Here is a 72,089-nt window from a genome sequence, read left to right as displayed (position 1 = left end):
CTCGGCCTCGTGCATAGTCTTTTCAGACTCACGAGCTCTTCTTTCCAGTAGGGAAATTCTTCCCATTAATTCCGTGCCAATAAGGTTAGCCTACAGAGGTAAGTCATGGAAATGAGAGATTGAAGATAATTTTAAAAAAAACTTATTGGTAAAAATACTTTCAAAGTAGAATGAACTACGTCATTCATCAGAGTTAAGCAGCTATGGCTCTCCATCTTCTTCTTCTCGATATCTCCAATTAGAGGTTCGAGCCAAACATCGGCTCTGCCGGTCTTCCTCAAGAGGCTATGATTGGCAGGAACCTCCAAAGTAACACTTCTCATAGTCATACTTCCACTGCTAGAACCTGTCTCTGTATGATGAACAGAGGGAAGAGGAGAAGTGGAAGGAATGGAAGGAAAAGATGTAGAAACCAACACAGGAGCGGAAGCAGGTTCGGTAGAAACAGCCAAGGGAACGGATATAGGAGCGGTAGAAATTGGCAAAAGAACGGAAGTCGTCAAAACTAGTAACGAAATACTTACGGCTGGCAGAGGAATGGAGGAAATAGGAACAAATGAGGAAAGATGAGCTTCATCAAAAACAGAGCCGAGCTCGCCACTCCCAAAACCACTATCAAAAAGATGCTGAATTGATTCATCATTATCTCTTGGTTCGGCGTCCTCATCAGATTGAATCAAAACAGGCTCGGTGGCGGAGGTACGAGCAGGAGTGTTTTCAATTTCATAATCAATGATTATTCGTCTCCTGACCCTCGGCCTGGTAATTAGGGAGGTACTCTCCTCTTCTTCTTCAGAACTTTCCTTTGTAGCTTTCCTTTTAGGCAGCAAGGCTCGAGCCTTATCCAAATCAAGAGCAGCATTCGCAGACATGCGAATGGCCATAACTACTTCAGCCGTCATTCCTCTAATGCCAAATCCTGATTAAAGGATGGATATACATGATTAAAGTTGAGGAAAAAGCGCTTAACATGTAAAAAAATTCATATAAAAGGGGGATACCATGTGTTTTGACTTTCCAGCCATGTAAGGAAGAAATTGATTTCCAAGTTCTCTGCTCCCTAGAAGCAATCTTCAAAAATGAGTCTACCCAACCACGAAAGTTGGGAATAGGTTCCACATCTCCCATGGTTGCTACAAAAAACCAAGAAGGGACGAGATTAAAAAATAATTTTCTTTTGAAATTCTCAAAAGTAGGTACGGTAAATAAAAGGAAACCTATGTTCAAAATTCCACTACTCAGGGAAGGGAATATTTGTTTCGCCAATCAAGTCCACTGTACGGACAACAACGTAACAGATATACCATCCACGATCTTTGTCATCCTCAGGATTTACCAAAACTTTTTTGCTCCTTGCAGTTAAGGTAAAAACCCCATGGCGTATTAAGTTAGGATGGTATAGATGAATGAGGTGAGAAAAGGTGAAATTGACATTGGCCTTGGAAGATAAATATCTCAAACAAGCCACTGTTCTCCACACCAATGGACCGATTTGGGCCAAACAAATTGTAAAGAAACGACAAAAATCGAGAATAACTGGGTCAATCGGAGGATTGAAACCTAAAGTGAAGGGGTAAGTGTAAACAGAAGAATACCCACTTCTAAAAGAGGAAATTCTTTGATTTGGGGAAGGAATTGACATTCGGAGACTATCCTTCCAGTTACAATCTCTTCTTATGGTGGAGATTGTAAGCTCGGTTACTATTGTTGGGTAAGTATCGGCTCTTTCTAAATTTTTAATTTGTTTTTGAAGAGACGTTTTTTCACTTTCAAAAGACAAATCGCCGGGAACTATATCATCAACTGAGGGTTCTTGAGAAGGATCAAGAATTTCCCTACTTTTAGAAGAAAGGGCTTTTGGGATAGAACTCCTTGAAGAAGAACCAGAGGAGCCGCCTCGCGTAGATTCTAACCCTGTTCGAAGCCTACCTCCTCCGCCTCTTTTGTGTCTAACAGGGGCGTTGGGGAATTGATCTAGAATTGGAACTTTTTTACGGTTAGGGTTTGAAGAAGACATTGTTAAGAAGGAAGTATGTGCTGAAGATTTGTGAAGAAGACAAAGGAGGACAAAGTTATGTGTAAAATGGGAACCGTCAACTTTTTAAGTGTAATGATGAAAAGCCTATAATAAAGGCAGCTATCACTTCGTAAATAGTGTGAGTGAAGAAGTCTCGAAAAAGAGTATGAATAGTGGAATCAATTAGAAAATGACACATGGACAGAACATTAAATGGAAAAGACTGATGAGACGTTAGTACTGTTATGAGCATTAATTGTGGTAAAAATTCCTTTTACATGAAAATCCACTTCCCAATTATTTAATTGATAAAAAAATGGAAAGTGGGGGGACTATCTGTATTGGGAAAAAACTGAGTTTATATTAAAAGATGATGTGGCATGACACGTGGATTAGTTAAATGGTCAAAGCGCAGCAATTGACTAAGAGGCACGGATGGAAACAACCACGGGAAGAAGAATTTAAATAGGCACGAGACGACGTATAGATACGAGTCTCGTACCAATTTAAATTATCTACAGCCAACGGATAGAAGGCATTAAAAGCAAAGATCTGGTGACAGAAAGGAGTCCAAATTCATTATTAAATACTTGATACATTACGAAATCGGTATTTAATAGGAATGATTATATAACGGCTTATTTAATATCATTTATTACTCATGATTATATCATTAAAGCTGAGACTTCATTCCTTTACCTAGAATTATCTATAAAAGGAAGAAGTATCATCATTTGTAAGGACACAGAATACTATTGAGAATTTATTGAAATACACATCTATTTGCTTCTTTACCATCGTTCTCAAAAGTATTTTATTTTTGTCTCCTGATTATCAGTAACCCGAATTTCTTTTTAGCTTTGACCAAAGACTCAGATTTTTGGTTAAACAATTAGCCCTAGAACATTATTCTATCTTATCAAATTTTATTCACACACTTCAACACTACAAAATAGAGAAAGCCGAAGACATGATCTTCTACCAAAATATAGTGTATTTAAACGAGGCTCCATGAACTCATACATTGGCACTTCATCAAACATCTTTTGCACATGGTCGCAATATGCATCTCTCTTTTCATTGTCGAGCCCCTGACTCACCATTGGCTCCTACAGTGGCTGATTTACAGGATGCCTTTCCCCTATCAACGACTCACCTTTCTCTGACCTATTCCTCTTGGACGAAGCTTCTGGAATCTCAAGTGATGACCCAACAATAATCAAATTTTGTTCAACCTTTGTCAGTCTCGTCTCTTCCGACAAGAGTTCTGCATTTTCAACATCACTAAAATTAATGGCAAAGTAAGCAATAAATTCGGAATCAGTGGATTGCTCCATCAACTGTACACTATTCTCCTTGATATTGCTATTGTTGATACCGTCCTCCTCATCAGTTGGTATTTCATCGAACAGTGGGTGCACATATTTTTGAAGACTTGTTTTCCCATACACAGTTAATGCTGAGGTTTCTATGTCTCGTTCTAGTAAGGTAGAAACTAGCGTCGTGCCTTCCATATGAGTAAGACTTTCTCGCAGTTGGGCCTCCATGGGGGATGCCAAATCTCGTTCACCCGATGGGATATCTTCCCTCTGCTTCCAATTCCCTTCAGATGAATACATATAGAATTGATATGGATCAACACCGAGTCTTCTTTATGCAATAGAACTATCTGCCCACTGATTACAATATCGTTGATATTTTGCATCGACAAAGACGATGGTGGAACTATTAGCAACGGTAGGATATGGATTATAATATGTATATGGATGCGAACTATAGTCATCATGGCTCCTCATACTAGTGTAGTTGTAGATATCACGTGTATTGTAACGACCCGATCAGTTGTTTTGCTTTCTAAAACTCTGTTCCCCTAAATAAGACTTCTTGTATGTGCTTTTACTATTTTATGACTTGCAGAGATGGTTAGTTTGTGATTTGGAAAGGTTCGGATTAAGATCGGAACACTTGGCTCCTTAAGGTTGGCTAAAAGGGCTAAGTTTGACTTCGGTCAATATTTGAGCAAACGACCTCGAAATCTAGATTTTACGGTTCCAATAGGTTTGTATGATGATTTCGGACTTGGGCATATTTTCGGATCGGGTTTTGGATGATCCAGGAGTGTTTCGTCGCCTAATAGTGAAAGTTGGTTCCTTGAAGGTTTTGAAGTTCTTTAAATTTAGTTTGGAGTAGGTTTTGATGATATCGAGGTCGAAATAGTATTCCTAGATCGGAAATAGTCCTGTATGGTGATTTAAGACTTGCACGCAAAATTTGGTATCATTCCAAATAGTTTAAGTATGATTCGGCGCGTTCGGAGCGATTTGCAAACTTGAAGTTTATATTTTGATTCAATTTGGTTTTGGGGTGTAATTCTTGTTTTTTTTGTTGTTTTACGCGTTTTGAGAGTTCGGTCAGGTTCGTATTATGTTTATAAACTTGTTGGTATAGTTGGACGGGTTCCCAAGGAGCTCGAGTGTGTTTCGGACCGCATGGAGCTAAGTTTAGGAAACCAGATTTTCCCGCTCCGGTTTCCTTCTTCACGAATGCAGGAGGGCCATCGCGTTCGCAAAGAGATTTCAGGGCAGTGGGCAATTTCCCTTCGCGGTCAGGCTCTCGCGTTCGCGAAGCCTTGTAAACCTAGGCCTACTCGTTCGCGAAGCCCCTCTCACGTTCGCGTTGGGGAAATGGGGTCGGGGAGGCCAGTGCACTTTGCTCTTCGCGTTCGCGAAAGAGCTGTCGCGTTCGTGATGCCCAGGCATCTTAGGCCTTCGCGAACATGAAGCTTCTTCTGCATTCGCGAAGGAGGGGAATTTTAGCTCGATAAAACTTGTTTTAAATACGGGACTTAGGCTTTTTCCTCTCATTTTTCACACATTTGAGCAATTTTGGAGCTTCAAAAAGGGGGATTTCAACCTAGCTATTGAGGGTAAGTAATTTCTACCTAATGTGAGTTTAATATCTAGATTATGGGTAGATTTTAATATGTAAACTTGTGAAATTTATGGGTTAAATGAAAAACCTAGGTTTTTGATAAAAATGAGATTTAACCACGAAATTGGTTATGAAATTTAGTGAAAATCATATATTTGAGTTTATGATGTTATGGATAACAACTTTCTTTGAAAATTTTCAGAATACAGGCACGTGGGCCGGGGGAGGGGGGGATTTTAGGAATCCTACATTTAGGGGGAGGGGGGGTAATCACTTTAACAGTTGGAATATGAACTTTTGAACATGTATTGATTAATTTATATACCATTTGATTAGTTTTAGATTGTTCGGCACCGAATTGAGGGTTTGAGCACAATCTTGGACCGGAAAGTAGGCTTTGAGACGAGGTAAATCTCTTTTCTAACCTTGTAAGAGGGAATTAACCCCATATGTGAATTAAATTAATATGTGCTTCTATTTGTGGGGACTACATACGCACGAGGTGATAAGAGTCCGTACATAGATACTAATTATGCTTATGTCCGGGTAGTCTAAGACATAAATCATGTTATACTTGCAATGTTTTCACCCTACTTGTTAATTTAATTGCTTAAATCATGTTGGAACTTGATAAAGAAAATTGTAAAAGGTTAAACATCATTTACTGAATCGTTAATGATAATTAGTATTTCTTTGAATAATTGCCCCTTAATAAATCATGAATTGGTTATTGTAATGTATTTTTCTCTTCTCGTGGAGCGGACCGAATGTCTGGTAGCAGATAGATGCATTTATGGTTAGTGATGTTCGACCCTCGACAATGCGCAATTTTTTTTTTATGTTGGATCGGGCCGTATGACCTCGACATAATTGTGTATAATTAATCTTTGGAACTATTTATAATTGATATTGTTTCATTGATTTGATACATGAATTGTTAAATGATGAAAATAAACTTGGAGTTTACTATTAACGAGAGGATTGTTTATTATTTCCTGTTATGGAGTTTTCAGCTATATTTATGTAATCCATGCTTAGCTATAATTTTGACATTTTATTATTTGCCCCTAGTAAGTGTCAAAGTCGACCCATCGTTACTATTTTTTCGAGATTAGACTGGATACTTACTAGGTACATATTGTTTATATACTCACGCTATATTTCTGCACTTAACGTGCAGGATCTGAGGCAGGTGCATCTGGATATCAGTCCACTTGATCACTCTTACGAGACTACACAGTGAGTTGCCTTCCGAGCCCGTTCTACAGAAGTCGGAGTCTTCCTTTTGCATATTTTTCTCTCTATTTCATTCCAGACAGTAAAGTAGTATTCTTTTGTATATCCTACTAGTAGCCCATACACTTGTGACACTAGTTCTTAGTGATTTATGCTAGTAGACACTTAATGGTTTTGGGTTATTTAACTTCTTTCACTTGCTTTTAAAACTTGATCAATCATTTTTATTAAAAATTTTACTTCTTATTTATGCATAACTTAAAAATCAACTATTTTAAATCTTTAAAACAAAAGATAACAAAGTTAGTTCATTGTTGGCTTGGCTAGTGATAATGTTGGGCGCTATCACGACTCATACAAGAAATTAGGTCGTAACAACATGGTATCAGAGTACTAGGTTCACGTAGGCCTCGCAAGTTATGGGTAGGCCTAATAAAGTCTCGCGGGTCGGTGCAGAGACGTCTGTACTTGTCTTCGAGAGGCTATAGGGTGTTAGGAATCTACTATTTATTCATCTCCTGTCGTGCGATTGATAATGTACAAAGTTTCTTTCTCTTATTCTCTCACAGATGGTGAGAACGCGCACAACAGACGTTCCGGACCCAAGAGGACCTGCTCCCCTTGTGCTAGAGGCCGAGGTAGAGGCCGGGGAGGGCACCAGCCCGAAGTAGGGGATGAGGACGCCCCAGAGTTGCCCCAGTTGTACCACCAGCGGATTCAGTGGAGGATCCTATTATCGGGGAGTAGTGTGAGGTGCATGCATTAGAGCCAGCCCCGGTAGATTTCATGTCTACACCAGGCTTTCAGGAGGTTATGGGTCGGATGTTGCGGTTCATGGATATTATGACCCAAGCTGGTTTATTTCCAGCAGACACAGCCACATTTCAGGCGGGAGGGGAGCACAGACCCCTACCGCTCAGGCTCCTAGGCATGCAGCTGCTGTATATCAGACCCTGGGCGTACTACCCGTGGGCGGGGCCCAGGCAGTAGCAGCAGTCGTACCTGATCCCAGACCAGTTACAGCCGGTGAGCCGCAGAATCTATTAGATAGATGGACTAGGCTACACCCTCCTATCTACGGGGGTGCGCGACATGAGGATCCCGGGACTTCATTGATTGGTGCAGAGACATACTGCACAACATGAGGATATTAGAGTCCAATGGGGTAGATTCACTACTTTCTAGCCGGAGGGCAGAGCCCGTAGGTGGTGGCAGTCTCATCTTCTCGGCAGACCAGCAAGTTATCTTTCCATGACTTGGGATCAGTTTACACGTCTTTTCTTGGATAGGTATATTCCACCCTCCCAGAAGGAAGAGTTGTGGTTTCAGTTTGAGCAGCTCCAACAAGGTCAGATGTCAGTGATCGATTATGAGGCAAGGTTCTCTAAGTTGTCTCGCCATGGACTTATGATACTTCCTACGGAAGTGGAGAGTGTGGAGATTTGTTGCTGGGTTGCACTCAGGTATTCAAGCCACTATGGCCCGGGAGGTTGAGATAGGGACTTCTTATCAGCTAGTAGTAGAGATAGCTCGGAGGATTGAGGGTTACCGTCAGATAGGTAGAGAGCAGATGCACTGGAACAAACAGATCCGCTAATGTGGAGAGTTTAGAGGTGCCTCGACTGGGGGTAGAGGTCAGCTTTGGAGGGGTCAGCCTAACAGACCCACATATCCTACGTATAAAGTTGAATCCTTCAAATGGCTTATGTAATGATTACTAATATAGTATTTAAATGTTTTAATAATGTCATACGTGCAAAAATCATAACGGGTCAATTGCTCCCAAGTTTGCGTTTGTTTCCAAAGTTTAACTTTCGCTTGTCGAAAATGAATGAAATCTTTTTCAATTTATACAGAGTAGTTTGTTTATGTTTTGCACTAACAATAAATAAAATATATGGGCAAACCATCTCTAACATGGGACTATATTTATATTTTATTTTATTTTTTCATATGAACAACTATATATTACAACAAAAATATAATATATAAAGAAGTATTAAATGAGATACAATAACATAACATATTTATATTCATAATAAAAGAAAGATTATAAATTTTAAAAAAACTATTAGATTATAAATTAAAGAAACTATCTATCTGATTTTGCTGTATTAAATAACTTTAGATGATTAGACAACATTCAATAGTTTTGAGTTCAAGTATTACATTAATGTAATAATAATAATTTTGAGCATTTAAAGGAATGCAACAATGCTTCATTATTATGTTTATACATTTTTTAATAAATTTCTACTATTAATAAGGCACATTTTAAGGAGCTTCGGGTCAACATGGGTGTTTGTGGGTTGTGGCTAATGACAAAAAAAAACAGCATCTTAGTTAAAATGTCAATTATGTGCCGACTTTATAACCTGGGTCCATTGGGTATTTATGTTACTATATTAAAGGAAGCAACTTTATTGGTACCCGTTGATTTAAAGCTTCTACCACGTGGCACTAGATGCTTTATGCCGGGCCCATAAAAATAATATACAACTTCTCTTTTGAGTTGATAAAATTTGTAAGCTTTTGGATTTTCGATACATGTGCCTAGCTTTCTAAAATTGAAAGCCTTTTGAATTCTATCCCTAGCCTTTTTGAATTTGTATGTTCTCCGATTTCACATTGATTTAGTTTACGAGAAAAGAGGGTGGAGAATTATTTTAAGGTTAATTGAGTTTACTTGGTTTGACTAAGTCAATAAAATATTTGAGCTTAATTTTTATTCCCTTCGAAAATTTCTTGTGCAAAGTGGAGAATAACACTAAAACTTTTTTTTTTTTTTGCTATTAGAATTGATCCTATTTGAAAATCTACGAATTATTTGGTACTTTAGAATGTCATAAGAAATTTCAACATACAACACAAAAAGAAGGAAATATCTTTACAAATATTTTAGCAATAGTTTATATTGTATGGCCGATAATATGTAGCTCACCTTATGCTTATGTGCTGTATTTCTCATGTTTCAAGTATGTCAGTGGAGTATCTTTTCTTACAAATCATGAGTTAACAAAATCACTTCTTGAAGAGCAGGTTGTAAAATGACAAACAAAATTATATATCATTGCTTATGAATGGTTGCTGAGAAGATTAAGTTAAAATAGATAAAATAATGAACTACTATTTTTTTCTTTCTTTCATGGAGTATCAAGTATTTTGGAAATAGCAAGAAATGCCATGTGTATCATATTTGATAATGAAATTATTAGTAAACTTTGTCTTAATTAGGAGTATTATTTTTTAATTTACATGTTTCAAAAATGGGCTTCTTTGACAAGTTATGATTGCATATATTTTTCTCTAATGCATGATATCTTTATACAGTAGTTATTTAGGAGTATTTATAGCTTTGACTATAGTGAGAAGCCCATGTGGAAGAAAACTAATTAGTGCATTATAAAATTGAGGTACTCATATGCACTCAATATGATCATATTAAAATTGAGGTAGTATTCACTATTATTTGGGGTGACTCAAAAGGGCGATACTAATTGAGATAATTAATAAGGAAACACATGTAATAGAAGTTGTTTATATGTCACTAAAACCACATACTCATCCGGTATACTTTAATTTATTTTTTGGTTATTTTTATATATTTGTGAATTCGCCTTTTATCATTATTTAATAATATGACCATATTAACATTAATTTATTCATTGAAATATAACAAATACTCCTAGGCAAACTCCAAGGTGATTTTGAAGAAAAACAATTATAACGTTCTTGATATCTAAAAAGTCAAATATTGTGGACTACAAAAAAGACCAAAAACTCAATTAAAAGGGTGTATGACTAAGCTTATAAGCTGGTCAAATTGGCTTATAAGCACTTTTTGGCTTATCTACGCGTTTGGTAAAATTAAAAGTGCTTATAAGTTAAGTGTTTATAAGTCAAAAGCCATAAGTTGGTCTCCCCCAACTTATCAAATTTCAGCTTATAAGCACTTTAGGTTTGACCAAAATATTTACTATTTTATCCATAAAATAATTGTTTTTAAGCAAAACTCTTGATATACCCAATTCTTCAACTGCTTATTATTAATTCCAGCACTTTTATCCAAACGTGTAACTGTTTATTTTTTAAATCAGCTTCACCACTTAAAAGTGTTTTTCAGCACCTAATGCTTATCAGCTACTTAAATCAGCTAAGCCAAACGGGTCTAAAGTAAATCGGAGGAAGTATTAATTAGTGTGTCAAACTTTACATTTTCACATAACAATGTAAACTTTCGAACAAAGCTAACTTTAATTATATAGTTCAAGTTTTGGATTGGGCCGTGCTTAGCACGGTCTAACTACCACTAGTATGCATATAGATATTAGTAATATCAAGTATTTAGATACAAGGAGGACCAATTTAGCAATTTGGTAAAATTAACATTAGGCGCGACTCATTTACCTTACTCCGGATTCAAGCCGGGTCAAAATTCGCCCGGTCCTAAATCGAAGTAGAGTCTAGAATCCCCTAATTTCTCCTCTCCGTCGGCCCCAATTCTTCACGAGGTATTAACCCTTATATTCATCTGTATGTACTAGTATTTGTTTCCAGTTCATAAATACAAATTTGTGTTAACTTGCAGCATCTGACTTCAATGTTTAAGAACACGTTCCAATCTGGTTTTCTTTCCATCCTGTACAGCCTCGGGTATGTAATCCTTGTCTTTTTTTTTTTTTTGTGGATTGGTGTAATTGTTGTCTTGTTTATTTCCCAATTTATTTTGCACTTTTAGTTTTTTCACTTGAATTAAATATTAGCTCCTCTTTTTTGTTTTTTTTTTTCCAGGAGCAAGCCTCTGCAGATTTGGGATAAAGAAGGTAATATAAGCTAATACTATTTGAATTTCATTTATTTTCCAAGAACACCAGTAATTAGGATTTATGGATGAATATATGTGTTTTTGTGTTAACTTGTAGCAAGTGTTTTGGGTCTTTCTACAGAGATTTATTACTGTTTACCTTTTTCCTATTTATTCGAGCAATTGATTTGTCCCTAAATCATAAAATTTGCATTGTAGGGATTTTGTGATTTGTTTCTCAATGTAGGAAATTTTTATATACTTGAAGCGTTAATTCCATTGTGGTTTCCTCCTTTCTTTGTGCTTCTTAGTTTTTTATTTCCTGGTCATCCTCCTCTTTACCTTTGTTTTTTGTGTCTGCATTCTGGGGTTTTTTACCTAACAGAACACATTGTTTTCTAGTTACACCAAAGGTGCAATTGAAATAAAAAAGATCTCTTTATGCATTCAACGTCATCCTCACTGTCTTGGAACATTCTCCTATTCCGTTCGTTTGATATGCTCAAAAGAGACATCAGAGGGCCGTCTTCCATGCTTCCATCCTTTCATTAGCAATCCTCTATAATCTCCAACACATGACTGCTTCCTCCATTGTCCTCGGTAGCATCACGAGATATTGAACAATGAGAATACAAAGTCTCGCTCTAGTTTCTTTGCACATGCATGACGCACCACCAACCCACTATATCCTCAGTCTCTTTCTTAAATTGTCCGTAGTTAAAATGGAGTCATGCACTGCGAAAGAAAGAGGGCTACTTTCTTCAGAGACCTGTTGTTCCAATTCTTTTAACACCTCCGTCCTATCTCTTCTTTCCCAGCAAGGAAAATAGAAAGATATAACTGTATGCAGTATGCTTAACTCGTCTTTTTCCTGCGTGCAGTTGTCAATGGGCATGTCAAACGGCTGCAAGATGAAGATATCCAATCCAATGTCTTGGAAATTGTTGGGTCTAATGTCCAGCAAGCATACATAACGTGTCCTGCAGATCCTAATGCGACTCTTGGCATAAAGCTACCCTTCTTAGTCATGATAGTGAAGAATGTGAAGAAGTACTTCACATTTGAAATTCAGGTTTTAGATGATAAAAATGTCCGGAGAAGGTTTCGAGCTTCTAATTATCAAGTCTGTAAGTCTTTCCAGGAATATAGATTTGTTCCTGTGACTTATTTCTGTCATAATTTGATATGTGGTTTCACTTTAACTATATTCAGGAGAGATTTGCTGAGTGCTGTCTATTTATGATATTTGATAATCTTAGCACTTGAAAGAAGTAGTAGTGGAATAATTCTTTGTTTAATTGACACTTATTTGTTAGATGGAAACTACTACATGAACAGTGTCTTCCTTTTCTGTAAGAGCATATGTTTGATGGCATTTTTTTGCCTTAGAACAGTAGTGTAGTCATACATCAGACCTTTCTTATTGTTGTTATATGGTTTAGGGATTTTCCTAATAAACTGTGAATACACTCATTAACTTTAACAAAATGCAACGTGGAGGAAGTTAGCAACCTACGAAGTCCCCAAAACGATAGGAGAAAATCCCTGTTTCCTTGTTAAAATGTCAGAAATAGCAGCTTGGTCGCTTGATGGGGTTCTTTTTATGAAGTCTGTGTGGCAAATGTTGTTAAAAAGTTTGAGTAGAAGCTTGTTAGCTCACAGTAACCTCATTTTTATGATTGGCGCTTAAATTTGATTTTGACCACCTTGGTTAATTGCCTCATTATCCTTGTCTTAGAGTTCAGAAGGAAACATAAGGATGACATAGTTAGGTAGGATCCAGCACATGCACAGCCGCTTCTTGGTTTCAAACTTAACCAGGGATGGTGAATGGCCACAGGGATTGAACGACTAAGAAATGACATTAGAATGGAGAGTTTGGTTGTGGATATTGAGCAAAGGTGGCACCATGGCAGGGAAGGATAATAGAGATGTGAACTGGGGGGGGGGACTGGAAATCAACATCAACTGTGATGGAACTACAGATAAAGAGAGCCTATCTGGGGATCTGATTCTTGAAATATTGGACTTCAGGATTTCTTAAATTATGTTCTTCTTGGACAACATATCTTTATAATAAACTTTCCTGTTGAGGGGTATCCAGTTACTAGTGATGGTGCTTTGGCATTATTTTGTACCAAGAACAGTGGATGGTATCAGGTTGTGGGGATATTCTTCTTGATGGAAGTAGTCAATCCCGCTTGATAGAAGTGGGATTGTATTTGGCTGAGAGAATTTCATAATTGGTCTGAAATAATGAGAACGTGATCATCCTATATCTTGCTTTGGTTAAAATGCTATTTCATGCCTATGTTACGCAGGTTCTTAATTTTGCCCTGAGGCGTTGACAATTAACATACCAATCTCAAATGTTGTTCATAGTTAAAAGGTACTTCATTTGGACCATTCAAAATGCCCTAAATAAACTATTATATTGGGCTAGCTGGGTCCTTTACGTACCAATAGGCAGTATATGTGCCTTAGTCCATGTAAGGTAGTTTTTATGCCAAGAACTGCACAAACTACAACTGTTTCGGGCATGTCCCAAACACCTGTGATTCAAACAGTTTTGATAGCTCTATGCAGACTAAAAACATTAGAAACTGATGAAGGATGCAAATTGTTTTGGCCTACCAAAGTTTTCTATGGAGTATCATTACTCAGCTAGCAAAGTATTATGTGACTTAAGACATATCTAAATAACTACTCTAGCATCTGATCAAAATAAGATATGACATATGTAGTGGTGGCAAAATGGATAAAAGAAAATAGTTATCTACCCATATTCCATTAAAAAATGTGGGTTTTGATGATGAACTTTTTAAAAACGGGTCAAATATGGATAAGAACCATATTATCCACTTAGATAATGGATAACTAGTGGTTTAACTTTTACATTTGTAAAGCCTCAAATTGGGGGTTCCTCAAGTTTGGGAGATTAGGAATTCTCCCAAAAGTGATCATATTCAAGAAGCCATGTATAATATGGGATATCCCTATTATCTGGCGGTTAACCCATTTTTTATCCGTATTAAATATGGGTTGGATAATTTATCCGTTTTTCATTACTCGTTTTCGGCCTGTCCCATATCCGACCCAACCTGACCGTTCACCACCCGTAGACATATGCATGCCTGGAAATGATCAAGTATGAGACAATACAGGAAAGGTTTCCCTCCTCCTGCCTGTATTAGTGTTTAGTTAACCTTCTAAGTTTTCTGTCTTAATGTGATTTCCTTGATGAGTTATGAAGTCCGCTGAGCGCTTTGCTGCTTTCTAAGATTTGCAGTTTTGCACTTGCCTAGTAGTCCTTGCCAACACTTGTTCTGTTAGGTGAAAATCAAATTATGGACTAACTTGCTTAGTGTCTTATAGATAGCTTGTACTTGTAACGCCTGCATTTGCCTAGTGTTGTCTGTTGAATGAAGACCCATCTTATAGACTAATTTGTCTTTCAGTTATTATAGTATAACTAATTTCGTAGTCAAATAATCCCTTCTTTGAACTTTCCCTTTGGAGTACAGAGGTGACATGTGAACTAATTACCAAACCACTTTCTTCTGATCCAGTTTTAGATGGTGATGTATAATGCAAATGTCTAATATAAATTCTCTAGCTGTTGCTACATTCCTGTTTTGCTTGGAGGCACACCTCTTTTCCGTAACTGTTTTATGGAGCATCTTACTTATTTCACGTTACTATTTTGGCGGCATACAAATTGGTGCTGTTTGCAAAAGCTGAATCAGTGAGGACTGGATAATTAGTGCGCCAAAAACGAGAAAAAAAATGAGGGAAAAAAGCTACTAAAGTTTTTTGTCGTTCTTTGACCTTGAGATATTACAGTACTTTGACTCTAACTTTAAGGTTTCTTCACTGCGGAATAGACTTGGGTAATACTCAAGCTGTTGTATCATGTGCCATTGAAGCATAACCTACACTGGTTGGATGGTCCTGTCTGACACCTTTACTTTTAGGATCTAATTTTGTTTCTATTGGCGCCCTTCTTTTTGACAAACTATGTTAATGCTTAATTATTAAATTTCTTTAATGCTGGAGTTTGAAAAGTTCCACCTGCATGTTGCAGGCGGTCACACGAGTGAAACCCTATATTTGCACTATGCCGTTGAGATTGGATGAAGGATGGAATCAAATCCAGTTGAATCTTTCTGATTTGACCAGACGAGCTTATGGAACCAACTATGTCGAAACACTGCGAGTTCAGGTTCATGCAAATTGCAGGCTAAGGAGGATTTACTTTTCCGACCGTCTGTATTCAGAAGAGGAACTCCCACCAGAATTCAAACTTTACCTTCCAATGCAGGTGAAAGATACTCAGGACTTGCTTTGATTGTAGTGTTGGACTGCCATTATGACTTCTTTCGTCCTTTTTAGCCTAATGTTTGTTGTTTTCTTACTGTAGAAATCTTGAGGATTTTCTCTATAAACCAGCAGATAAGGCACTTTAGTTGTCTGACATTCGTCTTGGAGCTGGTGTATTAATCTTGAAGTGGAACAGTTTGATCTTGGAAATGTTGATGAGTGCACATGTTCACCAAGTTTCTTTTTATTACTTGAAGATATTAGAATTTTAGAGTTTGTTAGTGAATTGTTACACATGATGTTGTGGTTCAGGATTAGAAAGACTGGTGGATGTCTTTCTATCTGCTTTGCCTGGTTGCAGATCATTAGATGAATTATGTCTTGATTTTGTAAAAGCTTCATTGTTGTACTTTCTATGCTCCGGATTTATTTAGTGTTGATTTCGGAAAAACAAAAGTTCATTTGAAGCAGAAAATACACACGCTAATAATCCAAAGGGAAAAGGCAAGTATGAGATTCATCTTGTCTAGGAAAAAACGTACTACTCCTAAAACAGTTTCCTGGCTTTTCTTTGGACTTGCAGGATTGAATGCTTTTCACACTAAATTTTAGGACTCGTCGGGTGTTAATATTTGTGCAAAGCTTATACTCCATTCATGATATATATAAATTTAATTTATATAATATTTTAGTGATCGTAAAAGAATAAACATAAGTGGTTGAAAATAGCACAAATATCGCTACAAAATTAAAATATGGATATTTTAATAAATTAGCCTCCCGATACGCGCGTTGTACGTGTACTCAATCTCTATTAGCATACGATTATAAAAGATCATATAGTTATTATATTAAAAATTATGTTTGAGTTAAGTATTACTTAAAAGTTAAACAATAAAGTATAAGTTCTTAAAATTAATGATTGTTCATCACATTTAACTAGAACAATAAAAAAAGAAACTATATAGACGTTCCTGATCATCTCTATCTATATACTCAACTAACAATTTAACGTAGTTAATATAAATCACTATTGTAAAAGTAGAATAAAGTTCAATTAGATTAATTTACTTTTTTTTTTTTTTGAGTGAGCTTTTTCTCTGTCCAAGCTTGTAAGCACGCATCCAGATTTTGAGTCCCAATGTATTTGGAAGTTACCTTCTTATGTAAGCAAGAGTGTATGACTGAAATTGAATTGCTTACTGTTGATGACTTCGAAAGGACATGTATGTTAATATTATTTTAGGAGTCAATTAAAATTAGTTTATATGTGTATATAGTCAGTTCTCATTTTATTAAAAGTAAGTATGGTTTGATTAAAAATATTTTAATGGTTTATAATCTCTAATATACTTTTATAATAAAAACAAAATAATTTGTTTAAACAAGAAACTAAGTAATTTAGTTTTTCATATGTATTGTGAATTTATATATTTGGATTTAAAAATTTAAAAATGTTGAGAAAAGATTTTTATTATGTCACCAGGGTGACTTAGATAAAATAATTACTTTGCATCTAGCTAATAACTATAACGGTTTAATAAAGCACATGTATTTTTAAATTACTAATTATACAATTAAAGTTATATTTCAGAAATTTGGAAAAAAATATGTATAAATTCCTTACTTAACGTTTATATTACAGCTATCAAAATATTTCAAAATATACTATATAAGAATTTTGCTGCTTATTAGCACATTGGATTACATATAAGATAATTGTTAGTTTATATGAGTCCATCAAACTATAGAGTACCTGGTCCTCTATGAGTTTTTACTGAGAATATTAATGAAATAGTAAGTAAATGAGACAAGAGATTTTTACGTGGAAAAATCCCACACAAGGGGATAAAAAACCACAACCTACACTTGTAGGCTTTCAACTTCATTAACTTGTAAACACTCTATTACAAACCACTTTGTAATGACTCTATTACAAAGACTTCAACTCAACTAACTTGTGATACTCTTACCACAATCCACTTTGTCACTTACTAGTTACAAAGACTTTAACTTATGACTAACTCTAGTCACAACACAAACTCAGAAAGTTTATGGTTTTACACGGAGGTTCCTAAGCAACGCTTCTAGCTAAGCAATTTAGGAATTACAATAAGAACAATCACAAAGTTACAACTCAACTAAGGACAACAAAATACTAGATTTAGGAATTGGTCCGTAGTAGCGTTTGATTTTGTTCTTCAAGCTCTTGAGAATTGAGTTCACTGTTTTTAGAATGCTTGAAGTGAATTCTCAAGTGTTCAAGTGATGTTTTGTTATAATGCTCTTGTTAATACACCCTTGATGATATCACTTGAATGATGTAAGCATCGGTAGGTCAAAAGCAAGTGACTGCAAAACTGTTGCAATGTGTGCACTATTTCTGTGGCAGTCACTTTTCAGCTGTGCACAATTGGCTTTCGTACTGCTGTCATGGAAACACAAGGGATCAGTTCCTTGACTTGTTTCTTCATTTTTTACACTTGCAGCAGTTCTCATTAGCTGGAGTCCATTCATTTGTAATGTGTACCAAGTGTGTCAGGTTCCCTATCTGGTTTTTGACAGTAAGTTTGTTAGATCATCAAAACATAAGGCAAAGACATTGAAAACCCATCAATTTTTTCCTTTTTGATGATGACAAACTTAGACATTAATAACATGTATTTAGAGCAAAGAAAACCAAATGAAGTAAAAATAACTTCGCAAGTTCTTCCTGACTTTACGCTTCTCCCTTAACAGATCCCTGATTCAATTAAACTTCCCCTTTTTGGCATCATTGAAAAGACACAAGCAAGCAAACAACATAAAGAAGTCTAGCCTAGCTAACTCATGCCACATATGTGCATACAACATGATAGAGAAGAGAAACAAATAATACAAGCAATAAGATAATAAAAGAGGATATATTTTATATATATAAAACATATGCCTTTGCTTTTTAAGCAAAAGCAGAATTGGACTGTTGAAAAGGGGAGCAGTACTGATACATCCCAACCACATAAAAAAAGAAACAAAACATTTGCCAAGTCATAAAAACTAAAAGAGACAATCCCGAAACTGGTCACTGAAGGGGTTACTTAGGGGGTACTAGGAGTAGAGGGCTTGGAAGCTGCAACAAGAGTTTGGAGAACTAGGTCTATTCAAGCATTTGCTGACTTTTGCTCATTGAGCAGTTCTGCTTTCAGGTTATCCATTTGTGCCCTGAGATCAATATTTTTTTTTGTCAAACGAGCCACTTACTCATTTGACTCCGGAGCCCCTTGGGCCTGCTGACCTTCCAGGATAGCATTCCTAGCTTTCAACCTTCGAATCTCCTCAGTTGCACTATTTTGAGCATTAATGAACTGTGAGATGGTTGATGTAATGCCTAATCCCCATTCTTCTCTATGTACTCACATTTTTCCAACGTTGTCTGTGAGAAAGTTTGCTTCTTGGTTCCTACAGCCTTGCCCCAGTGGCACCTTGAAAAACTTAAACACTTGCGTAAGCAGAAACCCATATGGAAGACCATGATTGCCATCCTAGAAGGTTGCTACTTTTTGCATGTGTTCGATCATGATAGCAGGCAGGTTGACAGGATTAAAGCCATCCAGTTGCTCCATTAAAAACAGGTCAAACTTAGAAGTCATAGACCTCCTCTCAGTACGAGGCAACAAAACTTTGTTTACCAACTCGAAGAGCAACTGATAAACAAGGAGTAATGCCTTTTTGTGGATCTGGTCCCCTTTTTGGCTCGCATTATCCTTTAACACAACATTCCAGAAATTATACTGATATGCATCCTTCACACTAGACACACCATCCATAGGGACCTTGAGAATATCCCTAAGCAAACTCACATCAAATATAATGTTCACATTATTTACCAAGGCACAGATATGGTCGGTTTCAATAGGGAAGAGGCTGGCATAAAAGATTTGAACTTCATCCTCATACACTTTAGGTGCATCCGTTTGAAACAGATGTCCCCGTCGTTGAAACCACCATTTCAAGAACTTGACGCATACCAGCCATCTCAGAAATTGCTGGGTCAAAAGTACAACCCAGCAGAACCTTTTGGTGCCTTAGTCGTTCTGAAGCAGAACTAGTTTTACTCAGCTTTTTCATAGAACCAGGTTCCATAATGGTTTCAGACTTACGTTTGCCAGACTTAACACCACTTGATTTTGCTTTTCCCTTAGACCTGACTAATACATCCTCATCAGAAACGGAGAGCTCACTCTCAACATCCTTCAACTTGGAACTGGGGGTGTAACATTCTCTATGGAAGCAGATGCCTTCTTCTTCTGGGACCTTCTCACTAAGGAACTAGGTTCCTCAGTTGTTTCCTCTTCAACCTCCACCACTGGAATAGCCTTATCACACACTATCACATTGTCTTTCACCAATCTCCTCCTTTGTTTCTTACTACTTTTTATGCTCTTTTGAAAGGCAGAGTCATATGCTACCTTTGCTTGCAACCTAGTAGTAGGTCGCTTAGTAAAAGACTCAGGAGTGGACACCACCCTTCGCTTGACTATGAAAGCATCAAGAGCAAGGTTGTCTAGATCCTCCTCATCACTAGACCTCATCTCAGGGACTTGAATGTCCAAGGGCGCAACAGCAAATGCAGAAGCAAAACTGTCCTGGGAGTAAGAACACTGACCTGTTTCCTCTGGAGAAGGGTTAGGTTCCTCACGAGAGGGCCCAGTAGTTTCTGCTAGTGCAGAGCCCTCAGCAGTCACCATGGCTCCTTCTACCCCCATACCTTGTATCTCATTCCTCGAAGAGATTATCTCATGTAGGACACCGTCAGCAGATACCACCAAGATGGTGTCGCGCCCCCTTTTCCCCCTTCCGTCGGAGAGGAGTCCGGGTTTCGACATTCATAGGGTGTAACGACTCATTTCCCTTTTTGGGAATTGGGTATTTTGAAGAGTCGCCACCTAACAATTTTAAGGTGCGTTAAGGCACCTATAAGGTTCAACTACAACTATGTTTGTGAATTTGTGCGATTAGCAAGTAATCAAATAAGGCTCAAATAAGAGGGGATTTAAGTTAAACACACAAGTACAAACAATTATTGAAAGGAAGGGTTTTGAAAAGAGTTATAATCTAAACATGTTTGCAAATGTAAAAGGGGTCCTAGGTTTGTTTGTAATATGGATCACCTCAATGCAATACCCGGTATAATACTCCTCAGAAGAGGGGATACACGTGGTATTAGCGCACCGGTCATCATGTCCATATCTACCATTCCCACCTCGTTAAGATATTAAAACGAGGATTGGTCTCGACCTCAATTGCGTGCTGTTACCTGTCCTATTCCTATAAGTTGTAGAGGAATTTAGGACTACTATTCCTATAAGGGGGAGGTTTTGGGCTGACTCTTGGATTTAAAGGTAAAAAGTCTAAGGCGACATACAAAACACATAGGACTGCATTTAAAAGGGAAACATGTAAACAATTAGAAGGTTCATGTATACCTCCACAAATAATGCATATAAATAGCACGACTTAAATAAAATTAAGGTCTGAATTTTAAAAAATCTTAAAGCAGAGTTTGAGTCAGAACCAGATTCATTATATAACTCAGAAAATAAGTCCGAATATGGCCTGCCTACTGGTTGTAGCAGTTGGTAATTAAACAAAGGCAGATTCCAACTTTATTCGAATAATTACCTAAGGCTTGCCTAGGCGTAGTAGTGATGTCCTATGAGCATGATATCTATATTGATTAGGAATACAGTAGAGCAGTGATTAATTTTAGACGGACAACTTGAGATCCTATAGACATGCTTTCTAATGGTATTAATTTAAGGCAGTGTTTGAAGACTTATTAAAGAAGCAGCAGATTAATTAACTAATCCAATTCAGAATAAACAACGTGAACTGAACGACTTCTCCAACTAAACTGGTTTTAAGTTTTATAGGTATGATTTCTATTATAGCTATTTAGATCCTATAGACATGGTATCTAAGTATTAAAAGCTGACTTTGGACTTATATGCATGATTTCTAGGGAGATGAATCTGAATACATGCTGTAATGAAAACTGAACTTCAATTACTTTACACCCTATAGGCATGACATCTAATTATAAAGTTGATCTTAACCCTATAGGCATGATCTATAGTATTAAAGCCATTTAGATCCTATAGACATGGTTTCTAATTGTGTGAAAGTAAAACATGCAGAATTTATTTTAAACCAGAGCAGATCCTATAGGCATGTTATCTAACAAACCATATTTGAATCAAAATAGACCCTATAGGCATGTTATCTACCCAATTTACCCACAATATACGGCTACCCACCCCTTTTCACTAATCACCCCGACATTGTTTACAAATTATTACAGACCAGATTTGCATAACTAGACAAAATGAGTGCATTATAGAAGGGTCAACCCTTATGTGTCCAAGTTCAGAGGGAGCTCAAGGGTCCCAAGACAAGTCTCACACAAGAGGGACAGAACCTAGATTCTAAGAATATAGTGAAAGTGCAGAACACATGTTGAAAGAGATTTTTTAAAAAAGCTGGACTGATAGTCCATTTTGAAAGCAATTAGTAACAGAGGTGATTGAAATCAATTGCAGTAGTAAAACTCACAACTACACAAAATTAGTATTCATACGAATGGGGGCCAAGGGATTTTGGGGAGTCATTTGTCTGTAAGCACATGACCCTAGCGGGAGTCGGGTTTGGTCATGCACAACAATAGTTGATGTTGGCATGGTCACAAACCAGCCAAAAGAACATAAACACATAGATGGGATATGGGTTTGGGATTCATAAGATAGCAAGTAAACAATCAAGTGACTAACAGAGTATGCTTCAAAACACACATAGGGGAAGCATTAATCTAAGGGGGAAGGGAACATATTACAGCATGCTAGTAATGTAACTTGACTGCAGAACCATAAATAGGAGTAGACAAGAATAAGGGAAACTAAAACAACTAAAGATACATGTTGTTGTTGAGGCTTGAAAAATTAACTAGGACATACCAGTAGAGAAGCAAAGTGCAGAAAGGAAGAGTAAGAAGGAGTCCATAGTCTAGCCTTGGCTTTCAGCCGGCTAGACAAAGCAATAACACAAGTGGTAGTAGAGAAAGAGAGAGTTTTTAGTGTAAGTGTGTGTTGAACTCAAATTATTCGTGTGTTTAAAGAAGAGAGGATAAGGGTATTTATAGTTTTGAAAACGAGTAAAGAATAAGGTAACAAGTAAGGTTTTATACAAACATGGAAACAATCACAATCAAAATAAATCAATACAAGTACTTCCCTTTAATCAGTAAATTGCTGCTCAAACGGATACTAACAGGGTCAAATAAAGGAAAGAAATCAGTTTGGGACAGATTGATTCTTGCCATATAAGGGGGCAGTAAAAGTATGAACTAAATAATTGAGTCTACGTACAAAATAAGCTTAATTTTGGGAAAGGAATCAGTAAGGTAAAACATCACAGTAACTAAGGAAGGGAATCAATCAATTTTAAATAAATGAGTAAAAATTAGGGTTTATAAGGGAACCTTTTGCAATCAGTCGTAACATTGAGGAAATCAAGAATAATCAATAAAGAACCATGACTCTGACTTCAACATATAAATAAAACAAACAGAAATATCAGATATGCAATGCCAAACGTATTGGCAAAAGAAACAACTGGATGCATACAAACATGCAGCAATACCAAGAGTAAGCTAGGGCTCAGTAGTCAAACAAGTCAAATAGTCAGGGCTCACACGTAGAGCCAAAGTGAAGAAACCAGTCCAACAAGTAAAGAGAGTCAGAAACAAGTAAAGATCTCACAGTAACAAGTGAGGAAAACCTTTTAAGAAATTAGGGTTTCCACGATAGTAAGGACTCAGAATCAGATAAGTCAAATAGGGAAGAGGATTCAAACACAAAGAGCTTAATCGAAACAAGTATACACACAGACAAACAAAGGCATCTTCAGAACTCAGATAAAACCAAAAAACTTAGGGTTTTTAACACGAGGAACCAGATGGAAGAAAAATATAAGCAAATCGTTTAAACAAAGTAAAACATTACTGAAAAATCGGAGAAGAGATCTTTGAAAAGAGTCTAAGAAAACCCTAGTTTGAAAATGAAGAGTCACTTTGAAAGAAAACCGAAAATCTTTTTAGGAAAACATCAAGAATTCATAACACGCACAAATCTAAAATTGATCTGAAAGAAAAATCAAAAAACTCTTAGAGCTAGGGTTTTAGAGAACCCAGAGAAAGCGAGAAAGACTTTGAAAAGTTATCGATCTAGCCGGAAAAGTCAAGGATCTGATTTGAATAGTCATGGATGGCCGGAAAAAGGCTATAGATAGAAGTTGAACCAAGAATGGACTAGATCCCTTTGAGATCTGTCCATGGAATCACGAAAATGGGTAACCAGCTGTCACACCTCCTTTTTCCGCACCCGCAGGGATGAAGGGAGTTTTTTCCAATTAAAGGACAATTGAAACGGGATTTGTTTATTTATTTCAGAGTCGCCACTTGGGATATTTAGGGTATCCCAAGTCACCAATTTTAATCCCGAATCGAGGAAAAGAATGACTCCATATTACAGTCCGCGTACCAGAAATCTGGATAAGGAATTCTGTTAACCCGGGAGAAGGTGTTAGGCATTCCCGAGTTCTGTGGTTCTAGCACGGTCGCTCAAACTATCATATTTGGCTTGATTATCTGATTTAATACATGTTGAACATATGTGCAAAATTTAACTTTTAACCGCTTTTATCATTTTATTTTTATCAAGAATTGCAACATCGTGCAAACACATCTCGAACCACGTCACATCAATGCACCCGTGGTTGTTGGCATATTTCAACTGTGTTGAGATTTGGATTTGGGTCACGTAAATGTGCACCCGAGTTTTTAGAAAATTAAATTATTAAAGGCGCGCCTAAAGCGACTAGCGTATCATTTACTTTGGGTAGGGCCGTGGAATTTTGCTAAACGATCCATCCCGAAGTCTAAGCAATTTTAAAACAAATATTTACTGAGGGGCCCGCAATTTTGTATTTTTATTCGGTGAGGCTCATCTCATTCTTATTTTTAAAAGGAATTTGCAACGTCATGGACACGCATCTCGAACCACGTCACAATCAATGTACCCGTGATTAGAAACACATTTCGACTCCGTTGAGATTTGGATTTGGGTCACATAAATGTGCACCCGAGTTTAAGAAGGTAAGATTTATTAAGGCGCGTCCTAAAGAGACTAACGTATTGTTATTTTAGGAAGAGGCCGTGAATGTTCATTAAACGGCCAAATCCAAAGTCTAGTCAATGGTTATGTATTTAGTGAGGGCCCCAGCGATGTGTGATTTATTTGGCGAGGCTCGTCTCATTTTTATTTTTAAGGATAAACCTACAGTGATTACATTTCTTCTATTAAGTTTGTCTCTAAAAATAAAATAAAATTTCTCAATTAATTACATGCTGAAAAACATAACTTATTAGTTATTAGTTTACGGCTAAGGTGAATGGAAAATTGCGATCGAGTTTGTACAAAGAAAAACTGCTTTCATTCTATATTCTATTATTCGATAATACTAGAACATGAGATTGACACACCATAATATCAGCACAAATTATCTAGTATTTGATTAATTTAAACTAACATTGTTAGATGAAGAAGTTATACATATGCAACCCCATTACTCATTAATAAATCGACTACATTTTTATACCAAGAAAGGAAAATTATATTCAAACACAAATCTAAACAGGAGGGATTCAACAGGAACGAAGCCTGATTAATATTTCATTTCGCTTCAAGCCGAGAGTGTACAAATGTGTACCTGGAAATGGCAGTACAAGAACAAAAAGAAGGAGAGTTAGCAGCAATAATACTACAGCAACAGCAGATTCAGCAACACCGCAAAACCAGCAACAACCAGTAGAATAACCCAGTAACAGATTGAAAACCCAACAATACCGAAGTGCAATCACAGTCAAAGCAGAAGAGCGACGGACACAAGATGCAGTAGTTTAATGATTTTTGAATAACACTCGAGAAAAGCAAACAGAAATTATTCGAGTGAAAGTTCAAATTGCATTTCTCTTTTACTCTCAAAATGTTTCAAGTCTGTCCGCTCTCAAGTGTAAAAATCTGTTTAATGTTCAAGTCCCAAGTCTTGTTCTTCTCTCTAATTCCCGTCCCCCTTTAATGTGTCAAATGACCCTATATATATAGCAAGACAAGTCTTGAATCCCCAACCCGAAATTATTCCCGCAAGGGCATGCTTTGTCCATACTACCTTGTCCCCCATGCCTACATTAAATAAATACATCATCCCCAACCCATTACAATTTGTCCCCCATGCCTAACATAAACAAATACAATATTCCCCTCCACTACATTATGTTTTGTCCCCCATTATGTTAAAACAATTATATCAAACACCACCCCATTATATTTTGTCCCCCATGCCTACATAAACAATTATAATAATGTTCAATTACCAAACTACCCCTCCGACCTTATTGCAATTACCATTTTACCCTTGAATGTAATGCAATTTACCAAACTACCCCCATCAGCTCTAAACAATCAATTAATCATAACTTAACCAAAATATAGCCAAGATGACCAATTTCTCAACAATCTTCAACAACAAATCACATGAATATGATGAACAACACAACTCAAAATTAATGGAATGTAAATTAACCATATCGGGACCAATCCTGGTTAACTTAGACCAAAAATGAATGAGCAAAGAGACAACAATACAAACAACGAAATACATGATTCAAACTAAATCAACAAATCAAAAACACAAACTCACATTAAATTACTGGATTAAAAATGAACTTCAAACAAAGATGAACATGAACTAAATCTATTTTTAAACAACAAACATGACGGATTAAATGATTCAAACAACATTAATAATTTCTGGAAAATACATAACAACATGAAACAAATTGAAGAAATAATCAATTAATTTCAATTTGAATCTAACAAACATTAAACTAACAAATTTTTACCTGAACAAGAACAATAAACATGAGAAACAACTAATTAAATTTCCATTTGAAATCTGAAAATTAATTCAACAAAACATATGAACATGAACAAAACAAAATATCAAATATCTACCGATTTTAGATTCGAGAAATATCAAAACGAAATACGGAGAAAAATAAAACTCAAAATCTACTAACCGGATCGAAACGATGAACAACGACTAAACAAACGACGAACTTGACTATGTAGGGACTGTTTTGACGAGCCTCGACCAAAGCTCGAACAATCGACGACGAACACGAATTTAAGAAGTAACGTCGAAACAGTAGCATCAGTCGACGCGAAACAGAAGTAGCTGGGGTGCGTTCGGTTGTTTGGACGGAGAAGATGAAGTGGAAGGCAGAAGCAGACGTGGAAACAGCTGCCATGGAAGCGAGTGGTCGACGAGGGCAAAGCTTAGAGACGACGGAGGAGCTGGAGCCTGGAAGCGAGTGGTCGACGAGGGCAATGGCGGACTGCTTGGTGGAGCTGGGCAGCCATGGATGTCGAGCTCAAGCTCGAGATTGACGAAGGACGAAAAAGATGAAGTGACGACGCGGAGACAGCTGCGTGAACAGCATCAGCTATGGTTCTTGGGGTCGTTTTGATGTGGCGAACTGGAGCAACAATGGTGGACTGCTTGTGGTCGTCGAGTTGTGTGTGGAGCTGACGAGCTGTTTGTTGGTGGCGTTTGGACTTGAGGGAGTGGGGTCGAGGGCAGCCATGGGAGGTGTGGTTTGGAAGGTTTGGAGAAGAAGAAAACAAAGTGGGGGGGGGGGGGGCGGATCCTTTAGGGTTTTTTAGGTTCTTTTGTTTCTTTTTTTTTTGTTTTGTTTTGTGTTTTGAAAAAAATGAAGAAGGGGTGTTGGGTATTTGGGTTAATGGGGCAGACCGGGTCGACCCGGTTTGAAGTGGACCGGGTCATGGGGAAGGTTGGGCAATTATTTGGGCCTGAGGTTGAAATTTGAAGAAGTGGGCCAACCCGATTTTTTCTTTATTTTTTGCTCTCTTTTCTTCTTTTATTTTTATAAAACTAAATTATAAAAATACTTGAATTATTATTAAGAACTAAATTAAGTTATAAAAGCGCAAATTAACTCCCAATAATAATTAACGCACAATTAAGTAATAATTAAGCATAAAATTGTATATTTGGACATTAAATGCTAAAAATGCAAAAGATGCCTATTTTTGTAATTTTCATTTTTTGTAAACAAACTTAATTACTAACAAATTGTAGAATTAAATCTTACATGCAAAATGCGTCATATTTTTGTATTTTTTATTAATTTAACAACTAAACATGCACAAATAAATACAAATAATTATCCAAAAATATCACAAAAATACTCAAAATTGCACACCAAGGAAAATCATTTTATTTTGCATTTTTTGGGAGTATTTCTCATATAGGGCAAAAATCACGTGCTTACAGCTGCCCCTCTTTGCCCGGAGACACGAAGGGTTTTCGTGCAAAGATAAAGCGAGCGATTTTTGCCCATCCGAGTACTCCGTGTGAAGCATTTTTTTTTGAAAAAGATTTAACCGAACCTTTGCTTCAAAGGTTTCCTACATATCCCTGGCTAAAGGGGAATCAGGTTAATGTAGTTCGGGAAGTTTTGGTAGCTGGGACTACCGTGGGACTGCAATGTTACTGTTGTTGCATGCTATTACCGTTGCTTACCGATATCCTTGTTACATCGTGCTTAAAAGAAAACAAGAAGCTAGGCTAGACTGAAAATTTGTTCTTGTTGCCTTGCTTTCTTGTCGGCTTGTGTTTACTCCGGTGCTTTTCTTCCGTGAATTTGGAAATGACACTGGCCCTTTGCTTTTCTGAATACCAGTTTTCATCATTTTGCTTGGTCCGCTGGGGACATGGCTTTCTACATTAAGCTTTTCGGCGGTTCCTCTGGGGGTACGACTCTCTTTATCAGATTTGTTATGCTGGGCATGATTTAATGTTCACAAGCTGCTTCTTTCAAGACGCGTCTTTTCTTTCTTTTGACTCATGCGCCTGAATTTGTGGTGGGACCTCTTGTTGCATCCTTCTGCTTCCCGGTGCCGGGATTTTTATTGCTTCCTGCTGGGGATTCCTGTTGTAACCCTCTGTTTTATTGTCTTCTGACTTGATCTTGAAATGTATTCCTCTGTTCTTTGGGCGGGCTCCCAACTTCAACACTTGAAATGTAAAGACTGAAATGTATGCCTCTGTTCTATGGGCGGGCTCCCAACTTCAATACTTGAAATGAAAAGACTAAAATGTATTCCTCTATTATATGGGTGGGCTCCCAACTTCAACGCTTGAAATGAAAAGACTGAATGTATGCCTCTGTTCTATGGGCGGGCTCCCAACTTCAACACTTGAAATGTAAAGACTGAAATGTATGCCTCTGTTCTATGGGCGGGCTCCCAACTTCAACGCTTGAAATGTAAAGACTGAAATGTATGCCTCTGTTCTATGGGCGGGCTCCCAACTTCAACACTTGAAATGTAATACTGAAATGTATGCCTCTGTTCTATGGGCGGGCTCCCAACTTCAACTCTTGAAATGTAAAGACTGAAATGTATGCCTCTGTTCTATGGGCGGGCTCCCAACTTCAACACTTGAAATGAAAAGACTGAAATGTATGCCTCTGTTCTATGGGCGGGCTCCCAACTTCAACACTTGAAATGTAAAGACTGAAATGTATGCCTCTGTTCTATGGGCGGGCTCCCAACTTCAACACTTGAAATGAAAAGACTGAAATGTATGCCTCTGTTCTATGGGCGGGCTCCCAACTTCAACACTTGAAATGAAAAGACTGAAATGTATGCCTCTGTTCTATGGGCGGGCTCCCAACTTCAACACTTGAAATGTATGCCTCTGTTCTATGGGCGGGCTCCCAACTTCAACACTTGAAATGTAAAGACTGAAATGTATGCCTCTGTTCTATGGGCGGGCTCCCAACTTCAACACTTGAAATGAAAAGACTGAAATGTATGCCTCTGTTCTATGGGCGGGCTCCCAACTTCAACACTTGAAATGAAAAGACTGAAATGTATGCCTCTGTTCTATGGGCGGGCTCCCAACTTCAACACTTGAAATGAAAAGACTGAAATGTATGCCTCTGTTCTATGGGCGGGCTCCCAACTTCAACACTTGAAATGAAAAGACTGAAATGTATGCCTCTGTTCTATGGGCGGGCTCCCAACTTCAACACTTGAAATGAAAAGACTGAAATGTATGCCTCTGTTCTATGGGCGGGCTCCCAACTTCAACACTTGAAATGAAAAGACTGAAATGTATGCCTCTGTTCTATGGGCGGGCTCCCAACTTCAACACTTGAAATTAGGAAGTGTGTCTCCTATTGGCTAAACTAGACTTAGGAAGTGCGTCTCCTATTGGCTAAACTAGACTTAGGAAGTGCGTCTCCTATTGGTAAAATAAATTTAGGAAGTGCGTCTCCTATTGGTAAAGACGTGGAATGTATTCCCTTGTTAGACAGGTGGGCGCCTAATGGTAAAGACACGAAAAATGGTATGCCCGCATTATACTGGTGGGCGACCAAGAATATGAAATGAACAGACAAAAAGTATTCCTCTCGTTATTCAGGTGGGCGCCTGTCTTCAACAACAACTTTGAAAATAAAATCCTATTTGAGGGCGGATGAACCCAAAATATCCTATTCGAGGGCGGATGAACCCAAATATCCTATTCGAGGGCGGATGAACCCAAAATATCCTATTCGAGGGCGGATGAACCCAAAATATCCTATTCGAGGGTGGATGAACCCAAAATATCCTATTCGAGGGCGGATGAACCCAAAATATCCTATTCGAGGGCGGATGAACCCAAAATATCCTATTCGAGGGCGGATGAACCCAAAATATCCTATTCGAGGGCGGATGAACCCAAAATATCCTATTCGAGGGCGGATGAACCCAAAATATCCTATTCGAGGGCGGATGAACCCAAATATCCTATTCGAGGGCGGATGAACCCAAAATATCCTATTCGAGGGCGGATGAACCCAAAATATCCTATTCGAGGGCGGATGAACCCAAAATATCCTATTCGAGGGCGGATGAATCCAAAATATCCTATTCGAGGGCGGATGAACCCAAAATATCCTATTCGAGGGCGGATGAACCCAAAATATCCTATTCGAGGGCAGATGAACCCAAAATATCCTATTCGAGGGCGGATGAACCCAAAATATCCTATTCGAGGGCGGATGAACCCAAAATATCCTATTCGAGGGCGGATGAACCCAAATATCCTAAAAACTTGAAAATGTCTTACCTCAAAAACTTGCTGGGGATTATTTTGCTAGGGATGAATTTTCCCTTTCTTCCTTCCCTATTATGACCCTCTCGAAACTTGGTCGAAAAACTGACGAAGATGCTTCTACATCTTGATGATCCGCTGGGGATAACACTAATGAAGATAACTCTGCTGAGCAAATATGTTATCTTACTCCTTCCAGAACTACTTCCTTTTGAGTCGGATGTTTCATTCCTGTGCAAACTACTTCTCTTTTTTTTTTTTTTGCATAGCTTCTTCCTTCGAAGATTACCTCCCTTGAGATTGGCGTTATCTTTATTCTTCCCCGAATGGGTACCTGACTTCCAGAAAATTTTCTAAATGGAAGGAAAATTTTCTGCCCCAGTTTGATAATATCCCTTGTGGCATGCATTTCTGGCATCAATGCCATTTCCTTTACCTGTTTCAAATCAAACAAAATTTGTTAGTTTAAAACATGGTGGTTGGTCGTGATACTCCTACTGGGATGACTTTTCCCTTTTTCCTTCCTTGCTCTGCGTTCAACAACTTGTTGGGGATGATATTATTTGCTGGGGATAATCCCTTTCTGCTGGGGATATCCCTCTTCTTTTGTGGCATAGCTCGGAAACTGGCATTTCCCCGACATTTAGTCTTGTATGAATTTCCCACAAATCATGCTCACTGCTTTCCTTGCTTTGTTCACGGGCCTTGGCCTTGAGGTTTATAACCTTGGTTTTGGCAAGGATATCCCTCTTGACACTCGTCAATCCTTTTGTCAATTCCCTTTTGCTGGGGATATTTTTCTTGACACTGGCCTCGCTCTTGTCCCTTGCTGACTATACCATTTGGATGTACTAGTCAGATCTCATTTTGTATAATTGGAAAGCTGATGACATATTTTGAAGTCAATTCTCACTTGTTCTGACCAAATAGACTCTATTGGGGAATTTTTCTATGAAAGGAAAAAGATAAAAGGGAACAGAATAAAAAGACAAAGGAAAAAGATGACTCTTTAACAAAAGAAACTATAAATAAAAACCTATCAAATGCAGATACAGACTCTAATGGTCATGACATGCACATGTGGCCTATCCTCTGCCGTCTTTCAAGACCTTCAATTGGCAATTGCCCATCTGATTCCCAATCTTATGCGACTTGTAGTGCCCAAAGGGTTTTCACTATCAAGCCTCTCTCTCATTTTGGTTTTCTCTCAGCTTTCATCGTCTTACGGTGTCCGTAAAAATTTTCACCGATAAGACTCTCTCATTTATATCACTTTCCAGCTGGGGATTTGGAGTGTTTCCGGTATTGACTCTCTCTACTTTAGAGTCCTTTCTGCTGTGGAAAAGAATGTTATATTCACCGGTAAGACTCTCATTTGTGTGACTTGGCATCCTTTGAAGACCGATCAGAAGGTCTTTCTTTGGACCGTAATGTGGGTTTTGGATAGGCTAGAAAGAAAGGGTATTAAAGGCTCAAAAACAAAATAAATTTGGGGTTTAAAATTACAATCTTCGGAATCATATTTGTTTACAACGAGCACAACTCTTGCCCCAGTTTCTTGCTTGGGGATTATTTATTATTATTATTATTATTATTATTATTATTATTATTATTATTATTATTATTTTGCTTTTTATTACACCATGCACACTATGCACACTATGACCGAGCCGTGAAGCGCCTACATATCCTCTTTGAGGAATCAGGTCAAACGTAGTTCCCAATTCCTATGTTTTCATTTGACTTTCTTTTTTTTTCTTTTTTTTGTTATCATTTTTTTCCTTTTCTCTTTTTTTTTCATTTCTCTTTTGTCGTTTTGCTATTCTTTTTTTTCTTTATCTTCCATGTTCGTATCTTCTAGTCGTTGCTGCTGATTCCGAATGAGGAGTATGAAAGAAAAGTAAACAAAGCTCAAAAGGGGTAACGAAGGATAAAGTGTTTAGGTAGCAGAACAAAATGCCTTCATCATTCCAGTCTTCAAACATGCCAAGTGCAAACAACACAATTTAAAATTGTAGCCTCTTCTGATGGTGTTGGACTTGACAATTATATTCAACATCTGTTTGTTCATTTGTCACTTCTAAAGCACCGTTGGGCGACACTCTCATTCTCATTATTATGAATGACCCTCATGCCAATTTGGCGAATCTTTGCTTTTAACGGTTTTCTTTGTGTTCAACTTGCCCTAGTTCCACATGACTCGAGCTCCGAATAATCTCAAACCGTCCTTATTTCCTTTAACCGTTCTGATCACCTTTTCGGGGTTTTATGATTAACTTTTAAGATTAGGCCCAAAATATGAGCGCATGTCATGTCACTAGAATCGACGCTGAACAAAATGACAAAAGGACTAAACGAAAAGATGACTGGAAATAATAAAAGACCGGATTTTGCATTAGACTACCGGTGAAATGGTTTAAATAACAAGACAAACAAAACAAACCAGAACAAAATCCTAAAACAAACTGGGCAAAATTTAAACAACCGCTATGACAAAACGGAAAGATAAGACAGTTTGACACAAGACAATATCCGAATTATAACCCTAATAATCCGAACAACAGAAATGACAACAAAATAAGCCACCACAAGCTTCTCTCTTGCTAACTAAGGAACGAAGCGTCCTCCCACTTTATCAAAAACTGGCATCTTAGCCACTGAGCTTTGCATCAATACTGCCAAGACCATTACCAGCTTCAATATCATCAACCTCCGTCAACAAGTTCTCGATAGGGTTCGAGCGCTTCTGTTATCAGGCCTGATCCCCGCAGAGTGTGTATCATGAGGTGCAAGTAAAGGATTCTGCGTGATATTCTGGGTGTCATTGTCCGGCTTACCACAAACCAACCACCTTAACTTTCTTTGCGATTCAAAACAAAACAGGTTAGAATGGACTCAGTCGATCCTCATTATTAACAACATCTTTTCCCCCTTTTTTTTTCATTTTTCTTTCTTTTTTTTCGATTTTTTTCTTTTTTTTTTTCTTTTCTCTTTTTTTCGATTTTTTTTCTTTTTTGTCATGGTCGAATCTTATGGAGATTGCCTACGTATCATGACCCCGCATGAATCAGACCTTGCGTAGTTCGGACCACTAAAAGATAAACAATACTAAATATTTTTTTTCAATTTTCATATTAGAACAAACTGGGTTTCAAAGGTTCGAAGATGACCTACAAACTCGAAAATCAAACAACCCACGTATTCTAATCAAAAGATTTGCTAACTTCAAAAACAAATGGCCAACTTACTTCCTACGTTTGCTAATTTTAACCAAATGGTTGTTTTTGCAAACGTGACCCCTTCCAACTTTCACATGAGTTTTGAGGCCGAGGAGGCTTATTTTATGACACTTTACAAACCTATCCGTTCTTTTACAAAAATAACCTTTTGACAATTGAAAGATACTCTAAGGCTATTTCGGCAAGAACGGTTTAAGACGTGGCCGAAGCTGGCTCGGCTTATTTTTGACAAAAAAATCCAAACGGTATTCACCTGACCGCTGACTCTTTTTTTTCCTTCAAATTATAATAAAACCTAGTGTTGCAAACATAGCCCTTCGGCGCCTCGGGGACGAAGATTTTTAAGGCTGTGTGGGTCAATTGGACCAAATCTAAAACAATGACCCAAAGGTGGCTGTTTATACAAAGTTAGCCTTATGGTGTCCCTTTCGGGAACATTCGGCTATTTAAGACAAAACAACATCACCTGACTTATTCATGACTCTTTTTATCGTTTTCAAATTAGCAAACTCAATATTGCAAACACGGCCTTTCAACATCTCGGGGACGAAGATTTTTAAGGCTGTGTGGGTCAACTGGACCAAATCTTAAAAAATGACCCAAAGGTGGCTGTTTATGCAAAGTCAGCCTTCCGGCGTCCCTTTCGGGAACATTCGGCTATGTCTTGATAAAACAGCGTCACCCGACTTCTTTATGACAAAACTAAAATTTGACATATATTTTTTTGGCTATTTTTTAGCAAAAGGGGAGGTTGGACACCACCCGACTTATTTATGACAAAATTAAAATTTTGACACGTTTTTATTTATTTATTGGTTTTTGACTATTTTAGCAAAAAAGGGGGGGGGGGTTGGACCCGATGAGGGTTGCCTACGTATCTCACATCCGGTGAGAATCAAACCCGCGTAGTTCGGGCAAGTCATGAATAAAGTAAATAAACTGTTTTAAAAGAAGAAAGGAAGTATATATTTTTTTTTTTTTGGATTTTGATTGATTTCTTTTTAAAAGAAAGACTTCTAAGAATTCCTTTTCTTTTGATTTGAACTTTGAGAATTTCAAAAGTAAAAGGAAGATATTTGTTTTCTGAATTTTCATTTGTTTTTTCTTATTCTAAAGAAAAAAGAAAATATTTTTGGAATTTTACCTTTAATAAAAGAAATGCTTCTAAAAAATATTTTTGAAGTTTGAATTTTCTTTTCAATCTTGAAAGAAGGAGGAAAATATTTTCAGATTTCTTTTTTCTTAAAAGAGAATATTTTTATTTTTATTTATATATATATATATATTTTTTATATTTTAAAAAAAACAATTAAAAAGACTTTCTAAAGAAATCAATAATGGAAAATTATTTTTGGATTTTGTTTTTTGAAAATTAGGGGTCTAAAAACTTTTCTAGACTTTTTGGCAAGACAAATATTTTTTGCAACAAATAAAGATATATATATATATATATATATTTGTTGGAAATAAAGAAAAACTTTTTGGATTTATATATATATATATATATATATTTAGAACAAATAATGAAAACCACTTCAACGCCCGACTCTTTTTTTTTATTTTTTATTTTTGGCATTTTTATAAATAAATAAATAAATAAATAAAAACCATTTTATAAACAAGACTTTTTTGTATTTTCATTTTCATGGCAAGACAAACTATTTTTTCTATATTATTTTTTTTGAAAAACAAGATAGAACAACGACTTTTTTTCTTCTATTTTTCCTTTGCTTGTAATAAAATAAACTAATAAGACATTGTTTTTTTCATTTTCTCAAAATATCGGCAGAGTTTTGACAGTATTTGGGCATTGGGCTTTTCAAAAATAAACAATTAACTCCCTAACCGCTATTTTCTTCTTCTTTTTTCAATTTCACAATATTCATAATATTCAAACACCGGTCAGCATGCGGGCGCGAGACAAATAAATGCACGGAAAACAAATAAGATGCATCATGATGGTCCTTTCATATCAGGTTGCTAGTCCTAGACGGACCCAACCCCTGTGTTGAGTCCCCTAAGTCGAATGCAACGTGATGCAAATAAGCGTTCCTACTAGGGATCCGGCATGAAGTCACGTTATTCTATGTTCAAAACCTGGGTCGGTGTTCTAGACAGTGTACCCGAGCGGACAACTCGAGTTGAGGAAGGAGCTCCTTTCCGGGAACCAAAAGGCCAGCCGGCTTAGAAACTTTCCGAGCCTCTTTTATTTAGGGTATGACACTAACAGAATAGGGAGTCTCAACCAGTAAGCACATCCCCGGAGGTAAGAAGAGAAAGGTTTCGGCACAGTTTATATACAGTTCAAATAATATCAAAGCGGTAAAAGCAGCATTTAGCACATTAGGCTCAAAACATGTAATAATCAGATAATAAATAAAGCCAAATAGGTACAAGGGAGTTTTTTCCAATTAAAGGACAATCGAAACGGGATTTGTTTATTTATTTCAGAGTCGCCACTTGGGAGATTTAGGGTGTCCCAAGTCACCAATTTTAATCCCGAATCGAGGAAAAGAATGACTCCATATTACAGTCTGCGTACCAGAAATCTGGATAAGGAATTCTGTTAACCCGGGAGAAGGTGTTAGGCATTCCCGAGTTCCGTGGTTCTAGCACGGTCGCTCAACTGTTATATTCGGCTTGATTATCTGATTTTATACAAGTGTGAACTTATGTGCAAAATTTAACTTTTAACCGCTTTTATCATTTACTGTTTTTATCAAGAATTGCAACGTTGTGAAAATGTATCTCGAACCGCGTTACAATCAATGTACCCGTGGTCGTCGACACACTTTGACTCCGTTGAGATTTGGATTTGGGTCACATCAATGTGCACCCGAGTTTAAGGAAATTAAATTATTAAAGGCGCGCCTAAAGCGACTAGCGTATTTATTTTGGGTAGGACCGTGGAATTTTACTAAACGGTCCATCCCGAAGCCTAAACAATTTTTAAAGCAATATTTATTGAGGGCCCCGCAATTTGTATTTTTATTTGGCGAGGCTCACCTCGTTCTTTATTTCTAATGAATTTGCAACGTCATGGACATGCATCTCGAACCACGTCACAGTCAATGTACCCGTGATTAGAGAGGCATTTCGAATCCGTCGAGATTTGGATTTGGGTCACATAAATGTGCACCCGAGTTTAAGAAGGTAAAGTTTATTAAAGCGTATCCTAAAGAGACTAACGTGTTGTCATTTTAGGAAGGTTGTGAGATTTGCTAAACAACCCGTCCGGGAAACTAAATGCTTCAATGATTTACATTTAACAAGGGCCCCGCATCTGCGTGTTTTGTTTATTTTCATCGAGGCTCATCTCGTTCTTATTTTAAAAGGATATCCTATAGCAACTACGTTTCTTGTCGTGTTCGTCTCTATCAATTGAAAACGGTAGACAGTCCTAATTAATTACATGATTGCGAGTTTACTTATAACAGGATTTAAAATGCTTTTACAGAATAATAAAATGTGACTGCGATTATGGATAACTAGCCGAAAATTATGGGCCCAAACCTAGCTCATGCGAGATGGCCAGACTTAGGCCCCCTTTTTCGATATGGGCCTAACTGATTTGTTTCGATTTGGGCTCGGCCTTCATGAGATTGAGGCCTAGGACTGATTCTTTGTTCTGTGAAATGAGTTTATCAATTTATATGGGACAATCTGGCAAAAGGAGAAAGAATTTTAACTAAAGTGGATAGTTTTCCTATTTGGCTTACATTAGAGAATATATTACACCCTCAGACTAAGTCTAAAGGTACAACTTATTACACTGGGAATGTTTTTTCACCTAACAGCACACATACATGACTAGCATGCATTAACCTGCATTGATACACTAAGCATACCGAAGTGCAATCACAGTCAAAGCAGAAGAGCGACGGACACAAGATGCAGTAGTTTAATGATTTTTGAATAACACTCGAGAAAAGCAAACAGAAATTATTCGAGTGAAAGTTCAAATTGCATTTCTCTTTTACTCTCAAAATGTTTCAAGTCTGTCCGCTCTCAAGTGTAAAAATCTGTTTAATGTTCAAGTCCCAAGTCTTGTTCTTCTCTCTAATTCCCGTCCCCCTTTAATGTGTCAAATGACCCTATATATATAGCAAGACAAGTCTTGAATCCCCAACCCGAAATTATTCCCGCAAGGGCATGCTTTGTCCATACTACCTTGTCCCCCATGCCTACATTAAATAAATACATCATCCCCAACCCATTACAATTTGTCCCCCATGCCTAACATAAACAAATACAATATTCCCCTCCACTACATTATGTTTTGTCCCCCATTATGTTAAAACAATTATATCAAACACCACCCCATTATATTTTGTCCCCCATGCCTACATAAACAATTATAATAATGTTCAATTACCAAACTACCCCTCCGACCTTATTGCAATTACCATTTTACCCTTGAATGTAATGCAATTTACCAAACTACCCCCATCAGCTCTAAACAATCAATTAATCATAACTTAACCAAAGTATAGCCAAGATGACCAATTTCTCAACAATCTTCAACAACAAATCACATGAACATGATGAACAACACAACTCAAAATTAATGGAATGTAAATTAACCATATCGGGACCAATCCTGGTTAACTTAGACCAAAAATGAATGAGCAAAGAGACAACAATACAAACAACGAAATACATGATTCAAACTAAATCAACAAATCAAAAACACAAACTCACATTAAATTACTGGATTAAAAATGAACTTCAAACAAAGATGAACATGAACTAAATCTATTTTTAAACAACAAACATGACGGATTAAATGATTCAAACAACATTAATAATTTCTGGAAAATACATAACAACATGAAACAAATTGAAGAAATAATCAATTAAATTTCAATTTGAATCTAACAAACATTAAACTAACAAATTTTTACCTGAACAAGAACAATAAACATGAGAAACAACTAATTAAATTTCCATTTGAAATCTGAAAATTAATTCAACAAAACATATGAACATGAACAAAACAAAATATCAAATATCTACCGATTTTAGATTCGAGAAATATCAAAACGAAATACGGAGAAAAATAAAACTCAAAATCTACTAACCGGATCGAAACGATGAACAACGACTAAACAAACGACGAACTTGACTATGTAGGGACTGTTTTGACGAGCCTCGACCAAAGCTCGAACAAACGACGACGAACACGAATTTAAGAAGTAACGTCGAAACAGTAGCAGCAGTCGACGCGAAACAGAAGTAGCTGGGGTGCGTTCGGTTGTTTGGACGGAGAAGATGAAGTGGAAGGCAGAAGCAGACGTGGAAACAGCTGCCATGGAAGCGAGTGGTCGACGAGGGCAAAGCTTAGAGACGACGAAGGAGCTGGAGCCTGGAAGCGAGTGGTCGACGAGGGCAATGACGGACTGCTTGGTGGAGCTGGGCAGCCATGGATGTCGAGCTCAAGCTCGAGATTGACGAAGGACGAAAAAGATGAAGTGACGACGCAGAGACAGCTGCGTGAACAGCAGCAGCTATGGTTCTTGGGGTCGTTTTGATGTGGCGAACTGGAGCAACAATGGTGGACTGCTTGTGGTCGTCGAGTTGTGTGTGGAGCTGAAGAGCTGTTTGTTGGTGGCGTTTGGACTTGAGGGAGTGGGGTCGAGGGCAGCCATGGGAGGTGTGGTTTGGAAGGTTTGGAGAAGAAGAAAACAAAGTGGGGGGGGGGCGGATCCTTTAGGGTTTTTTAGGTTCTTTTGTTTCTTTTTTTTTGTTTTGTTTTGTGTTTTGAAAAAAAATGAAGAATGGTGTTGGGTATTTGGGTTAATGGGGCGGACCGGGTCGACCCGGTTTGAAGTGGACCGGGTCATGGGGAAGGTTGGGCAATTATTTGGGCCTGAGGTTGAAATTTGAAGAAGTGGGCCAACCCGATTTTTTCTTTATTTTTTGCTCTCTTTTCTTCTTTTATTTTTATAAAACTAAATTATAAAAATACTTGAATTATTATTAAGAACTAAATTAAGTTATAAAAACGCAAATTAACTCCCAATAATAATTAACGCACAATTAAGTAATAATTAAGCATAAAATTGTATATTTAGACATTAAATGCTAAAAATGCAAAAGATGCATATTTTTGTAATTTTCATTTTTTGTAAACAAACTTAATTACTAACAAATTGTAGAATTAAATCTTATATGCAAAATGTGTCATATTTTTGTATTTTTTATTAATTTAACAACTAAACATGCACAAATAAATACAAATAATTATCCAAAAATATCACAAAAATACTCAAAATTGCACACCAAGAAAAATTATTTTATTTTGAATTTTTTGGGAGTAATTCTCATATATGGCAAAAATCACGTGCTTACACCAGCAGACATAGGAGACGAGTACACGCCTAAATCGTCATGGGAGCCCATGAATTAGGTAGGGATTGCAAGGTATTAGGGTGGAATTGGGTGGCGGCGGCTAGGGTTTATATGAGGGTGCAGAGAGAATTGAGAGAAGAGGGATTCAAGGGTGGCGGGTGGTGAGAAATGAATTAGGTTAAGGGGTCATTTGTGTTTAATTTTGGAAGGGTGAATGGTGGCCGTTGATTTGAATGATCAACGACCTAGATTAAAAGAGTAGGTGAAGAATCCGGGTTTGGGTAGGGTTAAAATTGGGCTAGGGTTGGGTTTAATTCGGAATTGGGGTTCAATTTAGGCCAAAATTTAAATACAAATGGGCTGTTATTTAAATAGCTAATTTTCCCCTTTATTAAATTATAAAAATAGTAAATGATTTCTAAAAACTAAATTGAAAGGGCAAAAATGATTTATAACATATAATTAACAATTTAAAAATACAAGCCTCAATTTTATGAATATAAGACACAATTAAACCTTAAAATGGCTAATATTATAATTATGTGCAATTTAGCCTTAAAATACTAAATAAAATTGTAAAAATACGTAAAAATTATTTTAGCCATATTTTGGCATTAATATAAAAATCCCATAAATGAATTATCAAAATAATAATTTTGTAAATAATCATTGCGGATTTTATGGATGAAAAGGAAAATAAATCAATTTAAAACCCTTAAAAATTATGGGAAAATAATAAAACACTTGGACATGTTTATATATGCATATATATGCTATTTTGAAAGTATTTTGCATATTAAAAATATAGGAAAAAATTGGGTATCAACAGATGGTCACGACATTTTCTTCCTCAATAGGCTCCGTGTCCACCACGGAATCTGTAGCAACAATGTCAGAAACCTCTGTGCCCTCAGGATTTTGACCCTATTATCCACTTTCTCTTTGATCAATGGGAAAATCATATAGAGAGGAAGGACCAACAAATTTAAGAGTTTCTGGGATGGAGGGAGACGCGGAATTTGGGTTAGGGGTGATTTCAGAGATGAGAGCAGGAGTGGTTACAGAGGACTCAGTGGGAACGGAGGACTCCATGGGTTTTTCAGTATTAGAGATGACTGAGGCAGAGATTTCGAAGTTTGTGTCAGCCACTAAAGAGATGAAGAGAAAATGCTTTGGAGAAGTTCTCATGGAGGACTTATGGTTTGTGGAGAAAAGAGAAGGGTTTTGATAAGAGTGTATAATTATGAAGAGAGAGATAGGAACCGGTTCTGAACGATGGTTGTGCTAGGAGAAGTGCAACGTTTCAGTGGGAGATGGAATGATTTGAAGTGAGGAGACGTGACAGCAGGGTCTGAAAAGGTGGATGACATGACAGTTGATATTTGTACCTTTTCAAGATGTGTATTAAAGAATGCACAGAACTACTAACCTTTGGTACAACAATCAGGTTCTTGACCTGTTATTTGAAAATATCAATCCTCTTTTATCATCCATGCACTGCATCTACAACTTCTATACTCATCATGCGTGTTTACCTGCAACGGTATTGAAGTGAGTTAGACTTGGCCAGAAAACACTTTAGCTAGTTTTACCTGAAGGTGATTTTCATAGCCAATTGATGAGGAATCAGGTGCTCAATTGGGCTTCAAAAGCCCCAACTTCACCCCGTTTCTTTCAAAATGTTCCCTACTCAATGCTTTGGTAAAGATATACACAATTTGGTCTTCTATGCTGTAGAATTTTATTCAGATCAACCCTTTCTCCACATTGTCCCTCAGAAAATGATGTCTCACATCATTGTGCTTGGTTCTTTTGTGTTGAACTAGATTCTTGGCCATGTTAAGTGCACTGGTGTTATCACATAGAAGAGGCGCACACTCAGTAAACACCCCAAAATCCTCCAGTTGCTGCTTAATCCATAGGAGTTGAGCACAACAGGATGTTGCAGCTACATATTCTACTTCAGCTGTTGAAAGAGCCACAGAGTTTTGCTTTCTTGTGCCGCAAGAGATGAGACATGATCCTAGAAAGTGAGCCATTCCAGAAATGCTTTTCCTGTCCACAAGATAACCTGCATAGTCAGCATCAGCATATCCAATGAGATAAAAACTGTCACCTGAGGGGTAATACAGGACCAGGTCCTGTGTACTCTTAAGGTATCTCAAATTTTTTTGGGCAGCCTTCAAATGAGATTCCTTGGGATTTGATTGAAACATTGCACATAACCCCACACTGAAAAAATATCTGGTCTATTGGCAGTGAGATAGAGAGGAGACTTAATAATGCCTCTATACATAGTTTGATTCATAGAAGATCCAGTTTCATCCATGTCCAGTCGAGTAGCCATTGCAATAGGAGTATCTATCACTTTTGATTCTTCCATATCAAACCTCTTCAAGAGCTCCTTGATGTATTTTTGCTGACAAATGAATGTACCCTGTATGGACTGCTTCACTTGAAGACCCAGAAATTCAGCTCCCCCATCATGCCCATTTCAAACTCACTTCCCATGAGTTTTGCAAATTCTTTACACAGAGAATCAGCTGTTGCCCCAAAAATGATATCATCAACATAGACGTGAACAATGAGCAGGTTCCTTCCCCGTTTCTTTAGGAACAATGTGTTATCAATTTTCCCTCTTTTAAAGCTATTTTCTAAGAGGAACTTTGACAGCCTTTCATACCAAGCTCGAGGAGCCTACTTCAACCCATACAATGCTTTGTCCAGTTTAAACATATATTCAGGGTGTTCATGACATTTAAACCCTGGAGGTTACTTCACATAGACTTCTTCCTTAAGAAGTTCATTCAAAAATGCACTTTTGACATCCATTTGGAACAAGGTGAATTCCATATGAGATGCAAAAACGATTAAGATTCTAATAACTTCCATGCGAGCGACCAGAGCAAACATTTCGTCATAATCAATCCCTTCCTCCTGATTGTAGCCTTGAACCATTAGCCTGGCCATGTTCCTTGTGGTGTTTCCATGTTCATCAAGCTTATTCCTGAATACCCACCTGGTTCCTATAATGGTTCGATCTTAGGGTCTAGGTACCAGGTGCCAAACATTATTTTTTTCAAACTGATGCAGCTCATCTTGCATGGCTGTAATCCAATCTGCATCTTTCAGGGCTTCCTTGATATTTTTGGGTTCTATTTGGGAGAGAAAGGTTGAGAAGGCAAGTGAATTTCTGGCTTTTGACCTGGTTTTTACTCCAAAATCTAAAGGAGTAATTATGTTGTCAATAGGATGAGAACTTTTGTGTTTCCAGTTAGACATTTGAGGTTCATTAGTAGAGGAGGTGGGTATATTTAACTGGTTCTTTTATCTTCTTCTCTTAGGTACTAGTAGAGCACCCTGGACTGCATCAACCACTCTTTCTTCAGCTTCAGTGGTTGTAATTGAGGTACCTGATTCCTTTGAAGAAGAGACAACATTGTCTTCACTAGGCTCTTTCACTTAGATCATCATAACTGCCTTTCCATTTGTTATGTCAATGACTTCACCAGGAACCAGTCAGGGCTCTCCATCTTGATCATCTTTAGCACTTTTCTCACAGGAAGGATAAGACTCATCAAAGATAACACGAACACTTTCCTCAACACATTGAGTCCGCTTGTTGTATATCTTGTAAGCTTTGCTTTGAGAAGAATAGCCTAGAAATATTCCTTCATCGCTCTTGGCATCAAATTTACCAAGCTGATCCATTCCATTGTTGAGAACATAACATTTGCACCCAAATGTTCTTAGGTGAGTTAGCTTGGGTTTCCTTCCATTCAGCAACTTATAGGGGGTTTTGTTCAGGAGAGATCTGATCATGCACCTGTTCACCAAGTAGCAAGCAGTGTTGACAGCTTCAGCCCATAAGTTCTTTGAGATTCCACTATTGATCAGCATTGTTCTTGCCATTTCTTCAAAAGTTCTATTCTTCCTTTCCACTAGTCCATTTTGCGGGGGGGGGGGTCTTGGAGCTGAAAAGTTGTAAGTAATGCTATTTTCATTGCAGAACTCATCAAATTTGGCATTTTCAAATTCAAATCCATGATCTGATCTAATACATGCGACTCTGGACTCCATCTTCACCTGGATTTTCTTCACAAAAGTCACAAACACCTCAAAGGTTTCATCTTTAGTTCTAAGAAACAGAGTCCATGTGAATCTGGAGTAGTCATCCACTATCACAAATATATATCTTTTTCCTCCCATACTTTGCAATTTCATAGGGCCACACAAATCCATATGCAGAAGATCGAGTGGCTTTGATGTGCTTACATCCTTTTTAGACTTAAAAGAGGACTTCACGTGCTTTCCTCTAGCACAGGCATAACATACTTTCTGTACTTTGAACTTTGAGGGCAGACCATGGACCAGGTCCTTCTGTATTAATTTGTTCAGAAGAGAGAAGCTTGCGTGCCTAGTCTTCTGTGCTAGAGTTCAACATCATCATCAACAACTTTCAGACAACTCAGATCACCACTTTGTATGGACGCAAAATCAGCAACATAGGTGTTCTTGTATCTTTTGGCCACAAGTACCACTTTACCAGTTACCAGATTAGTAACTGTACATATCTTGGACAAGAACTCCACCTTGTTTCCTTTATCACAAATCTGAGAGACACTCAAGAGACTGTACTTTAGACCATTGACATAGTATACATTCTCAATAGAGTGAGTAAGTGATTTTCTAACCTTTCCAACTCCTAGAATGTATCCCTTTTTCCCATTGCCAAAGGATACACTCCCTCATTGCAGGGCTTTTAGTGAAAGAAAGTCCATGGTGTTTCCAGTCATGTGCTTTGAACATCTACTATTCATGAACTATTGTTGACTGCTTCCTTTCACTGTTCCCTGCACAAGGAGATCAAGAGCTAGTTTTAGGAACCCAAGCAAGTTTGGGTCCCTTGTAGTAAGCGAGAGGATGAATAAGAGCTCTCTTAGTCCATGCACGTAATATGCACTTCTTGTGGGTGGAACCTGGTCCTTTTTTAGTAGTTGCATTTTCAGCAAATACTTTGTTTTTCTGAAAGGACTGGACCCTAGCTTGGCAATTTTCCTTAAAATGCTCATTGTTCCCACAGTGGGTACACAACCAGTTATCTGGTATAGTAATATACTTGTTATGAGGGTTGTAGGGAGCTTTTTCCATCATTATTAACGTACATGGCAGTGATAGCTTCTGAGGACCAGGTCCAACATGTTTTATTCTTTCCAGTTCAGTATGGAGATGCTTGTTTTTCTCAGATTCAACACACAGACTAGTTCCCACAGCCTTCAACTCGTTTTCAAGCCTAATGTGTTCCTCACTTGCTATCTCCTTTCCTTTTCCAGAATTTCCAGGTTTTGACTCAGTCCCTAGTACCTCTATTGTTTCCCTTAGGTCTACAATCACTACCAAGATATCATCTCTTTCTTCCTCAATCTCAATCACTCTTTTCATCAAGGCTTCTCTTTCTTTTATAAAGTTTTCAATAGTTTCCTTATGGTCAACAACTACAACCACTAAGTCATCTCTTTCATGTTCTATATTAGCAATTTTTTTTATTAAAATAGATTTTTCTTTCTCTAACTCACAAATGGTTTCGTTTAGATCAACAACACATACTACCAGATCATTGTCACACCTCATTTTTCCATACCCACGAGGGGGCAAAGGAGTTTTTCCAATTAAAGGACAATCGAAACGGGATTGGTTTGTTTGTTTCAGAGTCGCCACTTGGGAGATTTAGGGTGTCCCAAGTCACCAATTTTAATCCCAAATCGAGGAAAAGAATGACTCCATATTACAGTCTGCATACCAGAAATCCGGATAAGGAATTTTGTTAACCCGGGAGAAGGTGTTAGGCATTCCCGAGTTCCGTGGTTCTAGCACGGTCGCTCAACTGTTATATTCGGCTTGATTATCTGATTTTATACAAATATGAACTTATGTGCAAATTTATCTTTTAACCGCTTTATTATTATTGTTTTCTTTAAAAGAATGTGAACATCGCTTAAAACATGTTTTTGGACTGCGTCACATGAAATGCACCCACAATCCGGAACATATTTTATTTGACGTTTTGGGATTTGGATTTGGGTCGCATGAAATGCACACCCAAGTTTAAGAAAATAGATTATTAAACACACACCTAAAGAGACTATCGTGTTATTATTTTGGGAAGGGCGGTGGACTTCGCTAAACGGCACGCCCTGGAAACTAATTACTTTTATATATACATTTAACGAGGGCCCCGTAGCTTGTGAATTTTTATTTGTCGAGGCTCATCTCATCTTTATTTTTAGAAGGATATCCTATAGCGACTATGTTTCTTGTCGCATCTGTCTCTATTAATTGAAAGTAAAATGATCCTACTCAATTACATGCTTGCGGGTTGTTTATAACGGGATTCCGAATGCCTTTGCAGAGTAAGAAAACGTGGCTACGCACACGGACGGTTAATCGAACATTATGAGCCCAAACTCCGCCCACACAGTATCGGCTGGGCCTGGGCCACTGTTTCCGCTGAAAGCCTGCTGGGTTTGTTCGATTTGGGCTCAACCTTCGTGAGGTTGGGAAGTGCAGACTTGCGCTGTTTGTTTAAAGCAATGGTTTGCCATTTATAAGGAGGCAATTTATCAAAAGGAAATGAAATTAACTAACAATGGATAGTTTCATGCTTGTCATGCATTAAAGGATGTGCTAAACATAATTAGACAAAGTCTAAGATACAACCTACTGCATTGGGAATACTTTTGATCTACCAGCCTACATATACAAACCAACATTCAATCACCATACATTGATATTTACTAGGCATGCAGGCTACCTTCAGTATCCAAATAAGAATGTAAACTATTATACATTACATGATGTTCAATATAACAATCTATGTATGAAATAAACATCTTCAGCTCTTCTCTTTTATATTCATGCTCAACTTTCAAGTTACATTGGCACTATTAATCGTGTACCTGGTATAGCAAAGCAAAAGAAGAAGGAGAATGGTCAGCTGAGTAGTATGCAGCAAATACAGCAACAGCAGATAAACATCAACAACACAGCAACAACAACCAGCCACAATGATGAAGCTCACAAGTGGTCGAGCAACAAACAAGCAGTCCCAGAAACAGAATGATGAACCAACAGAAAACCAGAGTATTCAATATAACAGCACCAGCAGTTCAACAATCACAAACAGCTCGGCAAATAACCAACAACAATTAGCAAAGACAGCTTGGCTAACTTGAACTCCTAAGCAGTTTTCAGACAGTGTTTTGTTACAATATTCTGAAATTTTCTTTTTGTTTTTTTTTTCTTTCTCTCCAGACTCAAAAATGTCCAGCCTAAGACCCTTAAACTTCAGCCCCTGTTTTAGTTATCAAATGGCCTATTTATAGGCCAAATGCACCATTACAGCTGAGCTGCCCTGCCTGCCAATTGGCAGAATGCCCATACTCTTTAAGCCCATGCTCAGCATGCTTGGTGTCAGCTCCCTTTATTCCCCACGCCTGGTTTTGTTTAATCCAGAATTATGGGCTCATTTGTTTATTCATTTTGAGCCCCCATACCCTTGTGTCTTGTTCCCCCATTGGTATTAGTTTAATCCTAAGTTAGTACCCTTTTTGTCAGCTCACTTAAACTAATTACTTCTGTTCTTTTTAAACACCCCAGAATACCCCCGTTAACCTTGATTATTACTGCCCCTGCCTATTGCAGCATTAGGGCATTTTTGCACTGATGAAAACTCGAACTCAGGACTGCCTAGACTGAACCCTTTTAGTCATTTTTATAATGCCAACAGACCATTTCAAACATTACTAGGTCATCCAGCCAGTGTCCGAGTTTAATTAGTTATGTGAAACTCCTAGCTCCTTCGATCCATTAGTTATAGAAAACTAATCGACGACATTTATCGAGTCGACTATACTAATTATAGCAGGTAATAATCAGTCGCTCATATAAACAACACGTTCGGGGACCTAAAGGGTATCAGACAACTTTTATTAAATTACTGGGCCTATATGAATTAGTTCCTTTGACGATTAATCTAACTGACGATCATGTTTATCACAGAGTGTATTCAGAACAAACAGAAGACAATCGACCAAATAAAGGGTCTTTAACAGAGATGAAAGAAATCTGGAAGAAGTAACAAAATAACAAACAAACACAAAGAGATATGCTGACAACTTATTTGGAAATAAAACAAAAGAACGGAAAACTTACCAAAATGTTTAAACCAAACAGACCCAAATCAAACTCGACTTCGAACCTTTGAGGCCGAACAAACCTTAATCAGGGTGTTCTCACATGAGAACACCTTGGTTAAGGTCTATTAGACCTCAAACCTATGTCAAAACTGGCCGGGTTCTTGTATTCCAAGGTTTGAATCTTCAGATCTGGGATCTTATGACTTGTGGGTAGATTCGGACCAAACCAAGCTTGGTTTGGTCACGAGGGAGGTCAGGGGGTTGTCCAGTGTGAATCTGGGTTGGTTTGGTATAGATCGGGGTTTGGTCTCGAATCTTCAAATAAAGATTCGAGAAGGTGGGGGATGATTCGAACCAAGATGTTGGTGGATTTGGATTCAGGGGGTTGAGGTACATCAGGGGTGTTAAGGAGGGAGTCACCGGCGTCCTGGCCGCCGGATTTATGCTCAAAGGGAACCAGGGCGGCTGCTAGGGTTTCATGGGGTTCGGGGTCTGGTGAGGAAGACGACTGAAGGGGGTGCTTGGATGGGGCGTGGGGTGTGATGGGAGGCTTATATATGATTTAGGGGATTAGATCTGGGCCGTTAGATCAGATGATCTCAACGGCTTAGATCCGCTGGTGAGGGACGAGATGGGGTCGTTTGGTATAGAAACGGGGTCGTTTGGTTTAAGTGAGGGGTTGGGTTGAGCCGGTTACTGGGTCGGGTTTGGAAACGGGTTACTAAAGGGGGTCCTAGGCCGTTGGATTGGCCTGGACGGACGCTTCAGATCAAACACCTTTATACGGCGTCGTTTGGGGGGTTTGCCTGAGGCCTGGTTTGGACTGGGTCAAATTTAATTGGTTTGGGCCTATTTTTTGGTTTCATTTCTTGGCCCAAACAGATTTCTTCACTCTTTTCTTTTGTTTTTTCTAATTTTAAAATACAACTAAATCAAAAAATGAATTTAAAACACCCATTAATCAACCCCTAACACAATAATCACACACATATTAAAATTTTAAAATGGTTAAATCACAGCCTAGAATAAAAGATGCATATTTTTGTGAATTTTCTTTTAATGACCGAATTATGGCTCAATTACACACGGCATACATATTTTTGTATTTTGTTCGATAAGATTCAATGAAAATGGATAGAAACACAAATGACTACCAGCACATGTCACGTAAAAATTGAAAATTTGTACGGCGAGGCCATTTGCAATTATTTTTGATTTCTTTTGGAGTGATTGTCCGTGAAGCAAAAATCACGTGCTTACAGCTTCCCCTCTTTGCCCGAAGACACGAAGGGTTTTCGCGCAAAGACAAAGCGGGCGATTTTTACTCGTCCGAGTACTCCGTGTGAAGCATTTTTTGAAAAAGATTTGACCGAACCTTTGCTTCAGAGGTTTCCTACATATCCTGGGCTGAACAGGAATCAGGTCAATGTAGTTCGGGAAGTTTTGGTAGCTAGGACTACCGTATGACTGTAGTGTTCGCTGCTATTGTGTGTTGTTGCATGCTGCTGTAGGATGCTACCGCTCACCGATCTCCTTGTTACATTGTTCTAAAAGGAAAAAAAGAAGCTAAGCTAGACTATGGATCATGAGATCTCATCTATCTTCAACTTGTTCTTGTCGCCTTGCTTTCTTGTCGGCTTGCGCTTTCCTCCGATGCTTTTATTTTGTGAACTTGGGGGATGACACTGGTCTTTTGCTTTTTCTGAATGCCAGCTTTCATCATCTTTCTTGGTCCGCTGGGGACATGGCCCTCTTTATTAAGCTTTTCATTGGTTCCTCTGGTGGTACGGCTCTCTTCATCAGATCTGCTATGATGGGCATGATTTGATGTTCCCAAACCGCTTCTTTCAAGACGCGACCTTTATTCCTCTTGACTCGTGCGCCTGACTTTGCAACCTTCTGCTTCTTGGTGCTGGAGATTTTATTGTTTCCTGCTTGGGGATCTCTGTTGTAACCTTCTACCTTCCGGTGGGGTTACTGCTCTGAAATATTCAAAACATAAAAACATTCCTCTCATTATACAGGTGAGCGCCTATTTAAACTAAGACTGAAAATTATTCCTCTCATTATACAGGTGGGCGCCTATTTATACTAAGACATAAAAATTATTCCTCTCGTTATACAGGTGGGCGCCTATTTAAACTAAGACTGAAAAGTATTCCTCTCGTTATACAGGTGGACGCCTATTTAAACTAAGACATAAAAATTATTCCTCTCGTTATACAGGTGGGCGCCTATTTAAACTAAGACATGAAAATTATTCCTCTCGTTATACAGGTGGGCGCCTATTTAAACTAAGACATAAAAATTATTCCTCTCGTTATACAGGTGAGCGCCTATTTAAACTAAGATATGAAAATTATTCCTCTCGTTATACAGGTGGGCGCCTATTTAAACTAAGACATGAGAATTATTCCTCTCGTTATAGAGGTGGGTGCCTATTTAAACTAAGACATGAAAATTATTCCTCTCGTTATACAGGTGGGCGCCTATTAAACTAAGACTGACAAGTATTCCTCTCGTTATACAGGTGAGCGCCTATTTAAACTAAGACATGAAAATATTCCTCTCGTTATACAGGTGGGCGCCTATTTAAACTAAGACTGAAAATTATTCCTCTCGTTATACAGGTGGGCACCTATTTAAATTAAGACTGAAAATTATTCCTCTCATTATACAGGTGGGCGCCTATTTAAACTAAGACTGAAAATTATTCCTCTCATTATACAGGTGTGCGCCTATTTAAACTAAGACTGAAAAGTATTCCTCTCGTTATACAGGTGTTCCTCACTTGCTATCTCCTTTCCTTTTCCAGAATTTCCAGGTTTTGACTCAGTCCCTAGTACCTCTATTGTTTCCCTTAGGTCTACAATCACTACAAAGATATCATCTCTTTCTTCCTCAATTTCAGTCACTCTTTTCATCAAGGCTTCTCTTTCTTTTCTGAAGTTTTTAATAGTTTCCTTATGGTCAACAACTACAACCACTAAGTCATCTCTTTCATGTTCTATATTAGCAATTTTTTTGATTAAAATAGATTTTTCTTTCTCTAACTCACAAATGGTTTCGTTCAGATCAACAACACATACTACCAGATCATCTCTAGTTTGTTCAGCTTCTCTTAGCTCTAAGGTCAAGGCATCCTTATTCTCTACAAAACTATGATAGGCATAAATCAATACACTAGCTAAAGACATGAGTTTCTTAGGAGAGTAGGATTTCAGATTTCTCTGAACATCCCTGAAATTTACCTCAATGTTGTCATCGTCTTCATCATCATCTGATTGGGCCATCAAAGCAAAAATTGAATTATATTCATTTTCCTTACTTTCAACTGCCATCATGGAGCTGTCACCAACATCAGTTTCATCTTCAGACTCACTAGAGGAGTCTCCCCATGCTGCAAGAGCCTGTTTCACTACATTGTCAATAGATCTCTTCCTTTTGAAGTCCTTGTCAGGAACCGGTTCCTCTTAGCTGCTTTCTCAGGGTTGTACTTAGAGAACTCTTGCTTCAGGAGAGGACAGTCTTTGATGAAGTACTCATGCTTTCCATACTTATGGCAGAGATCATAGTTCTTTGGTTTGCTAGAGCTACCCTTTTTCAGCATTCCTCCATTTCTTCTGACCATCTTCTGAAATCTTTTGGTTAAGTAAGCCACGTCACTGTCCTCCTCACTTGAGTCATTATTATCATCTTTGAGTACCATGTTCTTTTCTTTCTTTGATTCTCTTCTTTCACAGTCTATCTTCCTCTTCATCTCGTAGGTCTTCAGATTTCCAACCAGCTCGTCTATAGTCAGCTCCTGCATGTCCTTTGCTTTGGTAATAACATTCACCTTGCTTTCCCAAGAACTGGGGAGGATACTGAGAATTTTCCCCACTAGCTTGTTCCTAGGAATGGTTTCACCAAGTAAGTGTAACTCATTTATGATGGAGAAGAATCTAGTGTGCATATCTTAAATAGATTCATCGTCCTTCATCCTAAAGAGTTCATACTCGGTAGTGAGCATATCAATCTTAGATTGCTTTACTTGAGTGGTTCCCTCATGTGTTGTTTGTAAAGCTTCCCATATCTCCTTTGCAGTTTCACAAGCAGAAATTCTATTGTATTCATCAGGTCCTATTCTACATACCAAAATCTTTTTGGCACGAAAATTCTTCTCCACAACTTTTCTATCTACGTCGGTGTATTCTTTTCTGGTTTTTGGCATTGAGAATGGAAGTTCCTCAAACACCTTTGTTGGGATGTAAGGACCATCACATATGACATCCCATAACTCAGAATCCTCAGCCGTGATAAAATCATGCATTCTTGTCTTCCACCACCCATAGTATTGCCCATTGAACCTGAGTGGTCTGTATGTAGATTGACCTTCTTCAAAATTTGGTAGAGCAGCCATACAGATCCTTCCTATGTGTTAGCCTGATAGGAGGAACCCGCTTTGATACCAATTGTTAGTTTATACGAGTCCACCAAACTATAGAGTACCTAGTCCTCTATGAGTTTTTACTGAGAATATTAATGAAATAGTAAGTAAATGAGACAAGGGATTTTTACGTGGAAAAATCTCACACAAGGGGATAAAAAACCACAACGTACACTTGTAGGTTTTTAAATTCACTAACTTCTAAACACTCTATTACAAGCCACTTTGTAATGACTCTATTACAAAGACTTCAACTCAACTAACTTGTGATACTCTTATCACAAACCACTTTGTCACTCACTAGTTACAAAGACTTTAACTTATGACTAACTCTAGTCACAACACAAACTCAGAAAGTTTATTGTTTTACACGGAGGTTCCTAAGCAACGCTTCTAGCTAAGCAATTTAGGAATTACAATAAGAACAATCACAAAGGTACAACTCAACTAAGAACAAAAAAATACTAAATTTAGGAACTGGTCCGTAGTAGCGTTTAACTTTGTTCTTCAAGCTCTTGAGAATTGAGTTCATTGTTTTTAGAATGCTTGAATGCTTGAAGTGAATTCTCAAGTGTTCAAGTGATGTTTTGTTATAATGCTCTTGTTAATACACCCTTGATGACATCACTTGAATGATGTAAGCACTCGGTAGGTCAAAAGCAAGTGACTGCAAAGCTGCTGCACTGTGTGCACTGTTTTTGTGGCAGTCACTTTCCAGCTAATGGCTATGCACAGTTGGCTTTCGTACTGCTGTCAGGGAAACACAAGGGATCAGGTTCTTGACTTGTTTCTTCATTTTCTACACTTGCAGCAGTTTTCATTAGTTGGAGTCTGTTTATTTGTAATGTGTACCAAGTGTGTCAGGTTCCCTATCTGGTTCTTGACAGTAAGTTTGTTAGATTATCAAAACATAAGGCAAAGACATTGAAAACCCATCAATAATATTGCTTATTACATAACTCTGAGTTGTGATTGAAAATTCTTTGTGATTGTGTGTTGTTGTCTAGTTGTTTTTGGAGTTGTAGGAGTTTTACTCTATCTGAGATTGGGGGAATGTCCAGCTCTCAATCAATTTTATTTTTATTTTTTGTACATAATGATTACTTGGTAATAAAATATCTATAATTACAAAAAATAAAAGAAAAAATATACATAACAAATCGTCCGAGAATAATTACAATATTTTTCAACTTTATTAGGAATACATAATAAATACTATTCAATTCATTCATATCAAATTACATTCGCCTGTAAAAAAGTTTATAGTGTTGACACGTATAAAATCTTTTAGAAAATTTTAAATATATCTCCATTATGTATCATTTTTTTTGGAAGGTTAAATTTCTAGAACAACAAATCCTTTTTTTTTTTCTTGTAAATACTTTTTGGCTTTGTAGATATTTTTATGCGGAAGAATATAGAAGAAGAAGAATTAATATGCACATAGTTGTAGACATAAATTGAGAAAGGACACTAAAAATAGAAAAACGTACCGATAGTGGTTTGGAATTGTCGCTTCTTAGTTTTTGTCTAAAATTTGTTTAGTACACCTTATATTGAATAGTAAAATCTAATCGATTTTGAAGGCCTAAATATTAGAGCCTAGTTATTATATAGTTTAAATACGAAAAAATTTAATAGCTAAAATTTTAGTTGATCTCAAAATTATAAATATTAAAAAAAATAATTATTAACAGCTTGTTTGGATGGTTGTTACCAGTTGTATCGTATCGTATTGTTACTTTAAATACAATGTTTGTTTTGATTGTTACTTAAATTTTATTGTATCGTATTGTTAAATCCGTTGTTACGTAACGATGAAATGTGCCACTTTATGTAACGACCTATTTGATATGGTCGTGTCGTTTCCTTGTGTTTTTCTCTCAATCTCACCCTTTATTATTATTAAATAATTTTATTTTATCATTTACCCTACCATTTTATTGAAGATTGAAGCATTTCAATATTTCCTTAATAAAAAATATTTACACCCATATAAATACTATGACATGTTTAACACCACCAGAGGTGGAGCTACAATATCGTTTACGGGTCCAACCGAACTCAGTAATTTTGGTTCAGATCATATATTTGTCTTAAATTTTTCATTAAATATGTATAAATTATTAATTTAGAACCAATAACTTAAGATTAGGATTCCGAACCCATAAGCTTGAAATCTTAACTCTGCCTCTGAACACCATAAATTTTAAAAGTTTTACAACCATACAATGCTATGGTTTATTTAAAGTCACATATTTTAAAAGTCTTTTCTTTTTTAATTACAGTTTGTATAAAATAAAACTAGGACATTTTTTTTTGGAACGGAGTGAGTATACAATTATTTACTGGATAACAAATTTATGCATGTTATATTGGTAGCATAACTAGTCAAACCGCTTCTTCAACAAACCGTCGAGTTTCTCCTGCCTTTTTCTAGAGATGTGCATAATACGATAAATATCGAGTTATCGTATCGAAATCGAAAATTTGGTATATGATATTTAGTATTATGGTATTTAGTTTAAATTTTTAAAATAACTTGGTATTAGGCATGAAATTTAGTATTTAAAAAAATAATACTAAAATATCGATATTGTGCCGAAATATATACTAAATTACACATTACAGATATTATTGATCAATATACTAAGTTACACAATACTTTTCTTTTGCAATCATGATGAGGTTGGCAGTAAAGCCCATATACTTCTTTAGGAAAATGGAGGAACAATGTAGGATGCATATTCTAATTCTTACTCTCTAGGTTGCAAGCAGTTTAACATAATATTTTAACGGCTTATGAGTGTTTCTTACTCTGTTACTCTTGTATTGTTGTTGAATATGTCAGATTAGTCCTTGTTGTATTCTCTAATTTTAACAATTAACTCTAAGCAAATAACATCCAATGATTAAATGTAGTCCTTTATATACCTTTTTTCTCTTAGTTGATATTTGATGATTTTGGACAAAAATTTTATCTTGTCAACCGAGGTGAGTTTAGAAAGTTTTCAGTGAGTACTTTAATTTAAAAATATTATAGTCTATGGCTCTATGCACCAGGGGTGGCTCAACGGATCTTGTGGATTAAGGCAAAATCATATTGAGAGACCTTTAAATCTATTCTATAATTTTTTTACACTAATAACAAAAATTGCTTTCTAAATAATAAATTAATTATTTAAGACAAAAAATAGCGATTTTTTTTAAAAAAAAATTAGGAAGTAGCGCACAAAAAATAAAGTAGTGGATTATCGGATGTTGAGGTCCAGAACTCAAAGTGAAAATTTTGATTTGGATATCAATACAATCAAGAAAAAGAAATAATCGTACATAACATAATAGCTTAAATTTTGGGTATTGACGGTGTTAAAAATATTTACTCCTTCTGACTAATTTAAACGATAAGAGTTTAAAGTAAATTTGGGGCTTTCAAATTATTGGGGCCTAAGGTAATGGCCTTACTGACCAAACCTTTAGAGTTGACGCTGCTATGCACTAGTTAATATTCAAGCTGAATAAATTGAAATTATAGAACCGATTAAATAAAAATCGAAAGGGGAAAAGTCCAATCATACCGAATGTGATTAGGTATATGATTGATATACCATTTTAAGAAAACGAGTATAGAAAATACCTTAATCGAAATGACTAAAGACGAACACCCCTGCCTTACTTTTTTCCTTTGAGCATCACGTGATTGGGCAAGCTTGTATTATTCCAACTATTCCTGGCTGTACTCTTATTTTGTTGACACGTGTACACGGTTGATTACGTGGGCCTTATTTTCCTTCGCCACGCAACCAAGGAACCAATAACGTAATCTACGCCTCTTTGGTTTGTGGCTCACAATCATTTGCTTTACAATTTGAGGCTCATATTCTTCCATCTAAATCTGATAGCTGATTGGTCCACGTGTCACGTGCTTCCAGCTTTGCCCTTTAACACCAACTTGCTCAAGTTGGGGTGTGTGGCTATGTGAGGAAGTTAGATTCGAGGAATTTATGCTGATGGAAGGCTATATTCGTCCTTACAACTCTTAGCTGTAAAACAAGCTTTCATTTTCGTGGACACAAATAAAGAAAAATAACTCTTAACAGTATAAAAGGTCGATTAAATTTATAGCAATTGCAATTTACATTTACAATACCACTACCGCCTCTGTTTCCTAAAGTTGCTGCTAATATTGCGAATACAGAAAAGTATATATTAAGGTCCAAAACAGTTTCTTCAGTACTCTCATAAGCCAAGCAGAATTCTATCTTTACTTCGGCCTTGCTTTCCTCCATTTCTTGTGCTATTTTGGGAAAGTTCTTCATCCTTTTTTCTTGTAATTTCCTAAAAGGTAAGCTGTTTTCGTTCTTTTCAAAGTTTATACTGCGTCAATTTGCAGTTTGAGTAGGTCAATATATGCTTTGTTGTGTTGTTGAGGGTGGTTCTTGAGCAGGTTTTTAGTGAATTGAAGTTCAGTTATTTCAATTACAGATAAAGAAATGGAACTTATGGAAGAAGTTTGCAAAGTACATCTGCTACTGATTTGTTTGATTTTTTTTTTTTTTTGTGTGTGTATTTTCATCATAAAGTTTGAGTCCTTTTTAGCTTTTCTTTTTTTTTTTTGGTCAAGAAAGACTTTGACTTAGGCTTTTGATCTGGATAAGTTTGTCCTATCAAAATTTATGGTTGAAATAAGTTGATCAATTCTGTTTCCTTTCATCTTTTTTGCTGTTATTAGCGCTTCATGAGCAGTTCGAATTCTTGCAAATTATTATCTTTGTTCTTTTCTGAAATCTAAGCTGGTTAAATGTTACTAACATCCGTTTAACTGTCTCTGTTATTATTATTATTATTAATTTTTTTTTCCTTGATTAGTATCTTTGAATGGGGGTCTAGGTCTTATAATCTACAATAACTTGTAACTGAAATCTGAGATGAGAGTTTTCATTTGGTAACTGAGATGAGTTTTTATGTGTCCTGGGCCGAGGTCTACCGGAAATAGCCTCTCTACCTTCTTGGGGCAGGGCTAAGGTCTTAGTACACTACTCTCCCAGATCCCATTTGTGGGATTACACTGGGTTTGTTGATATTGTTGTTGGTGGTAATTGAGATGAGAGTCTCTCTGTATGTGTATTGGGAAATGACAAATAGGTATGGGAAATAAGTTGATTATATGTGTGTTTAGCTTTGTTAAGATCTATTTCAATGACTGTGTCTTGAACTTGCACTTATCTAGAGATGAGAAAGGAGATGAGTAACTTCTATCAAGCTTGGGGGTTATTAAGCTTTCTCAGTGATGTGCTATGTTGATTTCTCAAATCTTTGTAGCTGCTCCAAAAATCTGCATATTAATAACATTTGATTGCTATTTTACCAGGTTGGTCTTATGGAGTGGTTTTCTCGAGTTGATGTTGGTGATCTTGTTGTTCCTAAAGGCTTAGAAGATGGTTTTCCACAATCTCCTGACAGCTGGTCACAGTGGGACTCAACACCATTTGGGAATTTCAAGTCAGAAATGAAACGGAACAATATAAGGTCAAACGTTGGATCTGAAGATTGTAAAGTGACCAGGAGTGGCGTTGACATGAAAAACTTGGGAATTCACGAGGAGAATTTTGATACTTTGGCTAGCCAAGATTCATACTGTGATATGGACCAATGGTCCTCATATCCACCTGACCAGCTGGATTTTCATCTTGATAACTTGGCCTCGATGGATCAGTTGGATGATGTGTTCCTGTAAATCTCTAACTATTATTGAATTATTTCGGTCTATAGATGTTGAATTGGATGGGATAATCCGGGTAGTTGGTATGCCACAGCAGGCTTACATATTCATTTCTCATCTCTCTCGAATGACTGATTAAGTTCTTATACTCTATTATGCAGAAGTTCCTTACTCGAAGAATGTCCAACTGGAATGGATGCTTCTGATGAGTCATCTGATTTATCAACAAATTCACAGTGCAGCGTGCTGCTGGCTGATAATCAAACAGGAGATGAATATTCAAATCCAGAGCATGTGACAAGCAACGGTTGTAGTGCCGAGAGTGCCAAATATTACTATGCACATGCTTTTACTTCGCCAATGGATTGGGAGAGTCAAGAAATTAATAATTCCCATTTGCAGGAAAAGGTGATGCTTTTGCTCATTTTTGTTTCTGAAGGGCATGAATTTTCATGTAGCAACTCCATTCAATTTGTGAAGCTGGAGTTGAATCATCAACCCCAGAAGAACTTAAGACGTCACTGAATCTAAATTATGTCATGTGAGATCTATGACCATCTAGCTGGACCAGCCGATAATCTAATTGGTCCAAGTATTTATAGTGAGCTTCAGTTCGTTGTGATGTCTTACATGAAAAAGTATCTTTGGCTCACATGGAGTTTTTAGTTTTGCATTGAGGCAGATGCAGGGAACAATCCAGGTTACGTCTCTTGCTTTTCAGTGGAAGGAAATATTGGGAATATTTGACTTGCATTCAAGCAGGGGCGAACCTTGCATGATTTTTGAGGGTTGAACTAAAATTTGAAGGTACAAAATCATAACATCTTAAAAATCTCTAGAAGAAAACAAATTTGAATTTTCTCTTTCTGGGAAACTGAGGTTGGAGCAGCTTCCCCTCTTTCTGACCTATGGAGGTCCGTCCCCGCATAAAGATGGCTTAGTGTGGCAAACTTCATGTTTGTGGGTGATGTATATTTGGATAACGTTGAACAGAAAAATGTTATGAACGTGGTGTTTGGTTTCAAGTTGGTTTCAAGTATTAACTGAACTATCATTTGTTATCACAGACTAATGTGACCAACTTGAGACAGATGAAAAACTATAGGAAGTTGTTGGGTTGAATCCATCTATCTCATTATATCATCATTTTTATCGTTCTCTTCGAATCTGGATCATCTCTATGTTAGTTTAAGAGCTGTCTGTTGCTAATGGATTGGACTTTTTGTGCTTTGCATTGCCACTTCCCAGCTTAAACATTTCAATTAAGCATATTAATCATCATCTAAGGGTTTGCTTTTGGGCCTAAATCTTTGTGTCAGTGTGAACAAGTGATGATTTTTTAAGCTTTTGCTTTCAGTGTGAACAAGTGATTTTTTTTGGATCTTCCTCTCATGGTAATTAGTAGAAACATGTGCATACACGTTTATTCTCATTTATGTCGAGGTACTTTCATTTCAACTAGTTTAAGTGCACTGCTTAGTCGATCTGGGTTCCGAATCTAAATCTTTAAATTTTTATGCTCTAGGCACCAACTGCAGAGGTTGCTGTGAAATTGGAGCATGATAGAGGAGATAGTAGAGTGAGTGACGAGGATATATCCACGGAGCAATCTGTCCTACAGCACCTTGAAAGTCTCACAGCTCAGGTAATGAAGGCTTTAAGTTTTGGGCTTACCACCGTAATATTAGCAGCAACATGACCTTACTGAATTTGTACTTATCTTGATACTACCAGTTGACTGAGGAAACCAGAATCTGTTTCCGGGATTCTCTATACCGTCTTGCAGATAATTCAAAACATGATGAATGTCAGAGTTGGAATGTTCAGTCAGATCAAAGTTCTAGTCGGTGAGTGCGCATGCTCATTAATTGTTTTAATTACTGAAATAGATTAGAATTTTGTGCTTGTTAGTCGGTTGTTACACATGATGTTGTGGTTCATGATTAGAGAGACTATTATGCATATCTTTCTATCTGCTCTGCCTGGTTTGCTAGAGGAAATTATACCTTGTTTTAGTAAAAGCTTCATTGTTTCTTGTACTTCCTATGCTCAAAATTTTAGTAAAAGCTTCATTCTCTAATGTACTGTCTGTGCTCAAGATTTCACTGGTGCCATTGGAAATGGACAAAATAAAAGAAAAGGTGACTGTAGAAGTTCATTTGAAGATGAAAATACTCACCTTAATAACCCAAAGAGGAAATTCAGCATGAAATATTTGTCGCCTTTAGATAAAAACTAGATTGGAAAGTATTGTATTTCTGGAATTAACGTCAACATTTTTCTCATATTGAAAAAACAAAACCAGGTTAAGCAAAGAAGAGACAACAGAATTGCAGACAAATGTTATTGACAGAACTGTTGCCAACCTATTGTTCAGCAACATAGATTTTGGTGCTTCTGGAGGCTCATCTTTGGACTTGACAGAAGTCACCGACACAAGACAGCATTCAGGTGGTATGTTATGGCATATTGCCGTTTCCCAGGGTTGTGATGTGCCTACTTTTGGCGGATAGACGGTGCATTCTTGACTCTGCTCAAACCTTTCTTGAAGTGGAACGGTGAAGTGGGTTGATTGGCGATACTCTGTATCCTAGTGCTTATGCTTCCTTCAAAGATATTACAGCACGGTCGTCTTATGTTATTTGGCCTGATCAGATCCGGCTAAGTTTTGACAAAAGCTTGTATTGTAGGCATGAGTAGAGACTAAATGCAGCTACTTTTGCGTCTGCTAGCTGATCAGTTATTTCTTTCATATGATAGCGTTGGCAGAGGACCATCAGCTCCAAGAGCTCAAGAATCAGGAATACTGTTTTGTGTAGGAAAAAAGGTAAAACAGTTGAATCCTGGCATTTCTTTGGACTTACAGGAGTTATGTAAGTGGCGAAACGCTTTAAAGGGGCCCCTATTTTTTTTTAAGGCTCCAGACATCTTACTTAAGGAAGAAACTTTCCGTGTTCTTTTTGAATGTTGGAAACTGCTAATTTCTTCCAATTTGCGTAGTTTCAGTTGTTTTAGTTCTTGGTAGGAGTTGATGGAGTTGTAATATATTAATTATTTTGACACTTCATAAGAGTAAACATGAGACTTGGGCAAGATTGAGTATGGTATGGACATACTGTTGATCCTTAATTTCCTATTCCCTCCTTTTCAATTTACTATTTTCTTTTTGGTACGGCTCCTTTTCAATTTACTATTTTCTTTTTCGTCCGTACTTTACTATTTTCTTTTTCGTCCGTGCAAAAAAGAATGATCCTTTTTTCATATTTGGAAAGAATTAACCTTTATGTAATGGTTTATAGTCGCACACAATATATGTGTCACCTTTTACATCACAAGTTTAAAAAAAAAAATTCTTTGAACTCCGTGTCTAATCAAATAAGTTCACATAAATTGAAATAGAGGGAATATTTTTTTTGTTCGAATATTTAGCTAGCGTTTCGTTGTAGATTCCCAAATTTGTTTTGAAAAATCTGATTTGTGTGAAGTTTGGTTTGAAGGTGAAAATGTGTTTGGATATGCGTTTTTAAAATATTTTTTCGAAATTTATTTTGGAAAAATATGTATATTATTAGTGTTTGTAAAGATTTTGGCCCAAATCAGCTATTGAGCTGGTTTTGGGATTTGGGATTTAAGATTTTGCTAAAAAATGGGCAAAATGTAAGGCCAAACATGCGTTTGTTAGGCATTTCAATTTATGTGGCAAAATTGGTCATTATCTGGACAACTAGATCTTGTAACACATCCTATTAGCATGTATATATTCAACCTAGGCTAGGCCGTGGGAACGGTCATATTGTCTAGTTTGGGTGCCCCGGGTTCTCCCTTGCTGTTCATTGTGATGGCAAATCATGCGTAAGGATTTACTCATTATTTTTGACCCAGTCAAGAAGAGATCAATTGGAAGATTTAGTACAAGTAATTGCTTTTTCATGAAGTACGGGGTTACATGAATGTCTGTTAAACGTGGTTGAGGACAGACAACGATATGTAAGAAATTAAATTGGACAACCAAACGAACAATCAACCACTAACATATCAATTTGGCGAGTTTCCTTTTTGCCAGCCACCCGTCCATAGCAATAAGTTTGTTTACCCGTAAAACAGTACAATTGAATTTATACGTGATTTCTAGATAAGTGAACTAATTTGATCCTGAAATACTAAAATAATTGAAGAATTATATAATACTTAGCCTCAGAATCAGAGGCGGACCTATGTGGTGAGGTGAGGGGTCACGTGATTCCGTTAATATCGGCAAAAACCCTGTATATATATATATATATGACCCCTTAAATATTTTAAGTGTGCCCCCAGAAATAAAGAGGCGGATGAGAGAAGTAGTTGCTTTGGGGCCTTAAATTCCCAACTTTGTTGGGGACGTATGTTCGAAACCCCCTTTGGCCTTTTAGCTTTTTTTTCCTCCTTTCTATTTTTATTCTTTGAGTACAATATAATTTATATTTAATAGCAAATTGCTTTATCTATTACTTTATCTCTCTTTTTTTAATTCAATTATAATTTAGTACTAATTTATAATAGTTAACTTAATTAATATTTTAGTTCTTTGATTACAATATAATTTATATTTAATAGCAATTTTTTTTTACTTTTATCTTTTTTTTATTTCATTTATAGTTTAGTACTAATAAACAATAGTCAACTTAATTAATTTTATTCCTTCTCTTCCCATAACACTCATTTTGCGAAGAAATCTCTTTTTCTCTTATATATATATATATATATATATATATATATATATATATATATATATATATATGTTCAGTATTTTTTTCTTCTTTAGAATTTTATCGTTGTGATTCGCATACAGTGGTGCCCCCGTCGCTCTCAAATCCTGGGTCCGCCTCTGCTTAGAATGTAGATGAAATGGTAGAAATGACAGTTCCGGGAACAAGGTTTTCGGGAACAACAATGATGAGATCAAAAGGCGAGAAAGTAAAATTATATTAAGCTTTGTATGGAATGTAGTGTAAGTTAGCCAGAAAATTCGTATCCTTTACAATGGTAACTGGGTTCGCTATTTATAGTTGTGTCTAGGGAAGGAGGTCCTAGGATCGTGACCTTCTTTAATGTCAATTATGAGGGTCATTGATGAAGATGTAACGGTGAACATAAATGCCAAATTCTCTGTGACGGGCCATCGTCCTTAACGCCGCAGAAGGACTTACTACACCTTTATGAACATTATCCCTTCCGGTGACAAGCAGAATAACTGTCTTCGATTTACGGTCATCCCCATCTTGGGTTCCACGTGTCTTTCCTTTAGATAGACCACGTGTCATATCATATTTACTCTATACAGATAGTCCCCCTACTTTTCGGTGACATAACTTTTGTGTCTCGGGAAGTTGGTAGGAACACTCTTTTGACGGGAGTTACTATAACTCCCTCTGCAATCTTCTAACGGTTGATTAGACGCACGTCTCTCTGCATTTACTGCCCCGAACACGCGTCATCCCACGATTCAGCATAGCTTTTGCCGATTACCGAGGTAATCATGGCTATGAATTTAGCCGCCAAAATTTTACTTATATGCATCATCCTTCTCCTATGCACTTCATAATTTCTCGAACTTCTAACTTGCATCTTTGTTCTCCATTTTTTCTCTAATTCTCTTCAAACAAAAAACCTTTCCTTCTTCTATTCAATGATTTCCTCTTCAAAGTGTGCTGGTTCTTCAAAGAGCAAGAACAAAACCAAAGACTCTACTCTTCCAACAGGGGGTTCCATCATCCCCAGAAGTCTTAATACCACAAAATATTTCGAAGAGAAATTCCCTACTGCTAACCCTCGTACATGGCATGTCCGTAGGTATCCTTCTTCTATTCGTCCTTCTAGTATTCCTACGGTAAATGAAGACTGTCGTTGCCATGAGTTAGATATTATTGCTCCTGAGTTAGATTCCGTGATTCCGGAGTTTTGCCTCAACTACCAAATATGTTTGGCATAAGTAAGTCTTTCTGTGTGGAGGACGGTTGCATGTTCTCGGCGCTTGTACCAGGAGACTGGAGGAGAGCTAACCTTAACTCATATGATGAATCTCTACTCTCCCAAGATTTTTCATAGGGGAATGATAAACCTCTATAAACAGGGCCACTAGACTCTATTTACCAACATGGATGATAGTAATGATTGTGGGTGGACGGAACAGTTCGTTGCAGTTGCCACCAATAAAATCATTCCAACAGTGGCTTCATCCTTTCCGGCTGCTTGGAACCGCACTCGTAAGATTTTTCAATTAATATTTCCCTTTACTAAATATTCTTTTGTGGCCGCATTGACTCTTCATCCCGTCACATGTTTCAACAACTCGATGGGTCCCACCGGTGTTGTAAGGTTTGGACTGGTGGGTTCAGAAGATCTTGGATGTTACGATGCCCGAAACTCGTTTGTGGAAAGTAATGGCCCTTAAATATGGGTGCAAGGCCAAAAATTATGGTAATTTAAACTTACCTTATTTCTATTTTTTATATGAAGAACTTGTTTGAACCCTTATGACTTGTTCATGAAATTATATCTACCTGCGGGCTCTGTTGTTGTCCCCGAGGAGGACGTCTTGGTTGATCCCGCTGATGCAGCGGCACTTACTCGAGCAGGTATCTCCAGGCCTATTTCGGGCGCAAATGTTTCACCACGGGGTCCCCGTCCGGAGAACAAGCAACCAAAAAGAAGGTGTTCTTTCGTGGCCGGGGAAAAGAATAAGAGGGCGAAGACTATTACCCCTAAGTCGTCTCCGGAAGTTGTGATCACTACCCCTCCTCCTGGGCCGATCTAGACACCATAGTGGTCAACAATGATGGAGAAGCCAGTGATGATGGGGTTTCTCTACACAGAAGGCGACGTTCATCATCAACTCAACATAATGCTCAGTCTATTAAGTTAGCTACTCTAATCGAGGATTACGTCTCGGCGCTCTGGGGGAGTTTGATTTGGTAGAAAATGTCAACTCCCGTTATCGAGTCCTAACTGTTGTGCCCGGTGCTGCAAGGTTGAGTACTGAGTCCCTGCCGTCTTTGGTTGGCAAACATCTAACTACCAACATTCCACTTGATGCAACTGCTTCATACCCTTCAACTCCATTAGCTTCATCCCCGTCTTCACCAACACCAGCAACTGCTACATCACTTCCATCTTCATCCACTCTCCCACCAGTAATTTCTACATCATCTCCACCAGGCACATCTGATCACGAAGGAGATGTTCCTCCTCCCCAGTCCCCAGTTCATGGGAATGTAGGGCAAAATTATGCTGCCCTTTCTGAAGATCCACAGAGGAGGAGGAATATTACCTCTCGGTCTCTACCAGGTGCAACCTGCTTTCTCGGCCGGTGGAGCTTGCTAACTATCTGAAGCCTCTAGCTTCAGAGAAAGATTGGGGAGAGATTCAAGCACTCTCGAGGGAGTGTTTGTTGAACAATGCCATACACAATGCTATAGTGGTGCATTCCTTTCTTCCTTTGCTATTTCTTCTACTTCTATATGCTAAGATTTAGTTCTCTTGTTTTGTAGGCCAACTTTCTTTCTTCCAAGGGCCTTTAGAGATTGATTCGTGAGAAGGAGGAACTTACTTCTGAGCGGGATCAACTTTTGTTGGAACGGGATCAAACTATTCTCCGCCTCTCGGAACTGGAAACCAAAGCTATTGAGGCTAATATTTGGAGCTCGTTTGCAGCAAAGCGAGCAAGAGGTAGTAACCCTTACCAAGAAATTAGCCCGCTGAGGGTCAGATTTGATAACGTTAAGGGTAAATAGGGCTGAAGTCCAGGACGTCGTTCTTGTTGCAACCGAGCACGAGGTTGTCACTGCTGAAAAAGTGACCGACTTGGAGGCAGCCTTGAACTCCAAAATCGAAGAACTTGCTGTTGCGAGGGAAAAACATGCCCAGTTGGAAGAGAAGCACAGGAAAACTATCGAGCATAACAGGCTCTTTAGTTCAACTTTTCGCGACCTTGATGTTAGCCTCAGATCTGTTAGGTATTCCCAGGAAAGCATTTATGTCGAGCTAACTCAACTCAAAGAAGAACTTAAGCGCCGAGCAGCTTCCTTCATCATTGAAAAAACTTATGCCATGTACAACATTAGGAGAAAAACCTTGGACAAGGCCAAAGAATGTATCATTGACTTTGATGCCGAAATTTCTAAGGCCCGAGAGCTTGAGTTGGCTGCTAAAAATGGACTCCCGGTGCAGTCTGATGCTCCAGGTTTTTCTGGTTTCGGTTCTGAGTTTTTGGGAACTGAAGAAGAATTGGAAGGTGACGATGCTGAAGACCAAACTGGGGAAAATGTCGAGCCATCAGTGGATCCATCTACTTCTCCCCGAGGCGTGGATACTTCTCTTCCTCCTGGTTCCAGAGATAGTGCAGTTTAGCTTTTTTTTCTTTTTCCCATTCTTGTACTTTTTGCCGTTTTGGAACGTTCTTTAAATAAAGACATATTTTTGCTCAAGTATTTTTTGAGTCTTACTTTCGTTTAAATATCCATGCAAATCTTTAACTTTTTCACTTGCTTAAGAATTCTGCTCATGTTTTTCTGTTCGCGTTTTAGTATGTGTAATCTCGGATGCATTTTGCTCGAAGTACTTTGGTTTCAAGCATTATTCCCTTTTACGTGAGGGTTTCTATAAGTATTTGCACAAATTTACTTTTTGCGTCCTTTGGTGTACGTCTTCGGGTGCATTTTCCCCCGAAGGCATTTTGATTCCGGGCATAAATTCTTCTGAAACCAACCCTTTAATGTGAGGGTTTTCGTAAGAGAGGGACCTCTTATATTTTCGGTGCTCTTAAAGAAGACGTCTCTTGTTCATTACGACACTAATATTTTAAGTACTTGTTTAACTTTCAAATGACAAAATTAGTTCATTGTTCAGATAAGAAACAAGATAAAAACAAGAGGATTTCATTTCATATAATTCCTTCTATTTCAAAACTACACAAGCATTTACTGTGCTAAAACAAACTGCCATTACTTGTGGCTATCTTGTAAAACTTATTTCTACGGGGTTGGCTGCACAGTCCCCCGGTTTCCTGATGATACATTTATGTTTCTAGATTTTCGTTTCCCGATTGACGTGGCAGTCAATGTTGTGTATCTTCATATCATTCTCCCCAGTGTTCGAATGGGAAGAATGCAAATTGGAATACTGGAAGTCTTGTGTCTTCAAAGACTCCACCAATGAATTGCTAGATAATCCTTAACTCGGCAACACACCATATTTCCCCTTAGGAATCCATTCTATCAAGCAAAAAACTATCTAACAATCCTCTAGTAGTTTGTGCTCGTGAATGTTCGGGTAAGCTTTGTTTGGTAGCAAACTAAACTTCCTAGTGGGAATTTGCTACTGAGACAAAGATTATCTAACTGTCCCCGAGTGGAAGCTTACTTGTTTTCCTTGATATAAAGGTCTTATTGCCGCTATCTTTATAGTATGCTTTTTATCGCTGCCTCATTAAAAACCTTGCCAGAAAATCCCAATTGGGACAAAAACTAAACGAAAGGAAAAAGAGTGCAGCACATACTTTCCACTAGGATAATGTTCATCAGCAATAATATTTTTTGAGGTGTGCTACGTTCCATTTGCTAGGAAACTTGTCTCCATTCTGATTCTCCAACTCGTATGAACCTTTCCCAGTGATAGCTGAAATCCAGTAAGGACCTTCCCATGTTGAACCCAGCTTCCCCACGTTGGGCTTCTAGGTATTTTGGGTTACTTTCCTTAGAACCAAATCTCCGAATTTGAAATAATGGAGGTTGGCTCTTTGATTATAATACTGCTCCATTCTCTACTTTTGAGCTGCCATTCTTACACGCGCCAAGTCCTTGCGTCCCTCAAGCATCTCTAAGTTGATCAACATTGCTTCATTGTTCGACTCTTCATTTGCCTGGAAATATCTCAAAGTAGGTTCCCCTACTTCCACCGGGATTAGAACTTCTAAATTGTACATAAGAGAAAAAGGAGTTTCTCTTGTGCTTAACTTGGCCATTGTTCGGTAGGCCTATAGAACTTCGGGCCATTTGCTTTTTGTCGCTTCCAAACTTTTCTTGAGGTTTGGAATAATCATTTTGTTCATTGATTCTGCTTGACCATTTGTGCTCGGATGGTAGGTTGAAGATGTGATCCTTTTTATATTCAAATCTTCGACGAACTTTGTAACTTTTGCACTGATAAACTGCGGCCCATTGTCGCACGCTATCTCTTTTGGTATTCTGAACCTGCAAATTATATTTTCCCATAAGAAATCGACCACTTCGCATTCTCTGTTCTTCTGATAAGGACCTGCTTACCTTTTCGGGAGCTGGTGTCAGCGGTCCGACAATATCCATCCCCCATTTTATGAACGACCATGGAGACAGAACCGAATGTAAGGGTTTTTCCAGTTGATGCATTAGTGGTGCGAAGCGCTGGCACTTATCATGTTTTCATACGAAGTCTTCAGTATCCCATTCCATGTGGGGCCAGTAATATCTTGCTCGTACCAACTTCAGAACCAAGGAATCTGCGCCCGAGTGGTTGAAGCATATCCTTTCATGGACCTCTCTCATGATATAGTTAGCTTCAGATGCTCCTAAGCATCGGGCTAGCGGGCTTTGGAAAGATTTTATATACAATTGGCCTCTCTTAAAGCTGTATCATGCAGCTTTTGCGCGTAACGCCCGTGATGCTTTAGGGTCTTAGGGCAAATTCCCATGCTCGAGATAGTCGATTATTTCATTTCTCCAGTCCCAGACCAAGCTAGCCGAATTTACCTCATAGTAAGCATCTATATACAGGACTGAGTTCGTCAGTTGTACTAACGTCCCGGACTCTATTCCCTTTATTTCCATTGATGATCTTAAGTTTTCCAACGCATCTGCTTCTGCGTTATCCTCCCTTGGGATATGAGTAATTGACCATTCCTGTAATCGCGCCAACAAAGCCTGGAACTTTATCACGTATTGTTGCATGTGTTCTTCATTAGTGTCAAAGATCCCGTAGACCTGATTTACCACCAGCTATGAACATTTCATTTCGATGACCTAGGAGTCAAGTCCTCGAGCCAATTCAAGTCCTGTAATCAAAGCTTCATACTCTGCTTCATTATTAGTTAAAGGGATTGTTCTGATGGCTTGCCTCAAATTTTCTCCCGAAGGAGTGATTAAGACTATTCCAAGTCCGTACCCTTTTACGTTGGAAGATCCGTCCATAAATAAGGTCCAAACTTTCGATGTCGATTCTGACACCGTTGCTGCCTCCTTGGTTGCCATAAGCAGTAGTCCCCGACTGAAATCGGCCACGAAGTCAGCCAAGACTTGTGAGTTAATTGCAATTCTTGGTTTGTATTCTATGTCGAACTCACTCATTTCGATGGCCTATTTGGCCAATCTGCCCGAGAGCTCGGGCCTATGAAGGATGTTCCGCAAAGAAAAAGTAGTCACCATAGCTATCGGGTGGCATCAGAAATAGGGCCTCAATTTCTGAGAGGCAACTATGAGAGCTAAGGCCCGTTTTCCAAATGTGGGTAGCGAGTTTCTACTCCTGTTAAAATTTTGCTAACATATTAAATAGAAGATTACGTACATACGTCCTCACGGACTAAAACCGTACTTACCACAACTTCCGAAACCGCGAGATAGACCCACAATGTTTTGCCTTCTTTTGGTTTTGAGAGAAATGGAGGGCTTGACAAGTACCTTTTCAAATCACTCAAAATTGTTGGCACTCTGGTGTCCATTCGAAATTATTTTTCTTTTTGAGTAATGCGAATAAACGACGACATTTTTCTGACAACCGGGAAATAAACCTGCTCAAAGCTGCCAACCTTCCTGTAAGCCTTTGGACTTCCTTTACGCTTGATAGTTGATTCGGGATGTCTTCTATGGACTTGATTTTATTGGGGTTTACCTCAATTACCTTTTGCGAGACCAGAAACCCCAGAAACTTACCAGAACTAACCTTGAACGCGCATTTCTCGGGATTAAGTTTCATGTTTTGCTTCCTCAGGATGTTAAAAGTTTCTTGCAGATGTTTGAGGTAGTTGCCTACATTCAAAGTCTTAACGAGCATATTGTCTATATAAACTTCCATAGTTTTTCCTATTTTATTTTCAAACATCTTGTTCACGAGTCGTTGATGAGTGGCTCCAGCGTTCTTTAATCTGAAGGGCATCACATTATAACAATATGTACCGAAATTCATTATAAATGAAGTCTTTTCCTGATCTTCCGGGTTCATCTTGATTTGGTTATACCCGGAATAAGCATCGAGGAAACTCATTAACTTGTGACCAGGCGTGGCATCAATCATTTGATCGAATATTTAGCAATGGGAATGAGTCTTTCGGGCATGCTTTATTAAGATTGTTATAATCTACACACATACGATATTTGATGCTTAATATCGAATCAAACCGATATTAAGCAAGTGGGTTACCTCTTCTTTGATGAATTTATTCTTGGCTTCGGCAATAGGGCGCTTCTTTTATCTTATAGGAGGTATGTTGGGATCCAAGCTTAACTTGTGCAATGCTACATCCATTGGGATACCTGTCATATCCTCGTGCGACCATGCAAAACAATCAGTATTAAATTTAAGAAATTCAATAAAACCAGACTTGAGCTCTGGGTGTAGTCCTGTTCCCAAATGCAATTTCCTTTCAAGAAATTCTTCGAACAATGCAACTCACTCCAGTTCTTCCACCATAGACTTTGTTGTGTCTGTCTCTTCTAGAAATTGGAAATATCTCGACACCTGATAATGTTCCGACGACTCTATTCCTGGGCTAACATCTTCTAGCTCGGGAGTAAGTGCCGGATCCTGTAATTGCTATGTCGCGTGTTTCTTTCCTTTACTAATGGAAACCGAAATTTCATTCATCTCCTTTGTTGCTGGTTGGTCACCCCTTATCTGCTTGATTCCTTCGGGTGTTGGAAACTTCAGCAAATTGGTGCTATGTTGAGGGTGCAACATTCATCTCGTGTAGCCATCGCCTTACCAGGATGATATTGTATATCGTGTCACTATATACTACTTTGAAGAGAGTTATTTTCATTACTCCTTCAGTGTTCATGAGCAGCAAAATCTCCCCCCAGGTCATTACGCTCGCGAGGTTGAAACCAGCGAGGAGCTTTGTGGCCGTAATAATGCTTCCGGTGAGTTTAGCTTGCTCCAATACTCTCCATTGTATGATATTAGCAGTACTTCATGGATCCACTAGAACATGTTTAATTTTAAAATCTAATACATTTAAAGAAATTAACAGTGCATCGTTGTGCGGTAGTAGCAATCTGTCTGCGTCCTCCTCCGTGAAAGTGATATCATCTTCTCAAAGCCTTTTACTATGAGTTATTGATACTTTCTTCTTCTTTGCTGCCGAAAATGTGATCTTATTAATCCTATTCCCTCCAAAGATCATATTGATCATTAAGCGTGGAGGTTCTTCTCCTGCTTTCGAGGGTTCCACGTTGTCTCTGTTATGACCATAGTTGTTCTTAGCTCGATCACTTACAAATTCTCTTAGGTGACCATTCTTCAATAGTGTTGCCACTTCTTCTCGGAGGTGTCGGCAGTCCCCTA

At 37.7% G+C, this 72,089-nt stretch overlaps 2 protein-coding genes across 2 annotated transcripts; both read left to right on the top strand.

The window, feature by feature from the left end:
• The first annotated feature begins 10,579 nt into the window (after positions 1-10,579).
• On the top strand, positions 10,580-15,703 carry LOC104228632 (uncharacterized). Its single transcript, XM_009781117.2, has 6 exons — positions 10,580-10,695; positions 10,773-10,837; positions 10,976-11,007; positions 11,870-12,111; positions 15,073-15,309; positions 15,409-15,703. The coding sequence occupies exons 2-6, from the start codon at positions 10,785-10,787 to the stop codon at positions 15,415-15,417; spliced, it is 573 nt and encodes a 190-aa protein (XP_009779419.1). The 5' UTR covers positions 10,580-10,695; positions 10,773-10,784; the 3' UTR covers positions 15,418-15,703.
• Positions 15,704-56,932: 41,229 nt separating this feature from the next.
• LOC104228631 (protein LNK4) lies at positions 56,933-61,652 on the top strand. The gene is made up of 6 exons (XM_009781115.2): positions 56,933-57,146; positions 58,173-58,534; positions 58,685-58,931; positions 60,049-60,168; positions 60,258-60,370; positions 60,829-61,652. The coding sequence occupies exons 2-6, from the start codon at positions 58,182-58,184 to the stop codon at positions 61,034-61,036; spliced, it is 1,041 nt and encodes a 346-aa protein (XP_009779417.2). The 5' UTR covers positions 56,933-57,146; positions 58,173-58,181; the 3' UTR covers positions 61,037-61,652.
• Positions 61,653-72,089: the final 10,437 nt, after the last annotated feature.

The sequence above is a fragment of the Nicotiana sylvestris genome, chromosome 1 (genome assembly GCF_000393655.2).
Source record: "Nicotiana sylvestris chromosome 1, ASM39365v2, whole genome shotgun sequence".
Classification (NCBI taxonomy): Eukaryota; Viridiplantae; Streptophyta; class Magnoliopsida; order Solanales; family Solanaceae; genus Nicotiana; species Nicotiana sylvestris.
The sequence above is the reverse complement of the archived record's forward strand: the minus strand, read 5'-3'. Positions and strand labels throughout refer to the sequence as shown.

Bases quoted from the DNA above. Each gene is read 5' to 3' on its own strand.
- LOC104228632 (XM_009781117.2), top strand. From the start codon at position 10,785: ATGTTTAAGAACACGTTCCAATCTGGTTTTCTTTCCATCCTGTACAGC. The intron at 11,008-11,869 runs GTAATATAAGCT...TCCTGCGTGCAG, and splicing joins GCAGATTTGGGATAAAGAAG to TTGTCAATGGGCATGTCAAA. The intron at 12,112-15,072 runs GTCTGTAAGTCT...TGCATGTTGCAG, and splicing joins TTCGAGCTTCTAATTATCAA to GCGGTCACACGAGTGAAACC.
- LOC104228631 (XM_009781115.2), top strand. From the start codon at position 58,182: ATGGAGTGGTTTTCTCGAGTTGATGTTGGTGATCTTGTTGTTCCTAAA. The intron at 58,535-58,684 runs GTAAATCTCTAA...TCTATTATGCAG, and splicing joins CAGTTGGATGATGTGTTCCT to AAGTTCCTTACTCGAAGAAT. The intron at 60,371-60,828 runs GTGAGTGCGCAT...AAACAAAACCAG, and splicing joins TCAGATCAAAGTTCTAGTCG to GTTAAGCAAAGAAGAGACAA.